At 44.3% G+C, this 72089-nt stretch overlaps 1 protein-coding gene across 2 annotated transcripts; it reads right to left on the bottom strand.

Moving 5' to 3' along the window:
• Positions 1–14123: 14123 nt before the first annotated feature.
• Positions 14124–43821, bottom strand: CDIN1 (CDAN1 interacting nuclease 1). 2 transcript variants are annotated; one of them, XM_061550099.1, is made up of 11 exons: positions 43239–43821; positions 40208–40253; positions 39264–39328; positions 38279–38339; positions 36432–36504; positions 28662–28741; positions 28114–28163; positions 26435–26502; positions 25857–25922; positions 24110–24215; positions 14124–17880 (listed from the first exon to the last, which is right to left on the bottom strand). In XM_061550099.1, the coding sequence occupies exons 1-11, from the start codon at positions 43331–43333 to the stop codon at positions 17739–17741; spliced, it is 852 nt and encodes a 283-aa protein (XP_061406083.1). In that variant the 5' UTR covers positions 43334–43821; the 3' UTR covers positions 14124–17738. The 2 variants fall into 2 exon arrangements, with proteins under 2 accessions (XP_061406083.1, XP_061406084.1); XM_061550100.1 differs by lacking the exon at positions 25857–25922.
• Positions 43822–72089: the final 28268 nt, after the last annotated feature.

Here is a 72089-nt window from a genome sequence, read left to right as displayed (position 1 = left end):
CAGCAGGGTACGATGTGAGCTTTGCTTTGGAGTTCGCCGAACAAGGCGCGCCCCGCGAGCGAGCGAGCGAGCGAGCGAGTTGCGTGGCTGCCAGCCGGTCGAGATGTGTTGGCTCGAAGATAGTTTTATTATAGAAATGTTATTTCGAGGAGGGAGACCTGCGGGCAGCACGCGCATGTTTAAAAAGGCGACACACATCGCCTGAGGCCAAACCGCCGCAAGGCAATGACTGCAATTGGCTTGCCGGCGACAGATGATTGCGTGTGTGGGGAGCGGTGGTGTAGCGGTTAGCGCACTGCGCTACGAACCCCGGAGACTCGAGTTAGATTCCCGCTCGCGGCCAACACCGGTGACGATTTTCTGAACCGGTCCTGGGCCTCCCCTAGGTCGACTCAGCCTCAAATGAGTACCTGGTGCGGGAGACAAAGACGGCCGGGCGTGGTGTTGGTCACCCACCCCCCTCTTGTGCCGTGCCGGCCTTCATAGGTGCTCGCTAAAAGCACTTGCCCCAACAGTCTGTTAAGGCTATACGGGGAATCTTTGTATTTGTCTTTATATGCGTATATACCCTACATACGTATATGGGGACCGGTATTCGTGGTTAGTGCCGTGCGCCGTGAACGCGGCCATCCGAGTGAGATTCTCGGCTACGACTAACATCGGTGACGCATATGAGAACCGATTATGTCCCTCCCCAGCGTTCAACCAACACCGCAAACAATGCGTGAAACGTGAAACGCCAGCGGAGTTGCGCTGCTCAGACGACTCCCTGGGCCCCTGTGAGCGCCGTGTTTTGCTCTTCATAGGCCCTCGCTGACAACACGTGGCGTCCAACTGTCTACGGTAAGGCTCACGCGGGGGATCTTCGCCCTCTGTGATAGAGCGCCCTGGAATTAAACGACGCTTTCGTTGCGTGGAATGAGCCTGCGTGCCTTGTGAAGGCCGACCTATCACTGCCAGATCAGGCCACAACCACCACCGCCCACCCCCTCCCCTTCTGATAACCGACTACGTGAGTAATCGACTACTCTTCCAATTTATTATCAGTTCCATTACTCGACTGATATAAATAACACGAATATAGTTGAAAAGGCAACATTCCACGACTCTGTTCCAACATGTGCCGCTGGACGGGAGGTTGTGGGCGAGGCTCGGCAACGTCATCGGCATCGTCATAAGCCCGTGTCAGGCTGGGCGTGGATTGGAGGGGGGTTGCCCGCCTTCGGCAGGCTGGATGTCGGCGCGGGACCTGAGAAATTGGCCACAAAATAAATAGTGCCAAACGGTGTCGTTGGCTAACCTCTACTCGTTGTGAGCTAATGCGTACATTTACATGCGTTGCTGATTAAGGTTTCATATACAGTACATATAAATAATAATCACAATAATAAAAAAAATCAGCGAGATGAAAGTTTAAAAACGCCATGGAGGTTATGGGAATTGTTTGGCCATACTTCACCACGCTGGTCAGTGTGGGTTGGTGAAGGAGCAGGCTGGTCGGGGGTCGGGGTATCCCAGGACTCGTCACTGACGTTAGCCCTGGCCGGGAATCGAACTCGGATGACGAGTGGTTCGCGCAATGCAACGGCCTATTGTCCCACCGCTCCACCCCCAAATCGTACAATACGCGCGCCTAAACATCGGAAAGAACAGGGTTCTATCGACGGGTACGATAACTGAAATGGATGATTCTGCGTTTTTGCAGCGGTGCACAAACACGCTTAACAGAAGCAGACTCGGAATATTTATCCTGGAGGAATCCGATGAGCTGTGAAGCTCTTATTCAAACATTTCCAGTAGTTTCACAGATTTTCAAAATAACTAAACGCGTTCGGCAATAACAATGTGGCCTTACAAAAAACTAAATATATACACACGAGGCGACGTTTCGAGCAATTGCCCTTCTTCACAGCAAATGCAATTGTTATTGACATGCGCGAAACGTGGCGTAACAAACTATCTATTTTTTTTGTTTTTTGCGGCCGCAGCGTTATCGGTGAATGCGTTGCGTTTTGCTACGGAAAACTTGACCGCGCGTCTATCCGCCTTGCGTCAATGCGCTGTGACACACGATGTCGATTACGCATTAACATACGTGCCGCACGTATGTCCACGCACTGACGTCAGAGCGTGTTTAACGTGTGTGTGTGTATATATTTACGCGTACGTCTCCGCTCATTATATACTGTCGCTACTGCAGGTACATTGCGTAACGCCTGCAAAATGCCGTTGGACAAACGTCCCGATGTACGCCGCCGGACTCTCTCGAGGTCGTGTGCCGACACTTCAGTGAGGCATTCCCCTATAAATAAATGACTTGATGACGACCACGATGATGACGATCATCGGTACGTGCTGTTGTGTGGGTGGTTGTGCATGGTGAGTTCGCGGGGGGTATCGCTGTCACGCGGCTTGCACGTGAACACTGCCAGCAGGCACGCACACCCGCGTATGTGTGCACGTGAATGCGTGTCTGTATGTGTGTCGATAGAGTGGGGAGTGGTAAGCGTAGCCGTTAGCGACGCTGCGCTACGAACCCCGGAGACCCGGGTTCGATTCCCGCTCACGGCCAACACCAGTGACGATTATCTGAACCGGTCCTGGGCATCTTTCTGCATCCACTCAGCCTTAAATGAGTACATACCTAGTGCGTAAGCATCACCACTGGGGAGACAAAGGCAGCCGGGCGTGGTACTGGCATACCCACGGCTGCATGTGTCGTGCCGACTTTAATAGGTGCTCGCTAACAACACTTTTACTTCAAACAGCCTTTCAAAGGATTTATAGTTTTTTTTTGTCTTTTGTGTGTGTCTTTGTGTTACATACATATCGGAGCGGTAGTGTAGCGGTTAGCGCGCTGCGCTACGAACCTCGGAGACCCGAGTTCGATTCCCTTTCACGACCAACACCAGTGACGATTACCTGTACCGGTCCTGGGCCTCCCCTGGGTCGACTCAGCATCAAATGAGTACCCGGTGCGGTGTTTAAACATCGCCACCAGGGAGACAAAGGCGGCCGGGCGTGGTGCTGGCCGCCCTGGTACACTTCGTGTGTCGTGTCGGCCTTCCGAGGTGCTCCCTAACGACACTTGCCCCCAACAGTCTGTTAAGGACTATACCGTGGTCTTTGTCTTTGTCTTTGTATTGTGCGGGGAGCGGTAAGCGTAGTGGTTAGCGCACTGCGCAATGAAGCCCGGCCACCTGAGTTCGATTCTCGTTCACGGCTAACATCAGTGACGGACAATCTGTTACGCGCTATACGGGAGATCTTTGTCTTTGACACACATATGAGTGAATGTGGGGAAGGGGATGGTAGTCGATGGGGACCGTGAGGGGGCGTGGGGGCCTCGGTGGGGGGGGGGGGGTCTGTCCTGTCCCCTAGGCACGCCTCGGGTTTACGAGAAAAAACAAAACCGAAGAAGCGAGCACCACTATTTCCATCCCCATCGTTTATCACTCTCACGAGATAATGATCCGGGGCTGTAGCCCCTTATTGATGTTTATAATTGTATTATCTGAGAGCGGCCGATCGATGCGGCCGGCCCGGGGGCTATAGGAGGAGAGAGGAAGGGTCTACGACACGAGTCTGCTGTAACGCGCCGTGGCCGCTGCTCTGTGCGTGCCCCAGCGCAAATACAAACGAGGGAGAGTGGCCGTTTGTGTTGCCCATAAGTGTGCGTGTGATGGTGTGCACGTCAACATTCATATGCACGTATGTATCCGTGATATAGGGGGGGTGGAGGGGGGTTTGGGGGAGTGTTTAGTTTGAGTAAATATAAATGTGTCGTTAAACCCGCCACCGCCACCCGACGCAGCCGATTGTCACGTAAACAAAACGTGGCAATTCGTTACAAAGTCCAGCACTCACCGGTTGTGTGTTGGAGAGTAAACCCACAGCATTTACAATTCGAGTTAACGACGTTTCGCCGGTAATTACAGCCAGCCTCATCAGGCGACACCCATAATTGTATGTACGTATATGTATGTTGAACTTCTTTCGCACCGTACGTAGCCCACCGTGCTGATCGGAGCATCGTATCATCCCGATTATAGGACGCACTTTTGCAATGTACTTTAAAGCAAATGTTATAATCCGATAGATGTCTGTGTGTGACCAAATGTCTTCACATTTATCGGCACCGACCAAACGCTTAGGGTGCGTCTTATTTTCCGCAGCGTATTTGATCCGAGATGACACGGTGCGTACTGCATATATACACACACACACAATTAATGTTGCATGCGTACACACGCACGCACTTTCTTAGACGAACGTTAACCCGAGCGGTGTCGGGTCAAATATCAGTCGTTTGACCATGCTTCACCACGAGTGTGGGTGCCGTTTGATGAGGTGTGTGAGCGAGTCGCTTCTGTGGGCCTTAAGCCGTGGTCGGGACTCAAACCGAGGTTAGCCCGCTTCGTGGCGCAGTTGCGCTAACCGCGATTGCCACCGTATGCATGCAACATTTATATACACTTGTATTTTTTTAAACGCGCTCCGGTATATCATTTTAAAAGGTGATGCTTCATTGCGTGTACGTTAATGATTATAATGCGTTTACACTGTCATGTTTGGTTGCGCGGAAATCTATAGGTCAAATGTAATGTGCGCGACGTGCGTACTTATGTGATTGTATTGTTTACGTGTGGACTTATTTGTGTATGCCTCTGTATATGTTTAAATGACAATGCACAGTGCTGTATCAATCCACTGCTGAATTAAGTGCTGCCCGTGGCGGTAATTGTTTGACCATACTTCACCACCGTGGTCAGTGCCGATTGGTTGGAAAAAAGGTTGCCTTGACCGGTTTAGATATCTCTTACCCCTGATGCTGGAGCCGCGGCCGGGAATCGAACTCAGATGGCCGAGTTCATTCTTCAATGTGCTAACTAATGCGCCAATGCATCTACGTGTTGTGAATGCCTATGCATCCATTTTATATCACAGCGGGAGCGTAGTGGTTAGCGCACTGCACCGCAAACTGAAGTTCGCTTCCCGCTCAGAGGCGAATATTTGAACCGATCCTGGGTCTACCCTAGGTAGGCTCGGCCTTAAATAAGTCCCTGGTGTGGTGTATACAACATTGGCACTGGGGAGACAAAGGCGGCCGGGCGTGGTGCTGGCCACCCCACCTCCTCGTAAGTCGTCGCCGCCCTGTTGGATAACAGCACTTGCCCCAACAGCTTGCTAGAGGTTATAGAGGGTGGTTGGGGGTGGATATTTTGTCTTTGTTTTTGTCTTTGTCACGGCAAACAATGGGACAAACATTTTGAGAGATGAAACAATGAAATCAGCTGTTGTGCGGTCGCGAGGCGGACAGTTGCGACGGCTTGGAGAGAGAGAGAGGCGTTAAAATGCAGCGGTGGATTGATCGTGCCCCGTGATTTTGGTGTTGATGTGTGAGGAGCGTGATGGGTTATAACACGAGTCTGTTAAACCTCCTACTCCTCCTCCTCCTCACAGTCTTCAAGATATCTCCGCCCGACTTGACTGCCTGCGTTGCCAAAACCATTGCATGGCTGCATTCGCCAATTGAAGAACGACATTTCAAAGATTTCCGTGTCTGCAAGATATAATTTATTAATAAAGTACGCTACGTTTGAGTGCCTTGGTTTTTATTTTTCTTGCAAGAAGGAAATGGTGCGCTCGGTTTTGGACTAAGGCTTCCCCCAAGTCTCCCCCCCATCTCACGGTTCCAGCGATGCAACGATCCACCCAACACGTGCCAAATTCGTCGCTCCATCTCCGCGGTGGCTGTACTCGTTCCTTCTTTGGCTGCCATTCCGTCATTACCCTCGGCCCACCCGCTACCCATTACCTCTATAAGCCATCGCGCGTGCTTTCCCCTGCCCCAAACCCACTGAACTTTTCTTCACAAAAATCACACCGTCTCTCTCCCATCAGCCTGCGTGCGTTATCTAACCCACGTGTTCCTCTCTCTCTTTCTCCGTGGTAGTGGTGCTGTTCATTGCGATTGTCAATTGACTAACGCGCAAGTGTTTACGCTTTGCATTCTATGTAGACCTTGGGACTTTGTAACGATACGTTGTTTCATTATTTCTTTTGTAGGCTGAATGCAATGCTCTACCTGTCTGTGTTGTGATGCATAAATGCCATTGTGCCGTTTCCACAATGAAATAAAACAACTTTATTTTTTAAACAAAAATGCAAATGTGTGGTCGCTGCTCTGTGTTGCATTATATTTAGCCGGCTTTGGTAGCTGCCACGGTGATATTGTACACATGTTGATTGGAGTATGGAAATTGAGATTCTTTTTTTTACTTATGCGAGTTGGTAACATTTGAACAACATTTTTTCGCAAGTAAGTGTTTATTTTTATTGTTATAATGGAAATTGGTGGAATCAAAGTGTTACGAGAACATGAAACCGACTTAGCGATTGGATCGAGTAGCACTCACAGCGCGCTCAGTTGCCCCCCCCCCCCCCCCGCCATAAACACACAAAGATCCCTCGTACAGCCTTAACATATTGTTGGGGCAAGTGCTGTTAGCGAGCACCTATGACGGCCGAAACGATACATGAAGGGGTGGGTGGCCTGCACCACGCCCGGCCGCCTTTTCCTCCCCAGTGCTCATGTATACACACAGCACCAGGTACTAATTTAAGGCTGAGTCGACATAGTAGGGGGGTGGGGGCGAGAACCGGTTTAGATAGTTGTGAGCGGGAATCAAACTCGGGATCGCAGTGCACCAACCACCGCCCACCACTCCACTCCGCACACGGGCACTCACAACAACACCCCCTTACCCCACACACCCACCCATGCCTCACACATACGGTCACACGCACGCAGACCTATTTTCACACAACAACAAAGATCCCCCGTATGGTCTTAAGAGGCTGTTGGAGCTGTTAGCAAGTACCTTTGAAGGCCGGCATGGTACACAAGGGGGGGGGGGGGGGGGTGACCAGCACCACGCTCAACCGCCCTTGTCCCCCACTGGCGATGTTTACACACCGCACCAGGTACTCAACTTAAGGCTGAGTCGACCTCGGGGAGACCAGGTTCGGTTCAGACATCCGTCAACGATGTTGGCCGTGAGTGGGAATCGAACTCGTGCCCGCCGCGTTCGTTCCCTTTACACACAAACCCACCCACAGCAGCAACAACAACCGCCGTTCGCCACTAGTGGCGGTGACGTCACCCACGGAGTTTGTGCCAGGCTAGGTGCACTTTGAGCCCACGTGAAGTGTCCGAAGGCTCTCTGGCAGGAAGAGACCCAGGTGCCACGGGTTGCCTGACTGAGATGACTGGCAGATGCATCAGCTGTGCTCCCCACTGTGCCACCTCGCTGCGTTTTAGCAATCCGGCGCAACCACAACAAACAAACACACTCACAGCACATACTCGCAATACCATTATCACACACACACATATGTACAATCGCTTTTATACACACACTCACACAATGACAAAGATCCCACGTATAGACTGAACAGAATGTTTGGGGCAAGTGCTGTTTAGCGAGCACCTATGAAGGCCGGCACGGCACACGAGGGGAGTGGGTGGCCAACACCACGCCCGGCCACCTTTGTCTCCCCAGTGACGATGTTTACACACCGCACCAGGTACTCGTTTGAGGCTGAGTCGACCCAGGACCGGTTCAGGTAAACGTTACTGGTGTTGGCCATGGGCGGGAATCGAACTCGGGTCGCCGATATATCACACAAAAGACAAAGACCCCCCGTATAGCCTTAACAGACTGTTGGGGCAAGTGCTGCAAGCGAGCACCTATGAAGTTCGCCACGGTACACGAAGGGGTGGGGTGGCCAATAGCATCAAACTCGGGTCGCCGGGTTCGTGGCGCAGCGCCCGAACCACCACGCTGCCGTTCCCCCACACACACATACAACAACCACTCACGCACATGCTCACACATGCACAACCGTGTTTATACACAAAGTCACACACCTACACAACAACCCACTCACGCACACGTTCACAACCTCGTGAGCGCACGCACGCACGCACACAGACTCACAACAAAGTCCTGACGCTGCCACTAGACCACACTCCCCGGGTTTGCCGCGGCCCACTGTGCCGACGAGCCATCATCGGCTTTGAATCACGAGCAGCCGTCGTTCTTGAGGCTCCTAATAACATCACCTGGGTGTTTCGCGACAATTAAAAAGCTGTTAGAGGCAGTTTACCGTTACATATAAAACCTAACGACAATGTCACCTCTGGGCATGTTTTTGTTGTTGTATTCTTTTACATTCACGCGACGCGCTGACTGGCCTACATCGAGAACTGTGAGAGTGCAGTTAAAATGCCCACAACGCATGGATTCATTATATCGGCCGGAGGCTGTCTCCGGCGGGGTGGGGGGGGGGGCTGAGCTCCGGAAAATATATCCCTGCCGGAGGGTGTTGTGTTTGGAAAGGCTGCGCAAAATATTCCGTGCGCAATTAACAAAAATATATAATAATCCCCGACCAAATACCAACGACAAGTAAAAGTTGTACGACCGCATAAATATCAGCGAAAGTCTCCATTGTACAACAAGGCTCTCCCTACCTCTCTCTCTCTTCCCTTATTTCAAAATAAAGTCCCGGCTCACGCTGATGTTAAAAGGGAAGGCAAGCAAAGTCGACGAACGTCAAAACGTCCGCACGGCGGAGAAAGACTGCGTTAATTGTCGGCGAGACGAGTCAGTTCCATTCCATCGCACATTGGCCACGCAGCACGCGTGCCGCGGAGTGCGTGGTCGGGAGATGTTTTAAACCATTATTTTAATTAACCTAATTCGTAGACCGAGGTTAATCGAAGTTGCCCGGTTGTATTGACTGGCGAGGCGGGGGCTGGGTGGATGAGGAAGGGAGGGGGGGTGTTGGAGGTGGTGGGGGGGGAGACAGCAAATGATTCCCCGCAGGAAAAATACGCCAGGATCTGCCTAATTATCCCCAGTGTCGACCTGCCAGCTTCCATTTGTCCAGCCGAGACTCGGACCGGACCGGGCATTGGCAGTCAGCCGCCCCGTCGACGACTCGCAGGGCCGGCAGTCAGTTTGGAGCTGTTGCGATACGGGTGACAACCTTTAACACCTTACATCTCGCGTGTATATATCTACTTTTTTTAATCCAATATCGATTGTAATAATGCAATGAATTTCCATCAACTGCTGGAAGGAGGACTCTTCCACGCGTCACGCTGACTAGCGGGGCGAAGTATGGTCAAATAACTCCCCCGTTGTTGTCGACTAAGGGGCCGTCCATAAATGACGTCACGCAATTTTGGACGATTTTTGACCCCCCCCCCCCCCCCTTCGTCACACGGCGTCACAAAAAGTCAGACCCCCCCTCAAATATGACGTCATAAAGCTCTACCCCCCCCCCCCCCCCAAAAAAGAACAAAAAAACTTGCTTCAAATCGCGTTAAACTATTGTCATTGTAGTGCGCATTTAATGTGGCGCTGCACTCGGATGTTGTAGGAGAAAACATTTATTAAAAGTCTATTTAATTAAGTAGAACGTGTTGTCTATATTTATTTAAAGTTGCGAATTTTGATGTGACGTCACATTTCTCAAACACCCCCCCCCCCTCGTCACACATCGTCACAAATGTCTGACTCCCCCCCCCCGCCCTAGGTGCGTGACGTCATTTATGGACGGCCCCAAAGGGCCTTACACTATTTATATACAAACACATGTAAAATGACAATACGTTCATGCATGAACAATGCAATTGCCAACGAGGTTCAGAGTCGGTACGGCAAAGTGCGTCGTTCTGACGATCTGACGGCAGGAAGTCTTTAACGTCCGTTGTCACAATGGACCGGCGGGCGCTTTGGTAAGTTGCGAGACGGCGACACAGGAATTGAACCGTCGTCACTTAATTCAAGCAAATCGGCTTAGTGACGATGCCCCCCCCCCTACTCTCTTCACCCCCCCCCCCACCAACCACCCAGCCCGCCCGCCCCCCACACACAACACTTCACACTTGTTAACAGTTGGCAAAGTTCAACCATTATAACATGGCCGCAGGCATTTTCCGACGTTGATGAGTGAGGGCCCCAACCGAGTTGTTTCACCACAGCCATACGCGTGCCCGCGTGCGTGCAACGACATGGCCTGTCGCGGTCAACGCTGTACTCGCTTGATTACAAGATGCCCTGAGAATTTCGATTTAAAGCTTTCGTGACTGGAGGGATTCATCTTCTTGGTTCTTTCGGTAAAGTCACGTAGAAGGGAAGTAGACAGACCTGTTCTCCACCTGAAGACGGCTGCTTGCGTTGTGGCCGAAACGTCGTGAGAATTATTTTATTATGTTTTATTTTTATTATTTTATTATTTCCCTTCTACGTGACTTTACCGAAAGAACCAAGAAGATGCCCTGAGAAGTTAAGACGCACCCAGCAAAAGCGTTTGGCCGGCCAATCTCCGCCAATAGTCATTCACATTTGGTCCAACAGACATAAAGATAAAGACCCCCCGTATAGACTAAATATACTGTTGGGGCAAATGCTCTTAGCGAGCACCTCTGAAGGCCGGAACGGCGCACGAGGGGGTGGGTGGCCAGCACCACGCCCGACCGCCTTTGTCTCCCCAGTGGCGATGTTTATACACACCGCACCAGGTAACCATTTGAGGCTGAGTCGACCTAGGGGAGGCCCAGGACCGGTTCAGACAATCGTCATTGGTGTTGGCCGTGAGCGGGAATCAAACTCGGATCGCCGGGTTCGCAGCGCAGCGCGCTAACCGTTACGCCACCGCTCCCCACGCACACGCGCACACACGCACAGACGCCTACCGGATAATAAGAAGCACCTCCAAACGTTTGCTTTGAAGTACAGGGGGTAAAAGTGCGTCTCGTATTCTGGAGAATATGGTGGTAACACACGTACTTGTACTACGTGTTGTCCTTTGCATAGGAAAGCCGCGCACAATCTTACGATACAATGCGGATCTGTGTAGCGCCTAAATGCGACCGCATCTGAAGTCGCCTAAACAACAAGAGCGGGCATGTTCGTGTTTGTCGCGAGAGAGGTGGAGGCAAATGATATGGAGGAAGATCTCAAGCGTGGATTTGAAGAATGGCAGGGAGTCGACAGCACGGCTTGCAGAATGGAGTTCCAGACCACGGGGAAGAAGAGATCTAAGGTTGTTGATTGGTGGCTTAAACACAATGACGTTGGTACTGCAATTGGAACGTTGGTCCAACTCCATTAACGAGTGTGGTAAGAAACCACAGTGCTTGCAGGACAAAAATAACCACACCAGTAGGAGGGGATAACGCTGAAAATTCCCAAATCGCGTGCTGGTTCTGCTCTTGACGCCCCTGTTCTGGCATTAACCATTCGCGTCGGCTTTCATGTGCAGAGCGGAATCTTAAATACACACACACGCGCGTTCATTGTGTGCGTGCACCTTTTGTCCCGGAGAGAAACATAGTTCTGAACACAAAAGATGCAGCGGTACAAAGAGATGTAGTATCATATCGTTCGGTAAGGCAGGGTGAATGCATGCAGTTACCATGGGCGGCGCGCGTGTACTGGCACAAAAAGTGCTGGGGATGCTACCGCTCGTATTTCTGTATAAGTTGGTGATCGATCGATAGCCAGGCTTGCAAGAGTAACTGTGTGGAGTAGCGAGCATCAAAGACATTTCTTATTTCACTTTGTTCTCGTTGTTACTGTTTTGTAATTATAAAAAAAAATTATCGCGCTGTTGCAAATGCTACACAAAGTACTGCGAATTACATCGCTCGCATTTCTCTAGAAGCTACTCACGGGACAGACGAATTTTGTTTGCAGAAGTGACGCACGGTGTTGTGGGGGAGAAGCGTATCGTCAGAGGCATTGGGCTTTGTCAACGTTCCGTTCTCCTTGATCGAGGTTTAAAATGCGAGGTAGAGGAAGGAAGGGAAGGGAGAGAGAGAGAGAGGCACAGATTGCTTTGAGCGCAAACGGCGCTGGATCCGTTTGCGTCACTGAGATTTGTGCGGCGTCTCATAAGGGCGCGATGTTTCGCAATGGGCACGCAGTGCTGTTCGGGGCGACCTTTATTAAAATGACACTCAACACCAACCCCAATCCCCTCCCCCCCACACCACTTTGTCTCGTTGTACTGCGTGTCATGTTGAAACACTCGGTAACAACGGCAAGTTCAGACGCTGAAACTTTACAAAAGTCAGCACGTATATATATTCAAAAAACAATTGATTACTTTCTTATTTGTATTTTCGCGATCTAACCCTATGGAGAAAAACAATCTGCCATGAATAATATTGGTGGCGATAGCCTACGTGTTAATTGAGATTGGTGCGAGCAATCACATATATATGTATATACATATCGCACCGCATGCGTCACGAACACTGCCTTATAACAGAAATAAAGACCAACGTTTCGGGCAACGATTCTGAAGAATGAATACATGCTTTGTTCTCAAGCAGTGACAATGACAAATGTAGTGAGTTTAATATTTTATAATTGATATTAGGGCAGCTGTCATGCGGTAGTTAGTAACCCTGGTGAACTGAGTTCGATTCCCGGCCAGGGCGAACTTCCCACGCATCTCCGATTAGCACGATTGGTTACGTACCGTGCGAAAGAAGTTCAACATACATAGAAAACGAAGTGGGTGACGTTTGAATCGCTCTTTGTGACTACCACGTGTTCCTCCGATCGTTTGAACCTTTCACTGACCAGCGTTGAGCACAGTATAGTCAAACAACACCGATGACCGACGCAGGGCGTGGAAAGGCGTTCATCCAGCAGTGGATTGACACATCATTTACGAGATGCACAGACAAAATGAAGATTACAACACTGGTCTCTGCGCGTAACTGATGGGCAACACGTGACAGACCTACCACCACAAGTTGCGTAACTTACTCCGAAGCGCGCGCGCCTCCCTGTGAAATGGACCCAATTGACACGATAGGCCGCTGACGTTAAGGGAACGGGACATTAACAAAAGGCGTCTCTAACTCGGGGCATCCTTCACAACTCCAAGTTGATGCTCGTACGCAATACACTTATTTTATTCACGGTTTGTTTGAGCACGGGACCGAGGGCCCAAAAACCCCAAACAGCGCTATTAAATCTTGATTTGAAGCTTTCGTGACTGCAGGAATCCATACTCTTTGGTTCTTTCGGTAAAGTCACGTAGGTAGAAAAATAATAGATCACGAAGTTTCGATCGCAACACAAGCAATCGTCATCAGGTGGGACAACTACAGCGCTATTAAACTTGCAACAGGTAAGAGTTTAAACTTTTCTTAAATTTGAGCAAGGTTACAAGAACTAAAGAACAACGGGCGGTTGAGCGAAGTAAGAAACAGAAAATGCACGCGGGATGGTGGATGAACATGGTACGGACAAGACGAAATATTCCGGTAGATCCGCGTCGTCGACATGGGAGGAATCGATGAGCTACCAGCGTGTGACTCGGTAAACATTCGCGAACCTCCATCGATTGACGAGCTAAAAGTTGGTGCCGCGTGTTTTCCAAAAAATCACTACCACGAAGTCGGCAGAAGCGACTGCACCGCCGCATGTGCGCCGCGACCGAAGGCCCTCGCGTTCGGGACCCGCTCTGCCCCCTCCACGTCAATCATCGCACGCCGATGCGCACGGCCCACTTATCAGATTTACAAGCGAGTGAGGAAGATTGGCTGACGTGAAAAAAGCCCGCGGTCCAGGTCGTCTGTCACCGCGGGGGTGGCCGTGCCCCCGACCTTGCTGTCTGCATCTCCGCCGGGCAAGGCCGGGCGAGGGAAGCCAGGGTGACGGGGACTGCTCCCGGGCACGCTCAAGAATTTTTACTTATACTGGAGGAATCCCTCTTCTTGGTTCTTTCGGGTAAAGTCACGTAGAATGGAAAATATAAAACAATAAAAATAAAGCAATAAAATAATTCTCACGTATTTTATTGTTTTATTTTTATTATTTCCATTCTAATTCTCACGACGTTTTTTATTGTTTTATTTTTTATTATTTCCATTCTACGTGACTTTACCGAAAGAACCAAGAAGATGAATCCCTGCAGTCACGAAAGCTTTAAATCGAAACTGGAGGAATCCGTTGAGCTATAAAGCTTTTTCCCCCACAGATGTTCAAGTAGGGGCAGGTCAGAAAGTCACAACAATTTTTCGTAAATGTTTATTTTAAAATGTGTGCACATGCATTGTATTGTATTACTTTTTGGATCATGAGTTGGTGTTTTTGAACAAATTTTAATAAAAGCATGCTAGTAAACCGACGTGATTTAGAAACATGCGTCAAACACTACTGGCCAAAAAAGGCCTCCACATTCCCTGGCAATGTATGTATGACTTTTTTCTACATGAAATTAATTTGATGCAAATAGTATAGTTAAGCATTCCCCATTGACTGATTATTAGATGCATACTTTCATTTAATATACAAAAATGAGAATATGCTTAAGTAACCGAATAAGCGAACAATTATATACCTTACTTTGGTAATTTTGTACGTCTCATTTCACTTAAAATATAAAATGCAATTATGTCAACATTTAATTGAAAATGCATTACTTTGAGAAGAAGTCTTTATTTAAACTTTTCATTTAAACTACGATCTGAGCAGAAATGTTGCGTTTTAGACGTTTTTGTAAGAGTAAACAATAAAAAAGTATGAACTTAGAACATTAAGGGAATATTAAAGTTTCAATCTAAATTAAATGTAATTCTCTCGACAAATGTGTCTATATTTACGATATTGCTTTGTTGTATTAGTTTTCCACAACACAATACCATTTTAGTATATATTTCTCTTTTCGTAAATACTAATAAACACAAATGTAAAAGTGAGACGCTTATTTTTTCGAAATACAAAACATTCACGTTCATTTTAACAATTGCTTGATTCCTTTACTCACTTAAAATTATGATACAAATGTACAACACATGTAATGTATACACGTATGTATAAACACGACGGCTGTGTAATTATACAAACATTGCGCTTTATTTTAACATGTAACTTACCATAACACATCTGCATGTTCAATTTATTAAAGCAACGCGGCTTAGAGAGACACATCCATTACATTTAAACCATTGCCGAAGCAACATTTCCGGAGCAATGTTCACAACAGATCCGAAATCCTTATTTGAACAACTAACTTTACTACGTGGTGGTGCTTCTCAGCACGCGGTATCTAAACTCAACTGCACGTACACACACACACACATGGCCTGAACACTTTCTGGACTGACCAGTTTTAACGTCGACAAACCCTGTCTCCTGCCCAGGAACCAAAAACAGCCTTTTAATGTAGAGATTAAGGAAACAAATCCGATTGGACATGTTCTTCCCGAGGCGCTTAAAGCAAACGCTAATTCGGCAACGGTATGCGCAGAGCAGGGTTATCTAAACACGTGCTGCTGCGGCGGGAGGGGGGGGGGCTATTCCAACATTTATCGAAAGCAAACGTTACCGATATAACCTAAGCCCCTCAAGGCCCCTCGATTTAGTTATTGCCTCTTCTTTTCATCAGCTTTAATTAAGACCCGCAGGTTAGTGACGCTAACTATAAAAGCCCTGCTCATTAATTTAATTCCTTCATGGTAATCTTGGGTGTTAAAGCTCACATTAATATTGCAAGGCAATTCAACAAAGACAATAGCTCGGGGATATGTCAAATAATTTCAAATGAGGCCCCGTACAATATTCCAGCACGGCTCCGGGGATTACAGTGCGCAAACGAACACCTCGTAAATATTAAATTCGACCTTGAAATTGGACCCGGTGCCATCATAAAAGATTGTATTTCGCTGGCGTCGTTTTATTTCCCGTCACTTCGCCCCGTGACGTGAAATTAGCGCACCGTTTCGAGCGAAGGCCGACTCGACAAGACACATACGCCATTTCAGCCCACACGACTCGCAAACACTGGCCTCGCACCAACGGCGTTACATATTTGGTCGGGTACGTCGCAGCGCTCCGCTCTCCGCTCATTGAGTACGCAGCTCAACTTGCGTTTGGAATATACACGTTTGGTTATAAAGTGATCAGCTGAGTTGAGATGAGTGGAGAGACGGAGGCTCAGCGCTACCCTCTGCTGGAAGATATCGGTAACGACTCGTCGGCCGTGTTTTCTCCACACTGGAATTAAATGTTCACATTTTCAAACAAATATATAAAAAAAAATCACAGAATAAATGTTAACCCATGTTTTTTTTTATAAATTAAATCTCGTACATTAACGCTAGAGGAATAAAACGTCAACATTAGCTGTTATTGGTTTGCCAACTTGCAATGCACGGGACGTACTCTCTAGTAAATTGAGCATCACTTATTAACTTTGTTGAACTGTTGTAATTGCACTTTCTAATTTGAAAACAAATCCCCCACACACGAATGATAAACGTCAAAGGGATACATTAACCAGTCGGTAGGCCCTCCTTGTGCCGCACAATGGCCACTGTGTGCACGCACTGAAAGACGTTCTTACTTATCACAATCGTCCACCTGCGCGCGCGGCTTACTGCAAGACCTGAGCTTGGAAGCCAAAGGGAAGCAAAGAAGATTATAATCTTCACCTGAAATTCCTTACGTCCAGGGTATTGTATTTCACCAATGCTCACGGCTCACAGTTACTGTATATGTGCCTTCTGCCTTTGATCTGGCGTCTTTGGCTTGGGCTGGGGCACACAGCGTGCCAAGCCGCCTTCAGCAGCTCCCCTCCTCTCTCGGAGCCTGATTAGCTGAGACAGACGTGTTTTATCCAGCTGTTCAGAAATTAGCCCTGGCCCAAATGACCGATTCTCCCACACATTCTCCATCTCCACTTTTGCCGCCAATTCGCTATCGGCCAAACTGCTCAATGGTTCTCTAAAAAGACATACAGTTGCACATCAGACGGTTATTAAGTTTACAGAATTTTTTTTTTTATTCCATTTACACAATGTCCATAACTGCCTATTGTTATTACGCAGTAAATTTACTTTCCTTTCTTACAGCTTTTGTCCATCTGACGAAACGGGAAAACTCTAAGGAAGCTCCAATTTGCAGCTTTCAATCTAACAAACTCCTTAGAGTGTTTCTGGTGAGCAGGAGCAGGTTTGGAGGCCTCAGCACTGCTGATATTTATTCTCCATTTACATTCTGTCATCACCTACCCCTCTCCCCTCGCCAGTTCCCCACCACCCTGAACACGAGAGTTCTATTTCCTGTACAAATGCAGATGTGTCTTTTCCTCAAAGCACCATCAGCCAAACCCCCGAGCCAAGAGCTACTCCAGTTTGATGATGTTGAGAGTTATTCTTCAACGAATCATTTAAATCCATTTGTATATTTTTTCCTCCAATTTTTTTTACGATATTAAAATGCTTTAGTGACCTAAAATCAGAAATTGGTTGATTTTCTTTTAAAAAAATATGCTATAAAATTTTCTATTTGTTTTGGTTTACAAAAAAACATAAAAGAGAACAATTATTGGAAAGAACAGCTTAAATTATGCATTTTGAAGAATGCATTGCAAGTTTGTTGCACCACAAAATGGAACATGTAAGATTTATTACTGCACTGCCATGTATAAATAATTGCTCAGAAAACAGACTTCCCCAGGACACATTGGCTAATACATTTCACAACCAATGTTATAGTCAGGAGACGGCTAAAGCATAGTTGAGGACAATGATTGGGCAAGCTGGGCATTCATTCATCATTTGAAAGGGAGAAAAAAGGTGGTTGAAGGTGAAGAACGGCAAGAGGTAACTGCCCTGAAGCACAACGGAGGGCAGCGCTCTACTGTGAACTTGATACGGCTGCAGGCTCGAGCGTAACAATGTCATCGGGGAAACGGTCCTTCAGCAAGATGCCTCTGTCACGATGGCAGTCGAGCTCTGCAATGAAGCCGTACCAGTAGATCACGAGCCCCGGGCCAAACCTGGGGGGGAAAGGGGCGCACATACGAACGCGTACGCACATCAACAAAGCAACACGCGTAATTACAGTGAAAGAATGGGGCTCTGGGTCCGCTGATGTAGTTTTTGTTTAGTTTAGCTATTTTGTTCTGGAAGCAGCTACACTGTATCCCATTGTAAATGGAACACAAAGGATGACTGAGTGGGTTTGGATCCTGAAGACAGGTCACAGACACAGAGGAATGTCTGGACCTATGCATTTTTGAAAAACAATAAATTCCAAAACAACCAAACAGTGGTGTAAGGTGAAAGTTCAGGCCTGCAAGTGTCCCTGAGGAGATGGTGAAAAGCCAGTCATGACAAGAGTGTGGGATGCACCTCTTGCTGATGGACAGCAGGTACCTTTAAGCTGCTCACCCACATTGCGTGCTATTGTGTTTTATGTGTGCAGGCTCAATACTACCTACACCACCACTCTCACCACCCTGCTGTGAAATTTCAGAGGTTTTATTAGGCTTTTACAATCTATTCTTTATTTGAAAAAATATTATATAGTATATAACAGGCATACAAGAATGATACCATATAAAAGGATAAAGGATATTTTATGCCCACATTTCTTCAGGACTGACAGGCCAAAGACTTCCAGGGAGCAGTTGTATCTTGGATCAGTCTAAGCGGGGGTATGCTTGGAAAGAACCACTCCTACCCACCGATTGCAATAATTCATCAGAGGACCTATATGAAGTTTACACAGCTGCCTTACCACCAGAAGTTGCAACACTTGATATTTCACATGTGCACCTTACTCGTAAAAGTGGTACAGCACCCAAAGCTTCCGAAGCAGGCAGCAATGATTGCAAGTTTCACCCCCACCCCCCTCAGTGCTCAGGAAGTGGTCCCTCTGGCATGAGGTGGTAGCCAGGAAACGGTTGTCAAGAGGGCTGAGTTCATAAAGAAGTCAAAGCTATGCATCAGGGGGCTCCTGGCAGGGCCTGATTCTCAGGAGGTGACAACACACATGCACAGTCAGGACACACATACTATCCAGCCACATACTGTTATGGCAGTGACCCTGAAGGCAAACATTCCCAACAGTGTGCAGTATATGAATTATTGGTTCATCTTTTAAGCAGTTGGCAGTTTGAAAGACATTACCTGGAGTTTCCAATCCTGCTTTTTCCTCTTTAAAAATACATTTTAAATGTATACTTATGGACCTCCTTAAAATATTGTATATTTATTTCAGTGTTCAAATCCACCTAGCACAGCAGGATAAACTGCGGCACTCAGTATGTCGAGGTATTAGGTAGAGTTTGAAGTGTTTAAACACTGCAAATGACGTGTCAACATCCAGCACCCATTCATTTACAACTTCCACGCCTTCTGCACAAACATGCCTGGAGCATGTTCTTAAAGAGCCGCAAATAAGGATAACACTTGGCACCCATTTGCAAAATCCTAGCACCGTGCCAAATGACAATACCCAATCAAGAGAAGGAGCAAGCTATGGCCCGAGGAGTCAACGGTTGCTATCAAGTGCTCCAACACTTGCATCGTCCCAATACTTTTTAGCGGTGAGCCAAGGAGTGATAAAACGTGGCAGCGCAAACCACCATGTGGCATTTGTGTTGAAGGCTTAGGCCTGGATTAAAGCGGCTTAATGGGAAACCTGAGCCGCCATGGCCAGGGCCTTGTAATGCAGGGCTGCCCCAGTGGATGACCACATGTCGCTGGAGTTAAACGGGGCATAATCGTGATGTGCACACAGGAAACGTGGCTTGGATTAATTCCACTGGGCCCTGACCAGGGGTTGCTGCTCTTTAACCGACAAGCCAAACAGCTGCTCCGTATTACTGAGGATTTGCTGGGAAATGCCAATGATGACCAAAAGTCCCTCTCCACCGGTTTTGAAAGCAAAGTGATAGCCAACTTATCTCCCTTTGATAAAAAAAGCCATTAGCTGCGCAGCTGCATTCAACTGCCAACGCTTTCCTTTTAAGCTAGTACATTCCATTTAACACATGTATGTTTTGTATACATTGAAATCGTTTCTGAGGGTGATAATTGGCTCAATTGTCAATTGAATAGTTATTTCCCACCGCAAATATACCAAGGTGTCCTATTTGAAACTGTTAATTGTATTACATGGTGTATGTATAGAAACTGTTTTATACTAGAATTACCAATACATTATTTCCACGATGTTATTTGCATTAAATTTAAACTAATATTATAACCAGAAGTGCTATACACAGGTCCACACCCAATCTGCACCTTTTGATTAGCATTCCAAATATATGCTGTATATATACCGTGTTTCTAAACCTACCCCTCCACCTACGATCCCTAACATGGTCTACATTTAGTCACCAACATGAACACTGACATCCAAATGATTCTGTGATGGATTGCACTTCCACCGCATTGAAGCACAAAATGGATTGCCATCAGTTGCATACAACGCAATGTGTAAATGGAATAAGAATGTAGTATCAACAATCACTGTTCACAACAGTTGAACGGCCAATGACGTATGTGAAATTTGCAACAAAATATGACTTTCTGCATACGGATTAACACAACACTGCAATTTTAAATGTATACAAAAATATAAAAATGTTTCACACTGAGATGAAGAAAATCAATGTGACAAATAAATATTTGTGAAATATAAAATGAAAAAATAAAATTGCAATGTAACATCGGAGTACAAAAAGGTAAAACTTAGAGCTAAATATAAACATCATGTAGAACGACATTGTCTGGACACAATAAAACATACCCAAAAGCTATTATACTAATTAAAATACCCTTTCTCATATGATGCACCAAATTGCCCTTTTTATAGATTAAATTTCATAATCCTTTTTGAACTTGACTTCGGAATGACCCCATCATTCTTGGCTTGTCATGCAACTACCTGAACTTTTCTACAGGATCTAATTATAAATCAGACGGGGGGGGGAACTTCTTTGCCCTTAATTTCTCAAGTGTGCCCCTGATCCACAGGCTTTGTGCCACTAGCCTGTGCACACTAAGCCATGGCTTTCACATAATGCCACCATCTGTGGTTTCATTAAAGTGACAAATCCCTATCAACACGTGTAAAAGTTATTTTCCGAATTATCTGCAGGTTCAACCTGGGGAATAAGGATACTGTTTCAGCCAAGCTGAACCCATGCTCTTCTATTTAATGCAGATACACGCAATATTGATTTTCCAAAGTATGTGGGTTTTAGAGCACCGACCACAATTTCACTCAAATACATTGGTGGGCCGTGGCTTGTGACATTAATAAGCCTCGCGAAAATGTTTAAGAAATTATATATCAACATTATTTTGCAAAATACCAGGCTGTCCGTTGTTGGTTTAATCGTTGCACATAAATCTAAAGGCGATACACCCCACGCTGTAAAATACACACAACTTTGGAAAAAAATACATTAGTGGATGAAACCAAAACTGCCACTCTCGACAAAGCCTGAGAAGAAGCCCATGTTCATAAAAGGAGTTTATTTTACGGGCATAAATCCGTACACCACATCATAAATCAAGGCAGTGTAATTTACTTTAGAGAAATGTCCCGCCTTGTGACAGGCATTCCATTCAAGGCTAAATGTTTATTAAACAAATTCAGATGTGGCCTTGTGGGTGTTTGAATTCCTGCACGGTCTTACCAGATTACCCGGCCAAGACACTGTCCTTTGGTCTGAGGCACAGCATGATAGATGCTTCCATGGGTTGGAGGTCAAAGTTGAATTGCAGGGCAGGTTAAATGCATGCGAGCGAACTAAGCAACCATGGTGTAGGCGAGCAGCAAGGGATGGCGCCACGGTTGCACGTGCTGCAGTTCAGCTCGCCTTTGCAATTTCTCTAAGTTAATTCAGGTCTTCCGACATATTGTATGGTTGTGACAACCTTAAATGTACATAATCAAAGTAAATTGCTTAATTTACCAATCTGCCAATTACGGAAATGTGATATTTAATAAAGGAAAATGGAATCTGTAAGAATACCTTCCCATTCCTCGTCACAAGTCACACACCCCTTCATTTATCTTGCAAATACCTTTATATTCTTGGACACCTTAAATTTAGAACTGCAGATAACACAACTGTATTCTATGTAATACAGACATCTTACATACACAGCTACTGCAAATGTACTAAAAAATGCAGTTCCATTGGGCAACACAAAAAACTACTTAAAATTCTGATAAAAAATATAAAAAGTGAAGTAATAACACATGGCGCTTCGCATTATTTATATATGTAACAATGATGAGTTTAGCATGGCATGGAATTGGCAACAGAAAATGAAATCCTGCTGCTATGTAATGATATCACTGTATTGAGACAGTGCCCGAGCTCTGGGAATAAGAACAATTCTTTAGAGATGAGATGAAATCAAATGCTGGTAAACTCCATTAAGGCCACGAAGCCACACAGTAAGACAGGGTTCAGGTACAGTGACTTGGTCGTGGCACATGTCCAGCACTTACCAAACACGTTTGAAAGATAAGCCATGCTGGGTGTGGGACAGAATGAACAATAGCTGCTTACGAGATTAAGCACGGACGTAAATTTATTTGGCCACCCTGAAAGGGGCCCTGTTTTGACACGGTGCAAATTCATCAACACATGAAAGAAATGTTTATGCACTACCGTTACTTATATGTGCCCCGACTCAATGGGATGAAAATCTATCATAGGGGGGGTATGCATTAGAAAGTGGAATGAGCTGCACTGGATAGCCTGGCTATGGAAAGTTTACAGTATCCCTGCTGAGAAGAACTAATATTGTGGTTTTTAGGAAGTCATGAAAGGAAGTATTCCCGGGCAATTTCTTTCATGTTTTGGGAGAGTACAGCTTAGCTCACAATCATTATAGTACTGTATTAGACCAATATGATGACCAATGCAAAGTTGGAATTTTTAAAATACAATACAAATATTTTTGCAACGTTAGCAGTCATTGCTGGTTTTCAAATAATAAGTGACTAAACACCAGCATTAAATAAGAGACAATAGCATCTGAAACAATGTGTACACGATAACCTTTTAATATTTTGAATTAAACACTTCCCTATAAAGTATTCAATCCTTATGAGGCTATTACAGAAGCATCAATTGTGTAGAATGCTTTTATAATTGTATTTTTTCAAAGTCCGTTAAGGTTACTTTAGCAGGTGTAACACTAATTATGCATGAAATCTGGCTGTTATTTTTAAACCTTATACACATTGGTGGAAGAGTTATGGTCCATTTTAACTGCAAAAAGAACACTACCTTGGGATGAAAATGTCTTATGAGGCAATTTTATAAACAATATAAGCCAACAAAAAAACAAATCAACCAATTAATCAATTGTAAATGAATAACCAGCCACATAAAAGTAAAAATTTACAATATGCGGGTAATATACATTAAACCGTCCTTAACGTCCAAGGCAAAATGAACGCCACTTTTTTTCTCCATTTTCTTTTGGGAACAGGGATTATTCAGGGTCACAAATCTGTAGCTCAGGACTGACATATGGTATGTCCATTTTTAACTACATGCCACTCAGTAATCCTGCCAGCAACAATTGGAAATGCATTTTATGGGAAAGCAAGCAGACCACAGCTGGAACCAGGACCCCAGTTGTTGGCCTCTGTCCATCCATCCCAAAATGTGATTCTGAAACCTTAAATATGTGAACTTTAGACTTTCTTGCTCTCAAGCCAAACCTTAATGGCAGCTATGCCATGGGCCACTCACAAAAGAACCAACAGGAATAGCCTCATTGGTCAGGAATTTGCTCTACACTGCTCAGCAATTTCCTGCGTTGCCACTGCGATACAGTGCTGCTGAAACACAACACTCACGGTTCTCAAACCTTAATTTATCAGCAGCCACTGTACACTAATAAAGTCAATAGATTTTCGTAAATAATGTGCACCTCTCTGCATGCATGAATACGTTTCAATTCTATTTTTACTCTTACATTTATCTGCAAGGGAGTCAAATAGCAATTGTAATTTCAATTGCACTTGAAGTGTTTTGTGGAAAATTGCATTTGCACAATGAGCGTTTAACTTCCAATTGTATTCCTTACATCTGTAAAGGAGCTACAGACACCTACCTCTGGGAGGAAAATATTTTCCATTCCTGTGCACCTGTATTTGGCCTAAACTGCAGACTTCTCCACAAATGCAAGTGTATCTACGGATTATTAGGATATAAGAACGACCAACGGGCATGGGCTCACCTGTTCCAGTAGCTCCAAAATTGGTCCTGGAGATAGGTCTGGTGGCTCGTCTCATCTCCAAAGGAGGCCTTGCTCTCAATCCAGTGGATCACTTGCCCATCAACAGCTACACGTTTCAACATAAAACATACAACAGGTGCTAGCAATTGCATGTGGACATATCGCATAATACTGGACTGTCTGAACAATGAGACCATGTGCTGAAAATTGAATATGACAAATGCAGGTCATATTTTGAGTAGGGCCACTGTTTTTTTTTCAATTGTGCACACTATTGGGTAATAATGCAACGAAGTGCAATTGAACAAAAACCTAAAGAGCACCACTTAAAATACTAATAATATGATTATAGCTCATTGTGGGTACAGTATTTCAGCCATAAAATTGGCACACAAAGGCACGCAATTAAGAAACGACGTCAACGCTATGTGCCAAACATTATATCGAAAGTCCCAACTGAAGGGTTATATGATTGCCAGATTGCCAGCATGCACGTAGATTTTTGTGGAGGTCCAAAACTGATCTGCACTTGTTTGTCACGTGTGTGTCACGTGTGTCAGCATCAGGAGATGTGTGGTGCCATATCAATTATTGCATGTATGTTTTTTTGTAAATGTAGCCAACTACGAGCAGACATGATATCGAGTGTTCATTATGTTATTGTGCATGTTGCCGAATTTCGTGTGTTAGAATGTATAACACACGTGGCACGCTGGTGCTGTTTTGGTGAGCAAATACTGATAAAGTACACACATGTATTTAAAAGCTGGTGTCTGTATGTATGCAACTGCCAGCTATTGTGTTATTGTAAGAATATATATAACGCTTAGTGAGAGTTACACATTATTCATAGTTTCACTCATATTAAAAAATGAAAGCTTTTTGCGGGTAGTCTAATTTCACCCACAAAATAATACGGAGGTGTTGACTGAACACAATTTAGTGGTAGGCTATGGGAATGGCAGTTACAGTGTTTACACCGACATGTGATGTCTCAACACATTTGCAGCAAGTGGGAGTAATTATATTGTATATATTAAGTACAGAAATTAAGCAATATAATTGCAAGTGATGATTACAAAAGCAAGGTACTCGTTTGCCAACTTACACTATGAAATATAAGCACCTGCTCTTCCTGCTTACAGAGTTTATTGAATGCTTCGTGTTATTTTACAGCAGCAATTTGAAGCAATACTTCAAAATTTATGTAAATATTCAAATTTCAATGAATGTGGTAATGATCGTGAAAAGTCTTAACCACAGAGAGCTGATATTTTCATTTGTCATGCATATTGTTTTCCCTGGCCTTTCCAAACAATCAGTGCACTCGCGTCTGACAATAAAGTTCAGGGGTTATGAGAAGTTAAATGTACACACATGGCAGAGCTGGAAACGATCCAGAATTCAGTGCCTCTCTCCACCTTCGCTTTGGATTGAAGGGCATATAGGAGCAATTTTACATTTTCACATGGATAATCAAACGTGCCCATTCAATTGATGGACAATGCCAGCTAATCTCTAACATATGCTCTGGTTTATGGCCATCCCCAAAAGCACAGAATGGCCATTTCCTCTCATGAATGTGCTTGATACACAACAAAATATTATTTTTTTACTGCTTCCAAATGTGTGCCGACTATAGCTGAAATGACAAAACAATTTGTTGCATTCGATTACTTCATTATTGAAAAATACATTTATGCAAGAAAAAGGCAGAATAATAGAATAACAATGAATTAAAACTCACAGATTGGAACCTCCAAAATGATGTCTGGAGTTTTGTCATAACCTTTGGTACGCAAATCGTCCTCATCTGCGCAACATTAGCAGTGGGGGTAAACAGGAGACCCTGCTTAATGGCAAACCATCTTACCGACGTCAACCACACCTAATAACCCGAGCCCGCAAAGGACCGGCGTAGATTTCTCACCATTAGCCTGCACAACATTGCTGCTAAAGTATCGGCTGTCAGAATATCCAGCCCCTTAAAACCGAAACCACATGGTATGAACACAAGTACACTCAAGCAACGGGAGAAGACTGTTCCACTATGTGTTGAATGTTTGGAAAGTTTTCAAGGCATTTTTAATAGTCTTAATTTTCAGAGGCATGTTACCGCGAGACAAAATTAATGCTGTCAGACCTCAGAGCTCAAAATAGGACTTTTTTGACAAAGTACAATAAGTACAATAAAGTAACTCATAAATAGGATAAAAATACATATAATTTCATATTTAAATCAAAGCTTAAAAATAAAACAAACCAAATAGCCAAATAACCAGCAAAGTGCCATATAATAGTCAGTGTTAAGTGGCTTTTGCTTACCCTGAAATGCAAGTCTGCGCTCCCCGAGTTTTTCTCGGAGCAGGATCTCGTGCTCATAGCCAACCGAGCTGCGTGCATCTCATAAAGGGTTACCACTTCACCTTTGTGGGCATACACGATAGCAAATCAAAGCACCACAGGGTAAAACACCATCATTGAAAAAGCAGTCGATACATGGAACAGAATATTTTAAAATATAACATGCAATTATTGTTACCGTTTAACATTTTGAAGCTAAGAAAGGTTATACCTGAAAAAGACTAACACTTATTTTGTGTTTCATTTTGTTCATTTTGCAATTGTAGCATAACTTCATCGGCAAAATAATTTAATATGACTGTTCTCTTGAGAATATTTGAGTGAATTAAATACAGCACAAGTCTGGGTAGAGATAATTATATAAAAAATGGTATGAATGTATACTTGCTGATAAAGACTATTTGGAATGACTATGAAAAAATCTAAACCATATGTCTCGTATGTTAGCTGCATTTGATTAAGGAAGAAGAAAAAACTAAAGACACATGTACAGTACATGGTCCAGTTTCTGTGGACTTCAGAAAACACTTTCAATTTTTTTCAACGTACACAGGATAATAAAACAAAAAAGGGGTATTTTCTTTGCCGTACAAGTTATTTTAGTTAATGGAATACACGTGAAGAACTTGCTTGATTGCCGGGAGGCATTTTTGAATGTTTGAACTTTTGGCCGTCTCCCTTGAAAGCTGCCCTTTCAATCCCACAGATTACCGTGAAACTGATCTCATAATTAGTGACCTCAGCATGGGCACCGTCATTACCGTGCAACCTGAGCTGCCTCCCGCTCCCAGCATAATTAACTTGCGCCCACCAACGGCTGTAAACATTTCCCCTCCGGGCCCCTAGCGGGCAAACGGGCAGGGCAGGGCGTGACACACGAATGGACATAGCCAAAAGTGTGATGGGGGGTGGTTGGAGGTGGGAGGGGTATGGGGCACAGCTGGCAAAGGCATGAAGGCAACCTAGCACGTAAGTGGCCTTAAAGTGACAGTACACTTAATGACACTATTTTGTCAAGATTTATGGTGTTGACATTTTAACCTCAAAACTAAATGCCAAATTCTGCAGTCAAATTTGTAATTTCACCAGTAATTTTGGTTTTCACATTTTCAACGTTTTTTGGTGTTTGCTGTAAAAGAGGAATAATTATAACGAAGATTACTAAGAGAACAACCAATGGTATTTCCTTCCATTGCATACATCATGTGTATTGGGCCCTAAGAGGGTTAACAAAATATATACAAACTCTAATATTCCCTCCAGCTCACAACAAATTGAAAGCAACTTGTAGAGGAGAATTGTGATGATGACCTACTGAGGTTGAGTTGACGTGCAAGAACATGTATAGAACTGTGGATGAGGGAACACAAAAAAATGTACACGGCAATGGAAAAATGCTAAAAGTCGTCCGAAAAACAGTATTTCCTTTGGTCATATTGAAGAAATAGTTTTGACAAAAAGAGATGGGATAACAGAAAAGATAAAGAGGATCTCATTGCCCTCAAGCAATCCACACAGTGCAATGCCACTACATGAACACAAAGCCTGCAAAAAACAGAGAAAATGCAGAAAAAAATAGAAGTTGAAAATGATAAAAAAACACACGTGATTTGTGGTTAATGTGACAGAAGCGAGGATACTGCTTAATGCTGTCCACCAGTGGTCCATAACAGCAATCATTCAATGTACACTGCAGAAATGAAAACAACAAAAAACATTTATAAGCATCTAAACGTGAATTAGTTTCTTTTTGTATAAAATGTGTTTGTGACCAGCCCTCTATTCTGTTGCTCACTTCCCCTGTTGACGCCATGGGTTAGAAATGCCTTTGTGCAGCAATCAATGCAGTAGCTACTTTGCCCCCTGATAAGAAATGGTCCCGCCATCCATTGATGTGCCACGGCAGATTGCTTGAAGTGTGTAATGAGCCCCCCATGGGAAGGCAGATAGCTTTCAGGTTTACTCTACACCCTGACCCTAGCTCCATGATTACTCGACAAAAAAACATGCAATTCATTAATGTTTAAGGGAAAACCAGAAGCTGCAAACCAAATACCTTAATCCGGTTAATGCCCAACTAATGTAAACATGTAAACAGTCAAACGGTGGGACATTGAATAGAATGCTAATCTGGGATTGACCACTCAAAATGTGAGTAAAAGATGCCTGGGACAGCTGGTGTTCTGACCTGGTACACTTGAGCAGACAACACAGGGTCCGTGATCTGTGATGGATCTTTCAGCATTGCATTCAGGGTTGGCTTGCTGGCTGAAGAAAGGAAACCATTAAAATAATAAATGGTTATTTCTACGATTCTGGACATTTTTGACAATAAAACAGTCTAAACGGTTGATGCATTTGACTTTGACTCCCTCTGATGGCGCAGCTTGCAACTCTGCACCCTCAAAAGCAGTAGCAAAATGTTAAAACCCAAATGGGACAATTCTAACTATATATATGTAAATGCACACATAAATGTTTATATGTATGTAAATGCATTGCAAATATTTGAGCTGTGCCTATTAGTCAATATAATCATATCGCCAAATGCAAAATTGCCATAATGTCATGAGTGGAACATTAAGATTCGTAAAACACAAAACAACGTTATATTTTATACATGCTGCAATTAGTTATTCTGGTCATGCAGATGCATAAATGTCTCTGAAATCTTAGGACATTTTGCACATGAGAATAAACATTTGTGCATAAACTCTGACCTATACAGTATTATTGTTTTTCAATAACCCTGTCCCTAGTCTGTACAGCCAGGATATTCACACGTAAGCATCGCTCAAAACATGTACACTGCCTCATTCAAGCAGTATAAAAAAATACTGTGTTATTGATAAAATGTATATCCAGTGACGTTTTATTGGCAATTTGGGCTATCAATTGCATATTGATCCACATATCTCACTGAAAAAGGATAGCACGCAATGGCTATTGGCATGTTCTATGTGATGTCAAGTAATTTCACTTTTATTTGTCATGTCATCAGCATCCCTGTAAGTTATTTACAGACCTCGATAAGCTTAAACAATGGTAGTGGATTCTGATTATTTTTTTGCAAAATAACAATCTATATTATGCAAAATAGTATTTTATTCACAGAGAGAACGTGGTACCATTTTGACTCGCAAAAATGTGGCCATACAGAGTTTGACTGGAAAAGAAAAAATCTGGCAGGAAACATAAATCACTTGTATCTATGCGATAACCAATGCCTTTTTGGCCAATGACAACTATTCTATATTAAGCCGATGTTTTGATGCAAGTGCTGTAGACATTGTCCACTGTAAGGAAAAAAAGCATGTCAGAACATGTTGTAAAACCTAAAACTTCAACATAAATATCATCATCATCAGGGATGTCCAATTCAAGGCTGGATGAAAAACTCTCAAAGCTCTCACAATATCTCATGGTTTCAGGAAGTAAAACACCATCTAGCGCCAGCACATTAGCTGATTGAATCGCTCCATCTACATAGCATAATTAAACCAAATGTATGAAGAATAAAAACTGCTTCTTTCATGCTCCCATTATTTGCTATGAAGTCCTGAATTTTAGTGTTTAGGTCAATGTCTTTTCTCATTTTAGAAGGCTCTAGCATTAAGTATTTCCACCCACTTCAAGTTAAAGATTATTAAAATGTGCACCAACAAGTCATGGTGTTGATGAAATTAACCAACTACTAAACAATGTTAAAACACAGCAAAATTGAAATGGGTGCCTGATGCAAAAGTATGCAAAATGTGCAAAGGTGAGATGATGATTGTAAGCTTGGCATTGCAGTGAAGAATAAGAGGTGAACATTAGTTTGCAGCCAGTGAATGTTTGAATTTTTTTTTAAGAATCTAGGAAATAATTCAGAGAACATGATTGACTTGCTTCTAACAGACAAATGCCAGATGAAAAAGATATTTCTATCATGAACAAATTCAACACAGGAAGCGATCACGGTCTGGCACAAAAAAAGTTGCACTTCATCGCCAAGGAGGGCAAATCTAATATTAGGCAAAAACAGGATGTAAAATATAAAAATCTAGGTCAAACACTATGCAACAGATTCAAATGTCAAGAGAATAAAAATCATGAAATAGATGTCACCACCATGAATAAAGCAATAACTAGCAGAGTAATTGATTATGTACTGAAAGTAGGGGGACATATTAAAAAGCAAACCGAGAAAAAATTAATCTAAAACCACGAAGGACATTTTGAGGAAGAGGAGATATAAAAAAATATTGAGATGCTAAATAAAAAATACGCAAAATTATGTAAAATAATTAGGAACATAATTGGAAACGGTAATAATTAAAACAAATAAGCCACGTTTTAAGATCCTTTAAAATTATACTAAAACAGGCAATTATAATTTGGACGTGATCATGAAACAAATGTATATTTACACAAAAAATACATGAGTAATGTAGTCCGCATTTACCATGCAAATATTTGATGCTGAAGTTAGTCGACTGAGGTTAATTATGCTGCAGGGATAACAGCAAGCCCATTAATTCACACACCCTGAATTCATAGCACAGCACACCCATGGCACCAACAAAATATAGCTTTATGGCCACTTTATTTATCCAACAATTAAGGTGCAATAAACAATTACACCTCTCTCCCTCTTGACAATCTGCAGACAGATCACATGCTGCCTAATGATGTAAACCCATCAGACTAAAAGCTAGCGTTAACAATGTCGTTGAAGTCTATCCAAAATCAAGTGAGAAGAAAAAAAACATGCTAAAGAAAGAAAAGCATTACACTGCATTATACTGTACAGCTATCGGATGGGATGGGGCTATGATTGTGCCGTTTGGCTTGCAGTTTTCTCCGTAATAACCTCAATGGCATCTGTGGAGCCTCACAATTGTGCAATTCCGCCCAGACGGCCTCACATTAACCCTTTTGCCCAGTCGCCTGCACACAGCAACACCATTTAATCAAGATTTGGGTCAGTCAACTAGCTTTTTAAAAAAGACGCGCCCATAACCTGAAGCTACAAATAAAAAAAATGGTATGCACCTGGGACCCAGGTAGAAATTATCAGTTGAAATTGGGATTTAATTTGTACTCTAAGATTACCTTAAAGGCATTCTTTGTGCAGTCAGGGGTAAAGAATTAAGAAAAACTGCATGACTGAAGGTGTTAAGGCGGTGCTTAGGGCAGCCAGAGCAAGAACAGCGCGTGACAAATGATAATGGGGAATCAATACGCGAGAAGATATCAAGCAGCTGAGCTTATGAAGCTGGGAGACAAATTGCTGGCCTACAACGCTCATTTCCCTTAACAAAGTCAACATTGCACTTTTTTACACCGTGTTGAAGGAAAATCAAAGAGCCTTGCCGGGCTGGTAATATTACCGACTTTTTCACTCTAATGGCGTTTTGATTGATTTCCCCCACCCCACCCCCTCACCCTAATGGTAGTTGTATAGATTTTGGAATGCTTTCGTAAAATAGCTGTGTGGGGTAAACATCCCAGAAGGCAAAAAAGTCAACAATATGAGGCATTTTTGTGAGCAGCTAAAAACTGGAAGCCGGTAACACAGCTGATTCACCATGAAAAAAAATGCAATGCAATGCCAATCCAAAAAAACCCTTTATAGTCATTCTCATGATGGCGAGGATAAGGGCCTAAGGCTTTTTTTTAAGAGAGTAAAAGTCTGACCTTGCAGCTGACATTGCAAGCTTTTGCACTCCTAGTCTAGGCAACAGCTGTACACAACTAATAAATCAAGCACGTTGAAATAGGTAACTTATCATCAGTAGAAAGCTACGCAGTTTGGTGAAAAGAGCTGGCTTGCAATAAAAAGAGCAGAAATCGTTCTGGGTCACTTTGACCAATGAAATGTGCCGTTAAGCCGGCGTGCAGTTTTTAGCTTTAAAAATCTCATTTACGAGGTGAGGCAGAGGATAATGCTTGCTTTGAACGGTATGATTGTCTGGCCCGCGCGCGCGGTCTCATAAACTCTCAGCTAATCTGACGTCCCAGCTTCCAAGCGGTGAGGGGCTGTCGCCCACTCATTTGTCTTCCTTTTCTTTTTCGCCGCCGCCACCTTTTATCGGCACAGTGCAGCCCTGTTCATTTTTTACTAGACAATTTATCATGTTTTGTTTGAGGGGAAAATGCTTTCTTTTAAATATTTTGCACTTTTTTTTGCAGGTTAAGCCGAACATATGGAAGGAAGGAGTTCAAGCAAAATTGCATAGTGCAGGCCAACATAAATAATAAAAATGGAATTTCAGTATCTAACAAAGCATCACAATTGATGCGATGGATAATAAAAATGCTGAAAGTCATTTTACAAGCAAAGAGCACGCATTTATGACCGCAGACTCAAAGGTGGCCCACAGTGGGGACTAACAGCATCCACAAAGCACAACCACTGCTCCTGTTATCTATTCAGAAATATTTATTTTTCTGTTATATATATAATTTCTTGCAATGAAAAGGCTCAAATCTGTATTGTTGGCTACCACGACCAGTATTTTCAGTCCGAGGCCAAATTTGAAATGCAGGTACCATTGCATTTTTAATTTCTTCAACTACAAGGTTACAATACTTAATCTTCTTTAAAAAAAAATGGCCACAATCTAGAATTCCATAATGCCAGAATAATAAATTACTGTAGTTATTACTTTTTTATGCATGCATATTCTACGATATGTGCTGGATGGTTTTTTACATTTTTTTGCAAGAGTTCTTGTAGGTAATTTAGGAAGCAGTAACAAATGAGAACCTCCATTACCGGTGACGCCGATGAAATTTTTCAACTTGTTTATTAATTAAAGGATACGCATGGTCCTTTCTCACACGGGCGCTGAACCACAAAACTGCTCATCCATCACACCTTTCAGACATAATGGTGTGTGTTGATTGGGAGCCTTTATGATGAATCTCAGGGCATGCAGGTTAGAGAATATTAGGGGACATTTACATAAAGTGGATGGGTCTAGTATTGATGGAACCCTACGTGATAAATGGGATGTTCAAATATCAGCAGACAGTCTCGCTATCTGTCTACCTGCAGCAGCCCTCATTAGATTCCCAAATCGACTCTGGTTTAATTTGTCCTTCAGCAGCCAACGCGGCTGCCGACTCAAATCTCGATTATTTATAAAGAAACATTTAGCAACTGCCACCTCAATCTCCTTCCCATCTGCTATTTCTGACAGCCGCTGGGTTCTTTGGCAATACCACAAGATCAAATGTGTTAGAATTATTCCATCATTTTCAACCAACCACGTTTTACTCACTTACGAAAGGATTTACTTCATAATCTATCACGTTTATTGATATTGTATAGTAATTTGCTCAGTCAGTGTTTGTAATACCAATAGTCAAGGTTGTAAAGGTTGTATACCATTAAAAAGCTTCACGCAATGCAAACCAGTATATTTTAGGGTTGTCAAATTTGCGAGCTGCAATTTACAATGTTCACAATTACACACAAAAAGCAGCTATCCACACCTTCTGGGAAAGTGGATGTTAAATAAATGGTGCAGTAAATATTACTATGGTACAGAGAAACCAATGTTTACCTAAAGGTTACTGTTTAGGATTTTTTTGGTATATTCTCGGTGGACATGAATGAACAGAAATTGCTTCAACAAACCACAAACCAAGTATTGAGTTTTCTAATGAGTAAAACAAAGCAAAGCAAACGCAAAGTCACAATGCAATCAGCTTCTCTTGCAATGTTTGCGTGTCAGCATTTTATAGCAAGCAACACATCAGCAGGTTGTCAGTGGGCACAATCCCAAAGCAACAGCTATAGCTCCAAGTCCCCATCCCAACATTAATGAAAATTAAAATGACCGGCACGGTGCACACATCCTGGATTATTAAACCAGGCGATAATTTCCCTTCCGGGCGAGACAGTATCGATCTATTTAGGCTAGCGAGGATGAAATAATTGTAACTAGGGAGAGAGGTGATGGATGCTTCTGCCAATAATGCTGAGCGGCTCTCTTTTGCTAATTGCCATGGAATACAATTATCTCATCTTTGTTTCATAATGGAAACACATTACACAACTCCAATATCCAGAGGAAAATTTCATGATTTCACAACAGAGCTGTGTGGATTGAATTTTATTTTCAATCGGTGGATGCATTTGTTACCTATTCACTATAGAAGCAGAAACAAAATAATAATTGCATGTTAAAAAACGAAAACAGCACAGTATAGTTTCATCACAAGGCGATTAATGTATTATTAAATCACAACTCCATGAGTAATTTTACATATAAAGTGTAAAATACATGCAAATATCGTGTGCACATAAATACAGGGTGCTATTGATATTATTTGCTATTGCTAATATGAATACTCGTAACAAATATAACATCACTTATTCATTAAAAATATATGGAATTACGTATTTATTTGTATATATATGATTCTCAAACTAGACCATCTTTCTCTCTACAGGATATTGCACATAAACGTTATTTTGACACATGTACGCACACCTTCTCTATGATATAATTTGAAGGTTGACTATGACAAATGACACTATAAGCCAGGAAACTGAGCACAACAGACAACTATTTTAATCTTCTTCATGATTAAATTGAAGTAGCAACATGCTGATCTCATGTAATTTCCTCATAAAGTGTCAAAGCCGATTAGTCGCAAGACAATTTGTGTGCACCGCAGGTAAACTAAATAAAATATAAGTTGATCAAGCACATTTTATGTAAACGAACTAAAACATAATAGAAATGGAAAATGAGATTTAGAAACCGGGCTTGGTTGTGAAAAAGCACTTTACTCATCATTACCAAAAACCTTCAAATGTATTAAAAAAAATAAGGCAACACTTCAACTTTTTGCTTTTGACTAAAATTACATGGCTCAGGATCTAACAGAAAAGCTGGTCATACTACATTAAAAATATTTATTCTTATCATCTGTAGAATCAAGAAAAAACCTTCAACATTTCTGTCTCATTTTAGGTCACTATTAATTATGCTCACAACTATTAAAGGTGTGAACAATCAAGGTTGTATTATCAACGATACACAAATAAGACCCAGAGCGGATTGGTCAGCAATGAAATGACATTCATTTTTGTTACTTATATTCTAGAATGTGGCTCATAAAAAAGAAAAAGGCTTATACAATATGCTTTTCAGTAGGTGGTTTAACCTAGTCCTTAAGGAAAATAAAGAAAAAAACGGTCAGCATTGTGAACTTTGGTCATCAACGTGCAAAAGTACAAGATAAATAGGGTATTTCCAAAGATGTTTTTCATCTGAAAAACAAATACATATCATTAGATTTTTTCTTGACCTACTGTTTATGGAACAAAATAAAATCAGATAACGGTTGTCTTTTTTTTCCTGGTGAATGTGGAAATGTGGAATCGTGTTTGCTTGTATTGTGTCTACCTCTTATGACCTTTCATGTGAAATAGCAATTTGTATTCAAAATTCGAGAAATACTTAACATGAAAGTGATGTATGGCTTTTTCATGACATCAAGAATATAACATTAGTTGCAGCATTTTCTTTTTTGATAAATGTATTATACATATAAAAGATACCAAAAACCAAGCGAGAAAGGCAGTCCATTAAGGGAGCCCCAATTTTGTTGGGAAATTCAAATGTGTCAAAAATGTGTGCAAGGAAAAACATAAATGCACTTACAGACACACATGTTGTGTGCATACTTACACCCACACTTGTGTTCTATTCATACAAATATAAATGATAGCACAATTTCTTGTTGAAGTATTTGCTGCAAAATATTGGTACTGCTAAGCTATGTGTTAAGTTTATCATTCATCAGTATAGGGGTCCATAATGTTCTTGACAACATGGGAAGTGTCCAGATGGACATTTTTTCCGTAAATAAAAATAATTTGCAGCTCTATTAAAGATAAAATAGACAAGTTAAGTTGTACTCCATACCCCAGATCACACATTCATGCACTCACCTGCTTCTCCTTTGGTGGAGATAATAAACACTTCCAAAATAATCCGGGCCATCAAGGCTGGGGAGAAATCAACCTGAAAAAGAAAAGTATATTTGAGGCCCCAATGTTGTCATCTGTAGTCTTTCCAAACATATGTGAATACTTACATTTGTAAAATTACTCACCTCACTCATGTATGCAGATATCGGAATAATCTTATGAAATATATAATGGGCTTCATTATGAAAAAAGTATAGGCAGTGGAATAAGAGTTTTTAAAATTGTCGTTTTTTAGTAGCTTATTTAAGTACTGCTAACCTGTTTATTTTTTTAATGGAAAAAAAACTTTTAATAATTGTTCAAATGCACAGGTGCTTTGCAAAACAGTGATACATCTTTGATAAACCTGTAGTGAAACCTATATTCCACCTAGCTAAATGATAAGTCATTACATGCATACATATAAGTGAATTACTTTCCAATGCAGAGTGAGCATTTTGTTTGTGCATTAAAAAACAATTGTCTTCAAAACAAGTGATCTAATGCAAAGAAAACTGCACTACCACAGCATCAACTGTGTATTCTTTGTTCAAACACAGGAGGGAAACTAAAGCCTGCTTCCTTTTGCCATTCTCTCGAGCCAGGCAATAGGCAAGCCCTTGCATGTTTCAAAATATCGCTGAGTTTACCTCCCTGTTTTCATCCTGTCTCATTAATTTTTCATGAGGCCCTGCGAGTTAATGTCCCTGTCTCGCCTGGGCGTACGCAGCTAGAGACCCCGCTGACACTGCCGTGCTTCCTGGATTTTTACTTACAGCGCTCTCTGCACTTAGGGCAAGGCTTATGGAAAACGATCATGTGCATGATATGCCCAGGGAATTTTAATTTCCACCATGTACTCTGTTTTCTGATTCTTGTGTCAAGATACTTGTGCTTGCTCGTATGTTCTATTTTTGACAAACTGCTCGCTGAAATAATACATATAAACTATCAACACAGTATTCGATTTTAATATGACTGTTAAACATTTTTAATTATGAAATGTTATGATACTGAGCTCATGAGGTACGTAATATTACAGCGTAAATCAATTTAAATAGCCTCCTATATCAATTTCAAAAACTTTACAGGTGACAAAGTAATTTCACAGGGTTATATTTGAATGCATTATAGATATGCATATATATTCAGCGATTTCAACACAACGATAAAACCCATCAGAACTGACACACTGTAAAACACGAGATGTCATCTGTTATTAAACAATGAGAGATTTAATATTTATTTTGTGTCTCTTGGGCTAAGTCAAGGGTTGCATTATTACCAAGAGATAGTATTAAGAAGCATTTTACAAGCAGAAAATTGATATTTTGAAGCATGAGTAAAGTAACGTGGATATATCACACGTTAACCGTTAATACTAGTTCGAGCATCTTTCAATGTAACGTTTCTAATGACATGATGCTTATGTCAGCATGCCCCCAAAAAAACTGGTCTGTGCCTGGTGCTGTGAACATGAAAAATATAAAGTAAATGCAATTACTGCATTTTGTTTAAATGCATGTTTTCCAGTCAGAAAATGTTTGATTCATGTTAACCATATGGTATTTTGCAGTGTTTGGCACAATGTTTACAGGGTTGTTGACAACGTTAAATCCAAGTGCATTTTTAATACCAATGATCATGACCAATAACAATTACAAGGGTTAGATTATTGTACCAAATTGTTAATCATCTGCTTAAAAACAAATCGTGCAATTGTAATAAAATAATGAAAATATTGCATGGACATCAGATTCTCAGTTAATGCTCTAACACTTCTCGTGTAGGCTTTAAATCAAACTGCTATTGTAGTAAAATTATTTTACCTCATTTGCCAGATCCACAATTACAGCAGCCAATGGCTGCTTTTCGACTCCACTCTTATACCTGTATACAATTAGAAAACAGAAGCATGTTTCAAACCGATACATTTGTATTTCGTGGAGATGTGCTTTTTCTAACATGTATTTTTTACCTATTCAAATATACATTTTAACAAGGCAAAATATGGACTTGAAAACTTTAGTTGAAGGTTAGCAGCGGGGCGATGTGAGTATCCGCACTACTGATCACACTGTACATCCGGTGCGTCGCACAAGCCCTGAAGGTCAGACTGCAGGATAGCAGCAGCAGGGTTTCCATCAGGATGAAATCATCGGCTCTCACTGTTTTCCCTGGCGGGTCACTGTAACATGACTTGCCTTCCCTGGCTCCTGAGGTGGCACCACAATTTATCAGATCCCAGCCTTTATCTCAGCCCTGGGTGCTATTACATTTCAGTGCGTTCCACTGAATATAAATCCCATGCGCTTGTTATGGGCACATTGATAGGGAAGAACCCCACTCCTGAGTATCCACGAAAGTGACTTTATGTGACAGCTTCAGAGCCTCCTGAGTCTTTGAAATTTTGAACAGAAAAGAATCAATCACTTCAGGTAAAAAAGAAGAAGAAAAAATCCTTGATTTATTCGGTGCTAAAAGGTCAAGAGAAAAAAGAACGCATTAGTAGGAAAAGGGTTAATCGATATGATCAAGAACAGCAGAAATGAATGAAAACGAGCAGAACAACATCCAAACCACATAACTTATAAGAAGCAGTTATTTGATAGAAAATTCGACCTATTTAACAGCTGGATCAATACCGAAGCTTTTATGGGAAGAAATAAAATATGATCGGCGTAGGTTATATTGCAGCAGCAAACCCATTATAAGGGAAAGCCCCAGCTGTGATCATACCGAGGGTTATTTCAGGCAGGGTCTGGGAGGGCCAATAGCACTCCGGTACCCTCTAGTGAGTCTGCAAGGTCATACCTTTGATAGTAATACTCCATGACCTCCGGCATATGGTGTCGTGCATAGGATTTCTTCATACGCTTCTGTATTGATTTTGATATAAAAAATAGATGGTTAACAGACTTAACAGTAGCATCATTGAAGTCTATTTTCTAAGGCATTATATCCTTGGGCCAAAATGAAATCTGTACAGTGAGAACATTTCTTGTACAATGTCATAATGTGAGGCATTATGAAATTCATGAGTTCCATATAATTTTATTTTTGAAATATCTCTAGCGTACCACAGTACATTTTTGTATGAAAGTGACGAGGACAATTGGGACCATAAACCATGGCAAATGCATCAGCACAGTTAACGATTTTTATAACTGCGGCTCTTTCCCTGTGTAACGTTCCGTAATCTTTAATTTAGCTTCTTCATTGACATTCTCCCAAGGAGCACGCCTAGAGATACCTTTAAAACCGCAATCTAAATCGAATTTTCCTTCCGGGCCCGGCCTCCTGACTGATACCTGTCACCGGATGATAAATGACTCAATTTGCTTTGTAATACCGCCTTCTGTCACTGTGGCCCTGGCCATTCATCATCATCCCTGTCAGTGGCACAAAGTCGCCCTGACAGGGGAAGTTGGCAGCCAGTTACTGCACAACACTAGGCCGACACGGGGAAATCGCAGGATGTTAGCATAATAATGGGGGCCGCGAGTGATGCATTATCTGTCGCTGCCAATAAGCCGAGGCCTCATCTGCAGCCGGGCAGATGGGCACACCAAAACGGGCAGGCTAGCGGAAGGGGCGCCTTGGCCAGGGTTTCTGCTGCCCGTGAGGAGGCTGGACGCACATGCCGCCAGCATGGAACCGATCGAACGGAGCCGGTGGTTCAATTACACCCCGACGCAGGGACATTCATCATTCAATTAGACAACTGTCAGGATTGACAAAAGGAGAAAACTTCCAACCTGATACTCCAGGGAGAAGATGCTCAATAGCGTGGCCTGGGCATGGCTGCAAGAAAACACAAAGGGCAGATTCAGCAATAATGGTTTTGCTGGAAATACCTTATTACAACATGTTCTGCATTTAAAATATGGTATTCTCATATATTGTGCCAGTTTTCTTGATTTTTAAGTATTTAAAGGTTTACTAATTTTACCCAAATCGTCCATCCAATCTAATGCCATTATGCAGTAAATACTTGCTTCCTTTTCTGAACATTGCCATCAAGTTTAATTAGAAATATGCAATACGGCAAATAAGCAATGTTAATATTTTTTTGTTATATTGACTCAAGTCTAGATTCAAGATAGATTGGAACGTATTGTTAAAAATAATGAAATTACTGCACATTAATTTCATTAAATTAAATATGATTACGTTTTGACTACAGTCATTTCACATCAATTTTTTAATATATACGCTTGAAAACAACATATATAATGTTTCCTGCCACCACTCAACGTCCACGATGCTCATTAGATTGTATGTCCTTTCCAGGATTCTCTAGATGCCGTAACGGCTGTTCTCCCACGACAGAAAAAGCCATGTCCTATTGTTGTTGGCAGTATTCATTGGGGGCGGTATTCGCTCACGGCACACAATCCCCACAGAGAGCTTGCACCTCTCGTTTTCTCCAGAATAATTGGCGCCGAGTACAGCTGGCGATGAGACCTCAAGAGAGAATGAGTGGTGGTGAGCAAGCAAGCAAAAGGTTTCTGCGTGTAGCCAAGGGAGGCGCCGTGTAGGCATATCAAGTGCATGGCAGAGCAACAGACCCAGCTCTAACAGCCTAGGCTGTGTTCATCCTGGCCACTGCTCTTCCCAAGAGACACATTACAGTCACTTGAATATAAAAAAACCCAACATGCTCCCCAACACATTTATGTCAGCTTGCAAATATTCTGTTGTTGCTTGGCCTATTTCAAAATACTATGCAAATGTTTTATTTATATATATCGCATGCAAGTTGGGTGTAGGACCGCTCTGTGTTTTGATCAGGGGTAAATAAATGTCACTTGAAAACATCCCTTTAATAAGACAGGTTGACTCAGGGCAGATGGCTGGGGCCCTGCACCCCTTTCCACAAGAGTTCAGGCCCCAGCACAGACTGCAGGTAATTTACGGTGACCTTGGTGGCCTCAGGGTCCTCCTTCACTGCCAGCCTGATCCCAGTATTCCAAGGGCGTTGTCCCTCCGACCACAATACCAAAGCAACTATGGCCCTTTTACACCAGTAAAAAAAAAACATATACCGTTAATATGCAAATGTTTAAGATATAATTTAGCTCATATTGGTTATTCAACATGCTTGAACGGTTTATCTCGCGTTAAGCAAAATTGTATGGCTCTAACCTTTGGAACTCTCTACTGTATGTAAATATGGAACTATAAAAATATTGTTTTCAAATTATATTATAAACGTAATTCTAATATTTCATTTTCTAATTAAACAAAAAAAGCCTATGGAATTCCTCTTATTCATACACCTATTATCCGATACTCCATTTATCCATGTCCCTGAATATATCCGCTAAAATCATCCTATTATATAAGCGTGCCCAGCTGAAAGTGCCCCAGAAGACTCAGCTAGCCCATCCTATTATCGGAGTCTTTGCGCGGATAAATCACCCAGGGGTCTGCCAGAAGCACTAACCTCATATTACCCCAGCCTTCACACGGATAAGTGACCCGGAAGTGGTGGCAAATTAATCCAATTGTGCGTGTTTATTCCACAATCGCGTGGATAGCATAATGGTAATATTTTTGTTGCAGATAAACAGGGATAACGGGATCGATCCCCCCATATCAAATCCACCAAGAGGCGTTTCAGTGTAACTCTTATCTTGTAGTTGAGTACTTAACAGTGCGACTCCTCGGGCTGTGAATTTCATATTTAATGTACTTGTGAATGAATCATTTTAAGTCGTGGTTAACCCCGCAGTCATAACTAGAGAAGTGCTTCTATAGACATTGAAATGTAAGTGCTGTTAATGGTGTCACTTGAGTACTATATAACTTGTTTGACCAGAACTTTAAAGTATTTTTCCCCTCTCAAGCACGTTTCAGCCAGGGACCACACCACCAAGTATCTATATTTTTGCTGTGGATTTCACACCTGGTGACGATTGCTTGTGTTGCAGTCGAAATGTCGTGAGAATTGTATTAATATTTTTATTATTTCCCTTCTACGTGACTTTACCGAAAGAACCAAGCATATGAATCCCTGCAGTCACGAAGACTTTAAATCAAAATTAGTTTTCCACTATTTAAACATGTTGTATGTACTGTAGAGGTTGTGAACTGCTGTGATGAAGAGTGTTTCAAAAGGTCAACAGTGTTGTGACTTTACAAAATTACCAAGTTTGTTTACTGACGCTGCTATCTGCATATAATAAAAAAGAAAAGTCACTTATAAACACCAAGCGTTTCCGCGCTTGCACGTGTAATGCCTTGTTTTTGGCAGTCCCCTGTTGGGTGAGGGGTTTCATCCACGAACGTGCGGGTGGTGTTGGTTATTTGACCATTTGACCAAAAGGTGTCAGTTTTGTTGCCAGATAAAAGGGTAAAAAAACAATAATCATATTTTGCTACTGGCAAAGGAGGTTCCAATGGTGTATTTGACCATACTTCACCACGCTTGTCACTGTCGTTTGGTGAAGGCAGAGGGCACATAGCAGCCCAGCACAACAAATGACTGCTGCACTGCCCCCTGCCGTTCACCACGTTGCTTACTTAGATTACTTTAAAGTGGAATAGGAGAAAAACAATGATCCAGGTAATCGCTAGAAACTTCATTTCCATCCCTGCTCAAGCCACTGCTGGATGAATGCAAACGCAATACAACATTTGTGTTGATACTGCCTCTAAATCCAACATCATACTCCGCAACATTGAATATTGCATTGTGCTGCGTAACTGCAGTTGTACACCAACGAAATAGTTTCAATATCAACATAAAAGTGATAAATTATCATTTGTTTTGTGCCATCTTACCTTGGGAATTTCTCTATTAACGCTTGGATACATCGCCGTACCGGTCGCAGTGGCTCAACGAACGCAACTATCTCTTTGTATTCCGCAAGTTTCATTTCTTTGGCAACGTTTTAACACGTATTAACAACTATCATTAACTCGTTTATTTAATGTATCACATTGTTTAAGTTTTACAGGGAAAGCAGAACCCCTCGCCGCATGCAAACACGAGTCGGCCCAGCGTCACGCATTACGGACAGAACGCGTGCAGGATCGTAGGAAGTATTTATCAACAATACACAATGAAAATTACATAGGCGCAGTAGTTATAATGTGCGGACAGTGGTGCTTTACGCAAAAGATTTATACTTTTACGAGGTAAATATCTGCGGGGCCTCGCCTCACGACGACGGTGAAGATCTCTCACTCTCTCTACCCGCCCGTCTCCTCAGCCGCACTCGACTCTCTCTCTCTATCTACCCGCCTCCCACGAGGTGACAGCGAGGGGAAAGGACGAGAAAGAAAGAAGGAGAGACGAAGAAAGAGCGGCACCGCCACCGAGGTTCAGGCCTCGTCGTCAGCTCTGCGGCAACTGGGGATGGAGAGGCGGGGGCGGGGGGGGTGTAAACAAACGCGCGCGCTCGCAAAAAAGCGCGGGAGCAGCAACGCCTTCTCCCATTGGCCACTCGGGTGGAGACCCACAGTGTGTGCGAAGAGCGGAAGCCAATCAGCGCGCGTTTGGCTGCAGTGCCCCGCAGGTGGGGGAGGGGGGTATGTGGTTTCGCCCCGACGCCCCGCCCCCTACTGACACACGTGTTCGCAATGTCGCTGTGCTTAGTGTTAGAAGCGGATGTGATACATCCACTTGGATGAATAAAAACTTTTATTGTGAATCTTCGGATTTTCACTTCCCCGAGTGCATTTGTTCTCATCATCGGCCATGGTCTATCCACTGCTGGGTTAAGGCATCCGTGCACTCCCGCCAGCCTTCAGGGTGATGCAATGCCACAGTCCCGTTTTGGACCTGCTAATGAACTATTATAATGTAATCTCGTCGCTCCATCTCTGCAGTAGTTGTCCTTTTGGTCGTTCTCTCCTTTAGTCGCCATTCCATTAGCAGTCTCGGCCATTGGCAGTCGTCCCTTTCACATACCGTGTCAACCCGTACAGCTTTACCCCGTATTCTTGTACAGGGAAATTTAGTTTCCAGGTCCATCCGGCAGACAACGACATTTTTTCGTATATTTGTGTTTCTCCATTGTGATGGGACTTTTGTAGGATGAACGTTGAGATTTATAAGGGCACGGGGTGACCAATGAGGTCTGAATTGGTCTTTAATAAGGTAGGGGCACTGATAATGGGTTGATATGTATGCTTTCAAACCATGACGTGTTCTGCGAAAGGCCACGTAACAGTCAATACGATGACTAATTTTTACGTATTCATTGATGGTTGCGATTCCAAGCATTACAAAAAAGAGATGTAGCGAGGATATAGTACATTGTTTACTCTGTGTCTGCTTAAGATGTATGCTTGAAACTCACATTTGCCCTTAACTATGGCTTTTCCTGCACAAGGACAGTTGCTTGAAACGTCAAAACGTGCACCACTCTTACATAAAAAAACCTTTCATTTTAATCTACTTAACTACGCATAGAACCATAACATAATCAGAGCAAACATGCATGTATTACTGAATTTTGTACATATTGTTATACCTAATAATGTGCAGAATCCTATATGTTTTGTAGAAAATATGAGAATGTTTTTTTAATGCAGTGTAACTGAGTCAGAAAATACAACCATCACATTCAAACTATTATCCCACGGCAGTATACCATGTACAGTCGTGTGAAGAAACAAGTTGGAAAACCAGTCGATTAAGGGGTTCTAAATTTACTTTAATGGAATTTGACTACAAAGGCACGTGCACATGGAAACATAATGGACATATAATCCGATGCACATGTTACTTTGTTGTACACTAAGTGCATTGCTCTTGCAGCATAACGTTACACTTTTCATGTAAGAATGCTTTCTCTAAATCATTTGTTGACAAAAATTTGTTTAAACGTCAGTTCTGGGAATTGTATTTAGTGGGCTGATTGGTCAGTATTGGAGCAAATGATATAGGGATTTTTGTAGTCCATTTGAACATTTGAAGTGTCCTCGGATGGATGGACAGACGATAAATGTACTGTTTACTCGTTCAAGCAATACGTAGGCTTTTGGTCACCTCAAAATTCAAGTGACTCCTGCTATCTGTTAATATTACAAAGGACCATGATTTCATGACAAAATCATCGATTGCATCTGCAATTTTAATTGGCTACACTCCAAAGTTAAATATGTATTGTATATATAAAGTTCTTGATTGAAGAAAACCTCAGTGAGTCTCAATGATTGCACTGGGATGCTTGGCCGATTTTTGTTGTGCGGAATTGTGAGAGAAAACTGCGATGGAATATCTGGAAAATACCCAAATGATGAGACATAACACCCAAAGATCCACGCTAATAGATTCGAGAATCCATTGCTGCATTGCCACCTTCTCGCCATCTCGCAGCCAAACCACAACTAATGCACAGCATGTACAGTATGGACATTACCACGGCTGAGCATGGCACTGTTGTAAGGTAAAGGTGCAGCCCTGCAATTGCCTAATCATGTCACTGCTGGCAGAGTATGATCTGTGTTTTGATTTAGTGTGCTGATCTTAAAGGTGCATTGAAAAATGTTGACACTCCGACTGATGCTCCTGCTGTTGTGGAGTGACTCATGCAGCCAGCTATGGCTGCAGAGTTTGTTAATACATGTTGTTTACATCGTTCATTGCTTTTATGGCTTTATTTTGGTGATTTTCGAAAAGTTTTTCGGTTTGCCCATGTTTGTTTGTTGTAGTACAGAGTTAGACTGATGGCCTTAATCTAAGTTGTCTTGTGGTTGTTGTTGTTTGACTTGCATCCCACTGGGATTTGTGCACACAATGTTGGTGTACGGTGCTTTTTCTGCAATATTTTTCTGTCTTTTCTTGGATTTTCTGTTTGCACATAGTCACTTTAAGATGTTTTCTTGCTCATGTTTTTGTTTTTTGTTTGTTGCGGTTGCACCCGATTCAAGAGCCGAATGGCTCACAGGGCTATACCTAATAAATGAACTTGAACCTGAAGAAGTGCCTACGATTGAAGAAGCACCGGGAGCTTCCTCGAGAGTGGGCACCACGGTGGAGATGTTACTTACCTCGCCTGGTATGCAGGAGGTCGTGGGTTCGATCCCGACCACGACGCCGGTATATTTGGAGTTTGCATGTTTTCCCCTTGGTTGTGTGCATTTTTATCCGGGTCCTCCGGTATTCCCTCCACATTTAGAATCAACATGCGTTCAGAGTATTTGACTGCTATACATGTCCACGTGATAAGGCACGTTGTTGAGTTATTTAGCTCATTGAGCATTACCTGGTAAAAATAAAAAAGTAGATAGTTTAGAGCAGTGGTTCTTAACCTTTACCGTAGCATGCACCCCTTAGTTTCTCAATTGTAAAAAAATGTTAATGTTAATACATACATAGGTTTGATGAAACAACGACGTTGTACTTACGTGCCCGTGCTTAATTTTTGTTTTCGATGATTTACCTTAAAAAAAAATCTGGCATGTCTCGCATCCCAGAAAGGGCATCTGGCACCCCCAGGGTGTGCGTGCACCCCAGGTTAAGGACCACTGGGTTTCGAATATTTGGCCTACTCTTCTTCGCTGGCCAGACGTCTTTACTCCACTGCACGCGACCTGCCGGTCGACGAGCTGCACTGCTGTAAATACACCGTACAGTAATTTTAGGGGTACATAGGAGCCAAGTACAGGCAGGTGGCTGCTGTCACTTTTGATAAACGGGCAGCGATGTCATCCCTACGCGTAAACAAACGAGTCCTTGGCAAACGGCGCAGCACTGGGGCCAGATTTTCCTGCGTGCATGCAAAGCAGCACGGCTCAGGTAATGAAATGCAAAAAAATTCGGGAAAATGTGACATGTCAGCAGGCATGTAGACATTATTGCCATTAAAATATTAAAGCTGCAAATGTAAAGCTGATTAAAAAAGGGTAAAATATTCATACGAGTATATTAAAGCAGTTAATTTATTGCAGCGAGGAAAATTAGTAACTATTTATACAAATACCCAAACATATTAATCTGATACTAATATATTTTAAAAGGCATTAAACTTTTTTAATAATGTATGCGGTGATAAATATATCGCAAAGAACATTTTCTTTGTTAGGAACTTTTTTGTGTATTCGAAGCAGACGAGGACAATCACGATCGATGCCTTCGAACAGGTGGTTCCATTTGGCTTGCGCTATCTTTTGTCGTTAAATATGACGTCGGAAACACGAACTAACTTGATTATTATTTCTTTACAAAAAGGGGAAACATTGAGAACGTAATACGTACGGGTAATGAAATTAAGTGGCCTTGGGCAGCACAACGTTGCTGAGAAGGGATGATGGTAGCTCATTGAGACTGACGTCACGAGTGGCAGCCAAAGTCGTGGACACATCTCAGAGGATGACTGCTCGCGAGGTGGGAGCGATGAAATGAATTCGTGTGAGATGGATTGTGGCATCCCGAGTCCGCGGCTGATGAGTGGCGGCTTGCGGAGGCCTTCATTCAGCGGGTGGATATAGAATATGGCCCGATAATGACGATGAATGCATTTAAGATGATTGTGACGGAACAAATGACCGATGTCAATTCGAAGAAGTTACCGCCCATGGAGTGTGATGTTAAAGCGATCGAGATAGGAAGTGGTTGAAGCCCCTATATGGTTACTATTAATGATTTTTTGGAGAATACATAACATTTCACTACACAAATAAACAGAGCCAACACATGCCTGCCTAGGCACCAATTGGCTATGACCGAAAATCCGGAAAATGCCCTATCTAATCATATCTCTGAAACTAAGCAGGACTGAACCTGGATAGTGCTTGGATGGGCGATTGCCATGCACAACATATGTTATAGGCTGTGGAACTACGTGATGGGCAAAAGTGGGCAGTGCAGACAACTAATTATACCATTTCGATTTAAAGCTTTCGTGACTGCAGGGATTTATCTTCTTGATTCTTTCGGTAAAGTCACGTGACTTTACCGAAAGAACCAAGAAGATAATTTTATCATAGTTCCCATTGTACTATACTACCACGTCTACGCCCTCCGCCCCCACCTTCCTTCAGCAACCCTCACCGACGAGCGTGGTGAAGTATGCCCAAATAACCCGCAGGACCTGCACGGCATGGGGGAGGGCTTTCATCCAACAATGGATTGAGAAAGGGCTTTATACATGTACACATTTGCAAGGGAAAGCAATTGCATATAACAAACAAAAAAGTACTCGGAGAATGGAGCCAAGCTTCTGCTAGAAGCCTATGAAAATGCATTGTTAAGATAGAGAGAGAGAGGCTTCAGATGTCTGTGTTGCACCACAGCCTGGGGACCGTGTCTGGCACGGCTCTGGATCTGGACGAGGCCCTCGGTACGATGGATCCATTCAACGCTCGATCGTCCATCACGGATAGGAATGGCGCCCCGTGTAAACAAATCAGTACAGGGATTTAATGACGCGGCCATAAATACATCCTTGCGAATATAATCGTAGGTGTGGAATTCGTACACTGTGGGCGCAGGAATAATATTGCCGAACATCAACAACTCTCGTTTAAATTACCGTCTGATCCAAATAGTGTAAACATTATGTATCCTCTTAACGACAAACCCGCGACCGAATGACACAGTGCGACGAATCAAATGCAACGCAGATGTTCGAAATTTGCGACGTTTATGCATTCCCCGTGCAAAATATGTTTCAAGAGCGAAAATTAAGAAGCATTACTGAGAGTACGATTGTGCGAGATGGGGTGGGCTGTCAATGGCAATCCAAGTTTAGCATTTCAAACGACAGCTGCCAGTGGACTACAGGGCAGAGCCATTAATCCGACTTTTTAAAAATGCAAAACCGATCCATGTTCGGGCAAAAGCAGTAGCTGCTAAGAAGGGGTGGCATCATGACGGTTGTCCTGGGGCTCATCTCTTTCATGAGCTCAGCAAGATTTGGACAGAGGGGGGCCCCCGAGTTTACACAAGGACGCACGGGAGGGTGGGGGGTAGGACCTAGGGGCCCTGGGGTTCATTCACCTCAACATTCACACCCAGGCGTGTGTATGTATATACGTGTTTTTTTATGTGCGTGCCGTGCTCTCTGTAGATTGAGTGGGGAGCAGTGGCGCAGTGGTTAGCACACTGCGCTACGAACTCGGCGACCCGAATTCGGTTCCCGCTCGCGGCCAACATCAGTGACGAATATCTGAACCAGTTGTGGGGCACCCCGAGGTCGACTCAGCTTCAACATTAGTACCTGGTGTAAACATTAGCACTCGAGAGACAAAGACCGCCGGGCGGTGTGCTGACCACCCACTCCCTCGTGTGCCGTGTTGCCCTTCATAGATGCTCGCTAACAGCACTTTCCCCATGAGTCTGTTCAGGCTTAAAGGGGTGGAGGGGGGGGTCTTTGTCTGAGCAATGGACCAAGGGGCTATCAGCATTTCCATCGGTACAAAGCACGCCCACGCTGAGTACAAATGAACGGCGCAAGCCATTGGCAAGCAGATGCACGTTTAGCCCAGATGAAGAGAAATGGGAGGACCTGCCAAGGAGGACAATGGGCTCCCAAAAAAGGGCTCTGTCTAATCAGCGTGCTGCAGGCCTTGTGCCTACAGATGCGTTTAAAGCACTCCCCCCCCCCTCTCCCCAGCATGTCCACGAGGCATCACACTGATCCACCAACCGTCATCAAAGGTGAATCCCTCGTAGAGCGAGTTGTAATTAAGAGTTTAAGAGGGGAAATGTTTGAAGTGTTTTGCTCATTTTCAAAGGAGCACTTTTCTCGAAGTATTTATACGGAACAAACGTATGCTGCACATATATATATAAATACTATACATATTCATAGTATATCTACTATATAAACCAAGCAGTGATTCTGCACGAACAAATAGAAGAAGGTGCGTGGAAATTTGTACTAAATGTTAAATATTTTGTCATATTCCTTATCATTTGTTTCACGTGAAGGACTCGCCGATGGTGAAGTTTAGCAATTAGATAATAATTGCAATTTACCTTTAATAAAAATATAAAAAGTATCCTGACGACATTGTACAGATAAATTTACCCGAATTGCTTTAATAGAAACACTATATTTACGTCGGTTTACTATAACATTACGTCTGTATTAAGTGCCCATTAATGCAACAAAAACCAGCACATATAACTACGAGTCGTAATCTCCAACCGTATGATTTAAAGCGCAGTTATTTAAGAACCATACGTTACGACATTGATTCCATTGAACGAGACTTAAACTCCCGCTTGTCTAGCCCTGAGGGCCCAGAGTTGCTCTGGAAATATAGATTCTGTGAGTAGATGCCTGTGGAGTTCAATGAACGTGATTATTTTGTAATTTGACAAAGCACGCACGTTACTATAATAACACCTACATTACATTATCCGTACTTCCTCTTAAGGAATGCTTTCAGAGGATCGTGAATAGTCGCGTGGGTTTTGCTAAATAGTACATCCAGTGGCAATTGTCCGTGATTTTCTCTCTGAGTAAAACGCCCATGAGAGACCTGGAGAGCAATATCTATTCTGCTGCCTGTCCAACTCGCATGATCCTGACGGCATGGGGAGGCCATCATCCAGCAGTGGATTTGCAAAGGGCCGTACATGTACATTTCTTACATAAATAAATGTAAAAGCTATACAGCCCTAGGCATTGCTATAATCAGGTTGTACATGTCTGAGAAAATATAGAATTTCAACAGCTTAAAAAAAATGTTGTACGTTTCACCCAATAGGCAGCTCACAGCCTATGTAGTTTTTTCCCCCCAAACTTTTGCAGCATTGTGTATGCAATTATTGTAATATCTTTACCGGTGTAACTCCCCCCCTGCCTCCCTCCAAAAAAACCCTCAAGTTATATTTAGTACAAGGTATGCTTTTCTTTTCAGCGGGATTATAAAGGTCACCGTGATGTGCTATTATTCAGTGTAATTTTACCCAAATAACTGATTAAATTAGAGCCGATAACAATTGCAAATATTATCCTGAGAAAAGAAAACAGGGACGGAGAGCCGGTGTTTGCTTTGTAACGGTGGACGGGGAAAGCGAGGAGGCGGGCAAGGAAGCCTTGTCGTAACATCCACGGCAGCAAGCCGCTTTCTCAAACCGAGAGCAGCAGCGGTAGGCACGCGAGTGACTCTTACACCCCCCCCTCTCCCGCTCCCACAACAAAAAAAAACAGACACACGATCCGTCCTCCTGCCTGACCCAACACTGCTGAGAATTCCCTCTTTCCCCCCCCCTGCCTGCCTGCCTGCCTGCTCCAGCCCCCCTCTCCTGACCGCGGTCACGAACCACGGCATCAGAAACAACATCGGCGGCGACAGCGATGAGAAAAGGAGACTGCACAGAATCCCGGACGCGGGCGGACGCGCTGCGAGACCGTTGATGATGACACCTGTTTCTGGCACAGTCGGCGAGTCTCATTTGCGAGCAGATCGGCCCCGGTGGCACACACGCAGAGTGCTCGCCCCGGGGGGGGCGGGGGGGGGTTGGGGAGGGTTGAATCGTTGGAGACGTGCGGCCGTGATCGATTGAGTCCTGGGGGTGTGCCGTGTGTGCTGTGTGCTGAGGGCGAGACTGGGTTGACAGCGTGCGTGGAGGTGATCACTCAGCCATGATGGGCTTTGCACATGCTCAGCTGGCCCAGGATGCTGGAGTCCTTGGTGGGAGCTGCCCTCTGCACAGGTGCAGCTGATTACAAATGAACACTTTTTCATTCGTCACCATCATCCTCGTCGGCCAATGATCAATCCACTGTTGGATGAAGTCCTCCCCCCCTTCCTCGAAACCGTGGCTGTCACTCACGGTCACTGCGATACAATAATTCATCCAGCTCCTGCACACAAGCTGATTTCATAATTCCATCTCCGCAGTGGATAAAGTCTTGGGCATGTTCCCTCCTTGCACTGCAACTCGGGTGGCATTATTGCCCCCACCAACCCACGATCGTCCCCTCCAGTGACGTGCCCTGTGCACTTACAAAATTAATTATACACGTATGTATGTTGATCTTCTTTCGTACCGTACGAAGTCAACCGCACCTCCTATTAGCACAGTTGGCTCCGTACGGTGCTAAAGAAGTTCAACATACAACCGTGCTAATAGTGAGGTGCGGGGGAAGGACAACAAACTATACATACAGTTCTAAATAAATAGTTTTCAACTTAGATTAAAAAACAAGTGTTTAACCTGTGTATGTTCAACAAAGTAATACCAAGCATTATTAAATAAATTCCTAATTTACAGCCTTTTGTCATCCATTGCTGGGTGAGGCCCCCCCCCCTCCCCACGCCTTGTCGGTTATGTCAATTGTCTGACCATACTTCACCACACTGGTCATTGCAGGTTGGAGAGAACCAGAAGCAGTTCAGATGTCACGATAGACCGGGAATGGGGGAGTCGAACTGAGACTGCCGGGTTCATAACGCAATGGCTCTACGCCATCCGTTAGGCTACTGCTCCAACCCGCCCCCCTCCCCCCTTTATGACAATATTCGTCCTGTATATATATTTTTTAAGTTCCCCTTTTTGTCAGCTGAAAGAGTCCCACTGTGGTTTTCTTTCTCCCCCCCCCCCGCAATCCAGCCCTGCATGAACTCTTGTTAGTAGAGGCAGCAGTGGAAGGAAGAGGGTGATAAAGGGCATGTTGGCATTAGGCCTCACGCCCGCAGTGTTGGCCTTCAATTTGTTTTGGCTTTAGGCTTATTTTGGCGTTGGATTTATGTTAGCTATGGAGTAAAACTGAACGCATTGCTCTGTATAGCTCAGTGCCGAGTCTATAACGTCTCGAAAACTTTTTTTTGCTAGTTATAGGCCTCATTAAGGTTGTGGGTGGTCCAAAAAAAGCTACATCTGAAATGGCCATTATGTTGAAATATTTGTAAAACTTTCAAGCATTATTCCATTTGCCAAAACTACATATTTACACGTGCAGCCATTTTTTGACAATCCACTGCTGGATGAGGGTTTTCCCCACGCTGCATGGGACGGGCCGTGGGTTGTTGTGGGTTGTTGTGGGTGGTTGTGGGTTGTTGTGGGTGGTTGTGGGGCCATACTTCACCATCCTCGTTAGTGCAAATCGGTGAAGGCTGGCAGTGTGAAAGTATAGTACAACAATGGATTTTTTTTTGGCATTGCCCTCTGCTGCCCAACATGTGACTCTACAGCTTAAAACAACGTTGCTGAATCGTGGTCACCCATCCAAGCACTATGCAGGCTCCGTGACCAATTCACAGAGAAAGTGCTCCATCTCACCAGATCTAGAAACACCACACATATACAGTATAATATATGTATCAGTTCCTTTGTCCTTACACTACTCGATAAAGGTCTCGCCGTGCCGTGTCTAAGCCATGGGAGTTGTTTGACCACACTTCACCGTGCTGTGCACGTTGGTGAAAGGGTGTGACCCAGGGCTGCTTCAGATAATGACACACTACCGAAGTTAGCCATGGTCGTTGGGTAATTGACATCGGGTCGCCGGTTTCATAGCATAGCGTGCTCAACTTTGCGCCACCGCTACACCACTGCGAATATACCTCAGTGAGGCCTGCTGGCTGACTTGTAATTTATTTTTTATTCTTGGCAAGAGAAAAACCCTCCAGTTTTTTCTTTTCTTTTACTTAATAAAATATTGATCGTTATATAGCGTATATTGCATTTTTAGATGTTTGTACTGATACCTCATTTGTTTGCTGTAGCCTTTTTATGACTGGTAAAATAGACGTTAATGTATGCTTTCATACTAAATACCCCACGCTATTGCATAACAAAGTAATAATGATAATCATTCTCAGCCAAGGTCTCCCCGCTGCTGGATAAAATATTTCTCACACCATTACAATCCCTTAAGAGTCCTGGAAGTGCTGCAATCCCTTTCACTCCTGTGCATACAATTATCAGATTAATACTGCAGATGTCAACTAAATAATTTTTTTTGGGGTATGTTACCAGGTAAGGCCCACTGAGCTATGTCGTTCTTTTTCAGATGCGACCTCGCTACAAATCATAGCTCAACGAAGTTGTTCATCATGTGGAAATGTATAGCAGCCAAATACTCTAGATACATTTTTCTAAATGTGGAGGGAAAAACCGGAGGACCCGGAGAAAAATCCATACGACCACAGAGAGAACATGCAAACTCCAAATATACAGGTGTCAGTAGTCGAGATTGAACCCACGACCTCCTGTATACCAGGCGAGGTAGTTAACATATCCTAGCCACCGTGGTGCCCGTGTCTTGACCATAAACATACGGTGGACGTAAAAAACTAAGTGACATCGTTCTCAAGAGTAGGCCATCATGTGCCGGCGTCATGATCCAAACTTGAAAAATGACTTAAAAATCATCACCCCACCGCCAATCCCCCTGCTACTGCGAAAACTCGGCAGGACCTTCCTGGCAAAGAGTCATGAGACTTGTTGAAGGTTCCCTGTGTACAGAAACGCAATAATAATAATGATAAAAATAAAATGTCTCAGCTCTCATCACCGCAGTGGTTCTCTTGTGTGTGTTGCCTCCTTTGGATGGCGTCCCATCAGCCATGATCCTTCCATGTAATTGGTCCTCTGCCCGTGCCCACTTAGCTTCATCAACGCTCAATATGATGACTCCAGTTTCCCGTTGTTCCTCATGTATGTATGTTGAACCTCTTTCACACCGTACATAGCCACCCATGCGCACCGGAGTGTTTCACTTGCTGTCTCTCAGTTTAATTCCCAGCATGCACATCTCCACGTTGATTTGCAAACTTTGTATCCCTTAATGCAATTCGTCAAAAGAACAAAACATTGTATATAGTAGACAGTAAACATTGTTGAAGGTATGAGATCTATTAATTCTGCACGAGATTGGTTTGTGTAATTAAAACACTGAGTCGCTGCGCAGACAATAGTGACATTGTTTGTTATATAATTAATATGTTTTAAACTACAGAACCAAATTTACCAACCTGCATTCTGCACGGCCCTGCTAAACTGCTTAACTATGGACTGACTCGGATAGTTTTTTTGTTTTGCGTATTTCTAAAGTTGGCTTTAACACCAGTCGCAGGTAACTATTCAAATAATCGTTCTATAATTTCTTCCTTCTAAATACCGGGTCTCGTCGCACTTTCTGCTTGGCCATCACACACGCTCATCCTGGCGGGGGGCGGGGGGCGGTGAGGGTGGCGACACGTGCCGTGACTTTGCGTGCTTATCCTCCGCAAATTTGAGCTGCTGTTCTATTCAAGGAGATGATGCGTCCCAACCCGAGCGGATGTGAAGTAGCTGAGAGAGAAAAAAAACGGACATCAGATTGTTATTGCCAGTGACAAGGCCCAGAGGTAGGCGCGCGTTCGCCGCTTGCTGCGGAGGTTCACGGTTCAAACTCAGCGGCCAACCTGGTTAATGACTGCAAAATATACACGCCATCCGCTTCGCTCACAGTGGACCTTAAAGATCCCCCGTGGTGGCATTTGCAAGAGTAGGCCACTGTGTGCTAGCATCAGGGTACAAATGAGCCAAATTCGAAAATTGCACTGCAAATTACTCAATTGGGACTATGCATGGCAATCATTGCCTCCTACTGACAGACTAATGCCCCAGGTCACTCTTGCAATTGAGACTTAATCCTGGTCTCCTTGAGTTCCCACCAGGTTAAACAAAATAAAGGTCGTTCCGGTATCTCATCTGCTAGCAGCAGTGCAAGCGAGCAATTGGAGGCCTGCACCGTTACAGGTTCCGGCTCGGTTGTGATGCCAATATATTATTACCATAACACACGCGTACCGAGAAGGTTAATCTGTATTTTCTTAGGGATCTTTGTAAAACAAATTTTTTGCATTATTGAGTGCTGCCAGGGCAGGGAAGGTGAGTGTAGTTCATTATTCAAACTCATTAATAGCGACTGAAATATATCACGGCTAACTTTATGCACTTAGTTTCAATTGCATCCTTAGTTCACCGAGGTTAATGTAATGATTAAATCAAAAATGGTGCGGTAAGCTAAACATGTGAATGCGCAATCTTGTCTAGAGTGTTCTTTGCCGCTGTTTGTGAACTTTTTTTTACGGCTCGTAAGCAATCATCTCATCAGCAGATTTTTTGTAATTTCATTTTTAATGTAAGTTGACGTTCTACCACTTTCGGGGGGGACCTCACTTTGGAGAGAGGTTGTGTAGAGGGGGCTTCATGTTTTCCATGGAAATTGTCCTAAATTTATCTGTCCCGTGAGACAGTGCGCAACATGTAATGTGTTCCTGGAACGTAAAAAAAAACATAATTTCTAGTTTGTACGATAAAAACTGTTTATAGTAAATAAAAAATCCGAGCCAGCTGAGGTGACCGATCCATAAACAGGGCACTCAAGACTCTACTTTATTGCTCTCCGATGCGTTTTATGGTCGTGCTGCGTGCTTCTCTGCACATGCCCGGGTGCTTCTTCGGTTCCTCAAGAATCTCCCAAGCATTTGGAGAGAAACGCCAGACATTGCACCGAACCCCACATGGTGGGCAAAGAAGCCGAAAACACGCCGGAGAGCCGTGCAGCGCAACCCGCGGAATTCTTAAGCAGGTTATACCATACGCTAAACCCTGCCAAGCCGTGAAGATGATCATTCAGCCAACCACGTGACCAAGGCACTTTTTCACCTCGTTCAGGGCCAGAACAAGAGTTGTGATTGTCCCAATCATTCTGTAACAGGTGGTGGGAAACAACAATTGGAGCCCACTTCACCTGAAAATCCCCAGACACGACTCTGATCACACCAATCACGCGCGGGCGATAGCAATACACACCCGAGGTCACACTCCAATAGCCTTCGCAGAAACCGGCCTCGCTGATTTTGGTAATTGTCTAGACGAGGGCGATAGCCGTCGGGTTGTCATAACGGTGCAGAGCAAATGGCAAACCGTGGGTACAGATTCTGCGCGGCGATAACGGTGTCAAGAAGTGTGCGTTTGGTAACGTTGTTTTCATTACATTTACGCTGGCGTTTTCAGAATTTTATTTCTCCATAATTCTGCAAATTACGCACTTGTGTCTTTTTGACGGATTTGGCCGACGGGATAAAATATTCTAACTATGTTACTTAAATATGCTAATTCCACCGGTGTCTTCCCCCCCCCCACCACCACCTCGATGTTGGCCCCCCTCATGTACATGATACTACGATACTTTAAAAAAAATGCATTTACAAAAACACTCTCTGGTACGTGGAAACAATTTGTGCAACTAATTTGGGCAGGCGATTATTTGGTCTTCCAGACCACGATCAGTGAGTGCATGGGGCCCAAAAAAAGAAAAAAAACGGGTTCCCATAATTATCCCTTCCGTCTGGAATGCTGGAACCAGCTGGGTTTCCTTTCCAGGGAAGAGATCGCAGCCCTCCCCACACACGTGTTAGCAGTTTCTCCCAAGCATTCACAGGGCTCTGCTAAAATATCCCTTACATTAATGTAATTGAGGCAAGCCAATGACTTTTTTTTTACAGACAAGCCACAATTTTTGCTTGATGATTCCTTAAAAAAACCCTCACGCCAAATTTAAGTTTCTTCAATTACAGCCCATCATCCCCTCCGGGGTGGGATTTGGTGGCTAAAATTGGTACCACTTTGTGGGGAAGTCATCAGTGGTTGTCCAATGGAGAAACTTGCCACCCACTGGCTCAAGACTGTGAAGAGAAGATGGGTGCTGTGGCAATACTTGTTTTTACAAAGCACTCTGACAATTACATTTTACACGTATATAGTGTATTTTAATAATGTCCAGCCCTTTGCCAACGAAGGCCTGTCCACGCCGTGTCGATCACGTTCGGCCATACTTCATCACGCCGGTCAGTGCGGGTTGCTGAAGGGGTCAGCAGATGTTGGCCAGGACCGGTTATCATATTTCCCACCGATGTTTGACGTGAGTGGCCGGGAATTGAACTCAGGTTGGCTGGGTTAATAGCAGAGTAGCACGCTCACCGCTGCACCACCGCTTCCCCCATAGAGTGTCTCGCACTTTATACAAATTATTCCGTCTATATTATATTCAATTCAAAATACTCACTTGGTGTACTTTACGTTAAGAAAAACAATTCACATCTGCCCCAGACTTTGGAAAATGCACGCACTTCACATTAGTGTTATCTGCACCACCGATAGCGTTCACGACGCATTGTCTTGAGCAATGGCACAAACAGAAACTCGGTAATGGTTCGGCCTTGGGATACATTTTTTGTTGTTGTTGCGTGAAGCCGGCTTTAGATTTTCTTCGTCTTCGTCGCAACTTCAAGGAGTTTGGTAACGATATTTTCGTTGGCAATTCACTCGGTGCTGGCGAGGGGGGGGGGGGCAGATGTGGATTTGGAGAGCGCGCATTAACGTACAGCGGCAGAGATCTAAACAAAACAACTACAAACTAAACTCACCTTTTTATTTTGCCAGGTAGGGACCGACTGAGTTTTGTAGTTCTTTTTCAGACGCGACCTGGCCAACGCAAATGATAGCCATACGAAACGACTTATCATCACGTGGAAATAGATAGTGGCCAAATACTCTAAAATACACGTGGATTCTTAAAGTTTGGGTGGGGGGGGGGGGGGAAACTGAAGGACCCAGAGAAAAATCCGCGCGACCACGGGCAGAGAGGGAGAGAGCGCAAACTTCCAATATACACACAGGCGTCAGTGGTTGGGATCGGACCCACGTACCTCCTGTATACCAGTCGAGGGAGTTAACATCTCCCAGCCACGACGAGGGCCTGGCGGCCGGCATCCACCTCCACGCGGCGGGACGTTCCATTACGTTCCGTACCATTCCGCGCAGCACAATGAAATAAAGAGCGGTTGTGTTTGATTAGGGCATTAAAAAACAAATCCCGGCCGTGTTTTTTTTTTCTTCCAAACCACGCGGCACAAAAAAAAAAACTAGTTGGCCAAACTTAGACGTAAATTCCTAAAGTCTGTGATATGGAGCCAACTGCAATAATTACCTGTCGTCGAGCGGGGGTCCTCTGGAAGCTGTCAAATTATGCATGACCTTCTGCATTGCTCTGGGCAAGCATAACCCAGCCATGTTATTAATACACGGTTCAGCAAAAAAACTTTACGGCTGCTGTTTTGCTGTTACAAGTGGTCTCGACCCTCTAAACGCTTCATTAACTGCTTGCTCTCAATTATACCCTGATTAGTTTAACTGCTATAATAAAGGTACCGTGCATTTAACCGAGAATAATTTTATACTACTTTTTCGGGGGGTGGGGTGCGTGGGCGGGGGGGTTAGGGTTGGGGGGAGTTCGGGGAGCAAGGAGGGAGCAATGCCATCGTGAGTTACTTTCACGTGGAAATGTCGCCGTTTCGTCTAAGCCCTCTTGCTACCTCCCCCCTCTCACCTCGTCCCGTATAGAAAAAAAACTATCACGGCCGTTGTCCTAAAATAAACGAATCTAAACTTCTTGCTGGAGGTACGCACATTGTGTAGTGTGCGAGCCTGTCCTGGGGACCTGTTGGAAGCACGCACACCACCACACACACACGGCTGTGTGATTTTTGGATGTTGTGCTCTAAAAGTAGCTTAGCCGGGGCAGTTTGTTTTGGCAATGCGAATATAAAGCCAATGGAAAGTATCACAAGAGTGAATGGGAAATGCTGCGGCTCTGTAACAGTGACGTGGTGCAAGGAATGTTCAAAGGCAACAAGTTGTGTGCATTTTTTAGGCTCAAAAGCGCCATTATCAGTGGAATTATCAGTGGCGTTGGCAACTGCTGGAGTGTGCAGGTGGTGCAACTGCACCGGGGCCTTGCGTGGCTCAGTGGGTCGTTGCATTGCGAGACCGTGAGGGCGTGGCGATGGCTCGGGGAGAAGCCTTCACCCAGCAGCGGATAGATTCTAACAGATGGTGATGGCGATGTCGATGAACCGTAGTACGATTGTTTTGTGATATATGTGGACTTTGCCCGTGTGAATTATCACTGAAGCTGGAGAAGATTTGACGACGATGTTTACTTGTGTTGTCAGTGTATATAACTCAAGCATCAATGCCATTATCCCATTTACCACCAATTAAGGGAATAATTGCTGTTAATTAAGTGTCTTGCAAGCCACAGATGCTGACCCAAACATTAATCAAGCAATGATTGTGGGTAATGCTTTAAATTCCGATATTAGCAGGTAGCAAGCATTTATTTATTTACAAATAATGTGTGGTGAATTGGATTTAAATGTGTATTCAATGGCATTGATTATGCATAAAATCCATATGGTATTGCCGTATTTGGGGGGGTGGAGTGATGTCGCAGTGGTTAGCACCGCGGCAATATTGACCCAGAAACCAATTTAGATCACGGTGAGCCGGTGATTAAGGCGCTTGGCTATGAACCAAACGTCCTGAGTTCAATTCCTGGCCATGGCAAAGGTGAGCGGCGATATCTGAACCAGTCCGAGGCCCTCCTTCCCCCACCACCTCGGCTTCACCAACTCGCGCAATCCAGCGTGGCGAAGTATGGTCAACCAACAACCCATGGCCGTCGCATCTTGTGAATGCCTTCATCCCGCAGTGGACTTGACAAAGCCTGCACGGTGTTGTTTACAACCCTTAAAGCGAACATTTAACGAATCGTGATTATGAATGTCAGAAAGCAGCCTTGCTCAAATTGTAACTGTTGATGGTTTACTCTACAAAACACGCGCCGATGTGTGCTGATGTAGGGACTAAATCTGCACGCTTTGTTTACGTGGCGTGCCTTAACAATTGGCTGTGTCGAGTGGTGACGGGTTAACGACACTTTTATATTAATGCGATCTAACCCAAAATAAACGTTATTGTGGCTCTTGATTATGTATTTAATCCGTATGGTATAAACTAGGAAACTAATATCTAATATCATGTTTTTCGTGCAGAAGTCCCACACTGGTCACACATTTTGGCCGAATTAATACTCGCTGACAACATGATCCTGCTGCTGTTAATTATTTACACCACTCTACCTGTTAACAAACATGTTTTACGGACACCTAAAATAGGGGCTCGCCACAAGGGAATGTCTGCGCCTGTTTACGAGCCCGACTGACTTTGGGGGGGGGGGGGTGGAGAAAAGCCTCGGGAGAGGCTTTTCGGAAGATCTCACGGGATTCATTTGATATATTCATTTGGCTCAGCGGGCGCAGACGGGAGGCGGGCATTATCCTAAAACGTGTCAGGGTTGAGGGTTGTTTGGCTGGGACTCGGGCTGGAAGCCAGAATTCCGCTCGTGATCCAGCAGGGTTAGCTCCTGGATTTGATATCAGATAAACATGTCCTCAAGACGAGCGGTGTCGACTGGAGAGACGCACGTTGGGAATTCAGAAATTCTCCCGAGTTAACAGCGGGGGGGAAGGAATGCGGAGGCCGTGCGAACGCCATGCCTGGTACAATATCTCCCTCTTTTGGTCCTTATCAGTCAATGCAAACGTACGCGTTGAAAAGGGATGTGAAATCGACTTGATCTCGCCTGCCCGCCACACTCACGCGGGCAACATTGATTAAAGGAATAACAATGAAAACGAATCAATTAAGAGGCCTTCGTTAATCCACCGCTGGATGAAGACCTCCCGAAGCTGCTGTGTCCGTTCTTGGGGCTTCCTGACATTCATGGGCCAGCACTTCACCGTGTGTGGGTTAAATAAACAATAAAAATTCAAATATCTTCTTGGTTCTTTCGGTAAAGTCACGTAGAAGGGAAATAATACAATACTAAAAATAAAACAATAAAATAATTCTCACGACGTTTCGGCCACAACGCAAGCAGCCGTCCTCAGGTGAAGAACAGGTCTGTCGGAAAGACAATGTCTGAAGTTCATTCAGACACTGTCTTTCCGACAGACCTGTGGCCGAAACGTCGTGAGAATTATTTTATTATGTTTTATTTTTATTATTTTATTATTTTTTTACCGAAAGAACCAAGAAGACGTGTGCGGGTTGTTGACGGGGTTGTGGAGGGGCGGAGGGGAAGGGCAGTGACCGGATCAGTTATTGCTTATTTGGAAATAAGTGAGAGAAAAAAAAAAGAGCCGGGAAACTTTATCCCAAAATCTAGTGCGTGTTTGTTTTGTTTGTTATGTCAGCCTGCTTATGTAAGAGCGGAGCTGAAAAACGGAAAAAAACGTGTTTGGAAACGGTTTAACAGTTTAAGTAAGCGTGTAATAGCTGTCAACTGCGAAGGTATTTTGCGTTCCAGCTATTTGTTTGTCATGGAAGTGGGAATTAAAAAATAATACCCTTCATTACCGCAGATGAGCCAACAGGAAAAAGCCGGCCGTACGCTGAATAATTAATGTAGTAATTAAGCATAAATTGCCCGTCAAGGACTTTATGCCAGCCCAAAAACAAAACCGTAATTAAAGCCTCAATTTTCGTACCAACTCAGCCAAAACGTTCGAGACGCTAAAAAAGCTAAATCATCGCAAACAGAGACGGAGCTCAGCTGATTGCTCGATTCCGGAGCGGAATTCCGCTGAGCGCTGGAGATTTCCACACCGCACTCCCATGATCTATCCGCGGCTGGATCAGCCCCGTAGTGACGGAGGGGCTGGAGACGGCGGTGCTCCCTCTGCTGTAGGATCATCCCCTCTTCTGAACCCGTGTCATCATCATCATCCATGCTCATTCCGATGCTGGATTAAGTCCTCCCCGCGTAGCACTTGAACACGAGAACGGATTTCATCGCTCCGTTTCTACTTCGGTGACCAACTCCCAGACGTGTTCCATTCCTTGGCCGCCGCCGCTGCCACTCCCGTCGCTATTCTTGACCAGTCGGATAAATTCTTAGGGTCAAGTCACGAATGTTGAAGACTCAGTTGAGGACACCCTGACAGCGACAGAGGCCAAGGGTAGGGAAACGCGCACCCGGGACGACGATTTAACCATCTCACATGCGCGGACGTCGTCGGCGTTGCATGGTGTAGGGGGCTGCGCTCACAGCTGTTCCCCCCCCGTCCCCCTCGCCGACCACCTTTGTCTTCCCAGGGCGCCGGCGTGGCTCGGAGATGTTCACTACCTCGCCTGGAATACAGGAGGTCGTGGGTTCGATCCCGACGCGGACGCCTGCTGTGTATTTGGAGTTTGCTGTGTTTCTCTTCCCGTGGATTTTTCTCGGGGTTCCTCCGGGTTTTCCCCTCCACATTTGCAATCAGCATCACGCGTTTAGAGCGTTTGGCTGCTATAATTTTCCACGTGATGATAAGCCACTTCGCTGAGCTATCATTTGAGATAGCCAGGTCGCTTCTGAAAAAGTAGTACATAGCTCAGTGGGCCTTACCTGGTAAAATGTAAATGGTTTAGTTCTATAGTTTAATTACTTTTCAGCCCGCCCGGTTTTTTGTCGCGACCACCCCCTCCCCCAGCTACGACCAGGCCTATCCCAACCCCTCCTTATCAATTCCCCTTGTTTTGCTGTCATCAAAACTACACCACCACTTACAGTAACACAATTCTTCAATTCAAATACTTATCCATAATATACGTTTTTTGGGTTCGATCGCGTAAATATAAATGTGCCGCTAAACTTGCCACCACCCGACACAGCCAATTAGTAAGGCTCGTCCCTTAAACAGAACAATGCCAATTCGATACGTGTACAGCACACTGATGTGTTGGAGAGAAAATCCACAACATTTACCATCAAATCATTATCCTACGTACAATTTTGTAATTGCCCCAAAGCGCCTTGACAAAAGGCGCCGTGTCCATCGTGATGAGATGAGATAAGTTTGGAGGGACCTTCATTCAGCAGTGGATTGATCATGGCTGATGTCGATGACCCATCATCATCATTAACGATGCGACTCCATCAGTGACCGCGAACGGCTCGGGTAAATTTGGTGTCTGCGTCCGTCTCTGCTCGCGCTCGCTCTGGGCTCTGTGTGGTTTCACTTTTGTGGGAATGCTTTAACCGCACATTTCTTCACTTTGATACGATGACAGCCTCATAAAAAACTCTTGGCTGGGTGTGTGTGTGTGTACGCGTTCGCGTCAACACGTTTGTTGCGCAATCCATCTTGCTAAAATGTGTCTCTTTGCTCTTAATAACATCACGGTTATTTCTATCTATTTGTCAGATGCCTCTTTTGATCTGAATCCTGTTAACTTCTTCCGTTGCGGTATTTCAGTGAGGTGAACCGTAATTCATCATCATCATCATCATCACCGGAAAGAACACCTCAAGCAACGCAGAATGTTGACTGTTTCTTCCGTTTGTGATTATGCACAAACATCGTGAAGCAGTCTGAATCATCATCATCATCCTCATCAGCAATTATTTATCCATTGTTGGAGAAGGCCTTCCAGACCCATTATCATCCTTCGTAGCCTTGCGATGCAACAATCTATCGAGCTCCTGCGCACGAGCTGATGCCCTCGCTCCATGTCCTCAGTGGTTATCCTCTTCGGCACATTCCCTCCTTTGGCTGCCACTTCATTGTTATCATTGTTAAGTCTCGGACCAACCGGCCCCCATCCCTTCTCGTGACCCATCCTGCCCAGGCCCACTTAATTTCTTTAACAGCCAATCTGATGTCTCTAACTTGCGTTTCGCTCTTCTGATCCAAGCATGTATCTCTCTCTCTCATCTCTGCCTCTTGGTGGAATTCCAAAGAGCTCGTCTCTCCGCGCCTGTTTACTCCGAAGGCAACGCAAGTCCGAATCTTTGCGGCTCGTCGCTGGCGCGCGGCGTGAGCTTCTCCTCCGCGCGATTAAAAACGTGCCGCGAATTCTTGCGCTCGGTGGCACGCTGCACACGCACGCGCGCACACACGCACGCACGCGCGCGCACACACACGCGTGTGCGCATGCACGCACGCGCACGCACATACGTACGCGCCTCTCGGTAGCGTGTAATATCCCCTTGCTTAAAAATTCAGCCAGATAATGCCTTCTCCATGTGGGGTGGCCTCGGAGGGTTTGACAGCCATATCAATATCGGCTACAAACAATGAAAGTGACGCTCCTGGCCACGCGTCTAATCGCGGCCGACGAGAAATGATATCATCACTCTGAGCTGTCGGCCTCCCTCCGCTGGGGGTGTGCAATGTGGCCCGGGGAAGGTCTGACAGTATTGATATTGTGTCGGAGACGAGACGGATTTTATTAGATTCCAGCTGGGGCTCCCCCACATAGTTGCCCCCCCCCCCCACCACTCCTCAGCTTCCACCTGTAACGCGAGGCTGCCCGAGGGACGGGGCATTTGATGCAGCGGGTTTTACAAGCCACGGATTAATTGTCGTGAGATGTAGCGAAAATGGCTTTATGCACAGAGAGAGAGAGAGAAGAGAGAGATAGAGATAAATAATACTCCGACCGACCCTTTCATTATTGGGTATTTCATCTCGGTCGCAAGGTCACCGTTGTAACTACTGTGACGAGCTCAGCTGAAACATTGACTAGCTCTGACTTTGTGCCTAAAATACGCGCGGTAGTTGAGAAGACGGGGCCGTTTGCAAAAAAAAAATCCATACGCTTCCTTATAAATCACAGGAGTGGCTGCAAACTAATTAAAGTGGTCCTGTCGGAATGGGTGTTTGTGAAGCAATCAAGCCGCAACACGCTACTCTCACTGCAATAACCATCAACTTTATCAATAATTAAGCCGCATGTGGCACTGCTCATTCCTAATGGTTCCAAACTGTTTCCACGTGGCAAAATAGCAAAGCTGACATGCTTCGAGTGAATTTCATAATGAATTTACAAGACAGTGCATTTTTCATCTTACATCTGGATATATATGTCTCTGTAAATGGGAGAAGCGGTGGAGTGTTGGTTAGCGAACTGAACTCTGGTGACGTGAGTTTGATTCCCAGCCATGAACTGACATCATATCTGAACCGATTCTGCCCCGTTACCTCTATTCACCAATCCACGTTGACCAGCGTGGTGAAGTATGGTCAAACAATCCCCATGGCCGACACGGTGCACTGGTGTAGAGGGGCCTCCATCCGGCAATGAATTCATTCGGCGCTGTCAAATACATATATATACAAAATATTGTTGTATCATTCTATCTGTGATATTGTTATTCTCAGCATATTAAGAACGTACAAAACAAAATGTAATAATGAGCAACAGGAGGCACGCTCATCTGGCATTTGTTATGCATCCAAAGTGTGGACCGGTTTCGACCTTGTGGCTCTCATCAGCGGAGTCAGTCTTGTTAAACAAATGCTGCTGGGTTGCCAGATGTAAATGGCCAATGCACTCCTTCTAACCCCATCCAGAGTTTGCACACTGGAACAAATGCCGCTTAATAATATTGGTCTGGAAAGCCAATTATTTGGTGATGCTTCTTTGGCGATGTGTTGGCCAGTGGTACGCAAGCACACACAACAATAACATACAACACATTTGTCAATAGCACCGTGACTTTAAAAGTAAATTCATAACAAGTGATATTTCAGGCCACGGACCTTCTTCATAGCACAGGAGTAGAGAGCTAAAGTGACTCTAGAATAAAGACAATTTTGACCAAAACATTGTTCCCTTTTAAGGCCATGGTGTTATGAACGAATGTGTTGAGTTTTTTTTCTCAATCAGCCAATATGATGGGCCAAAAAAGAGTTTATTCACTTCGACCCACAATGCTCCACAGCAACTCACGATGAGTATTCGCTTTGGCCAGTGGAGATGACCAAACGCGTTCTCGCGGCAGGACAGCTACATTTCTGATCTCCTCCAGGAGCATAAACCATCATGCAAGCTCCGGTCATCCTCGCAGCAGCTTTTGGCCAACCATTGAACAAAGACCGTCACCGCATCGCGCGCTTTCAGATGTGCTTCTGCGGACGTCTGGAATGTTCTTCCTTTCAATATTAGGAAGTCACTGGAGGTATGCGCTTTTAAATCTAACTTAAAAACTAATTTCTTTAGAACTGATTTTTGTATTCAGTTTGTTGTCCTTCTCCCAGGCGCACCTTCGATTAGCAAGGGTTGGCTACGTATGGTGTGAAAGAAGTTCAAAATACATACGTACAGGGGCAGGGGACGCAATTCTACAAAGTCCATTATTGTCCCTGATGGATGTGGCTACTCGTCGTAATGAAAATCGTTCGACCAAGATTTCGGCGGGAAAAAAAAAAACGTTGCAGCCCGCCTTCGAGATCCCCAGTCGCGTCGCTGTCTCAACATTAATTCTGATTGGATGTGTCACTCCAATTTAATTTCAACACTAAAGGCAGTTAGCGTCAATTCCTATTATGGCGCGCCCCGGCGCTGGGCTCTTTCTTGCGGTGAAAAAAAAAAAACACATGTCGCTTAATGCGCGGTATTTCATTGCATTCTTAATATTCGCGCGAAGAAATCACCTTGAATGAAATGTTTCAGAGGGGAGGAGGGGCGGAGACTGGAGTCGACGAGGTTAGGCGCCGTCACGAAATGTCCTTAGAGATGTTGTTGAAAAATATAATTTTAACTCACCAATAAAACAGTTTTTGCAACAAGAAAAAAACAAATGAAAGCGTTTCCGTGCCGTTCTTACTACGTTCTACAAGAGCAGTCGAGGCGGGCGATGGCGAGAGGAAGAAGCGGTTAAGTAAAAATAAACTTAGAAACAAATGTAAGAATGAACGTGATACCTCATCAACGAAGTGACATTCATAAAAAAAATCCGTCAAAATTGTTTCTGATGAGCACAAACAAGCTACGGCTCATCATCTGTCGCTTAAGTTATCGCCTACAGATAAAATAAAACATTTTTGACACATTCTGTAACCGATCGGCAACTCGTCGGACAGAACAAAAAAAAGTGCGTGTGCGGGCTGGCAACAAGCGAGGCGTTTGGGGGAGGCCTTCACGAGGTAAGTCGACGGTGGAAGTTGCGATTATTTTTTACATTTATTGCTAAGTAGGCACACTTACGAATGTCACACGCGCGTGACTACGACAGTACAACCAAATCACGGTCGCTGTGCGTGTTTGCGTACATTACACGTCCGGCGCTTTCGAATGGTGATCACTCGTTTGCGTACCATTTGCGAGACTCGAAATGTGGATTGTTGTTGTCATCGCAAGTAGCGGAATAAGAAAGTGCCTTTTTTGCCAGAGGAGGATGAACTCGTGCGGCGGAAAGCAGCGGGCCGTCTCTTTGAGCAACGTTTGCAAACAAGCGGGGTTTTGCCGACTGGTACTTTGCACGTGGTTGTACGTTAGTGCATTGACGTTTTACGAAAGGGAAGTTTGATCCCTTTGAAGCAAAAACCGCGCCTTGCGAGGGCAAACGCAATGTTTGTGTGTTTTCTTTTTTAAAGCGTGCGTACCGTTACGCGGTTTTAAATGTTTGCTTCTTGGCAAATATGATCGGCTTTCCTTTGAACGGCTCGCTCTCTCTTCTCAGCAGCGGCGAATGTGTTGCCTCCACTCCGCTGCCAATGGAAATCCACATTGCCAGCTACCTTTAAAAAGAGGAGAAGCACGCCGTAACAATCCCTTATGAAATAATTAAACATTTATATACATTAAAAAAAATCTGCTTTTAATTTCCCGTATGGCCCCGTATTTCACCGTGTAATCCCATATTGTTCCATGGCTAAGAAAAAAAAGTTTTTCCCCCCCTTTAGTTGAAAAGGTAATAGCTATTACATTAAGCTGGCCTCGCAATATCCGATGAGAGCAGCAGCAAAAAAAAAAACCGCACGTCCTGTTTTGCGCCGGTGTAACATGGTTCCTTTTATTCTCGTGGCCACAAAAAAATATTGTTTTGTAAGCTGGTTAGCCTCAGAGTTACGAGGAATGACAAGGTCATTATTCCAAATTAGTGTTGCACGCCATCCCTGAAGGTCACATCAGCGCTGCGCCATATGCCCGCGACAACAAAATAACGAGGTGACCCGCTAATTAAGACCGCCCCATCGTATCGCCCCCCCCCCCCGCCCGCCGCCGCCGCCCAACCCCAACCTGACCGCTCTCGTCCAGGTACAGGCCCCCCCTCCACTCCCCCCCCCAGCCCCCCCCCCCCGCCTCGCCGCGTCTTCAGGGATCGCAGAAGGTCCCCATGCAAGCCCGGGCACGCCGCGCGCACGCACGCGAGAGAGACGGAGGCGACACCTTGCACCAAAAAAAAAACGGCCTGCTGACAGCAGCCCCGGTGGCACCGTGTTAATGTTAACGGCGCCTAATGAGCGCGCAACCTTTTTCGGAGTCGGCCGCAGGAAGAGTGGGGGGGGGGGGAGTGGGGGGGGGGGGGTTTCGGTGGCCATCGTGGCTGCTTGCTACGGTCATCTCCCGTTTAGGAACAAAAAAGAAGCCCAAAACGGCCGTTACCCAGGGCGACGAGATGCGCGCCTCGCTCCGATTGCGACGGCTCCTCCGCTCCGCTTTCCGACACTGTTCTTAATTGCCGGAATTAATTATTTGTTTTGAGGAGGGCAGGGGAGGGGTGGGGGGGGGTGTTGAACTTCTTTCACACCGTACGTAGCCAACCGTGCTCATCGCAAGGCGGAATAATTGGAAAGGAATGAGCACTTCCCTTCGTTGTTAGGGCAATCAAGAGGAGGAGAGAGGACGGGGGGTGGTGGTTAGTATCGCTGTGACCTTTTCGCTGTCCGTTCTTTTAAATATATAAATATATTTTAAATCGGCACGTGCAATTCCCATTCCGTGAAACAAAAACTGAAACCTTGTGGGGGACTGAGAGGTGGGGGGGTTGTAGTGGTGGACGTGGCTGCCCCAGCGAAGGCCGCGTGACCTCTGGAAAAATAACAACGCTCAAGCAAATTAGTGCGGTATATGCAACGTCTGAAGACACAACAAGGTGGTTATAGCCCTTGAGTAAAGAACATTTTTTTTTGTACTTGGAAAGGTCATTTATTTCTCCTACCCCCATCGCCCGCCATGTCCATCTTACTCCCCCCCCCCCCACCTCTGTTACTCCACCGCCCCCATATTTCAAAAAACTTTCGCCAGAACCTCTGAGCGATTCGCTGGAAAGTAAGTAACCCCGTAACTCGGGAAGTGGGTGGAGGACCTTGCCTGCCTCATATGTTAAAAGAGTTACCGTGTGGCACGGGACAGAGAGGCTCAGAAGCCACATGCGAGACGCATGCCCATCCGTCTCCTTCACAGATCAGAAGGCACAGGGGGGTGCGGTGCGTTGGCGGGGAGATGTGCGGGGGCTGTTGTGGGGGGTGGGGTGGTGGAGGCGGGGGGGGGGGTGCTGTGTGGGTTGATGAGGAGAGAGAGAGAGGGGAGGGTGAGACAGACAGCTGCGTGCATTCTCCGCTTTCAGCTCCTGATCACGGCTCGGAGGAGGCGAGTCCGGCTTTCTTCGCGGTGCGAGCGCTCACCGCCTCCTGCTGCGACGATTCCTCGGGCCCCCCCCCCTCCACCTCCCGTGGGTTCGACACCCGAACGTTGAGAGGGGACGTAAAATGCCACTGAATTTATTGCAGCTATTGTGCCCCCCCCCCCCCGCTCGCCCCCTCCCTGTACGAACGAGACCACGGCACTTTCACTTGGACCACCGCGCCCTCACCATCAATTGTTTCGGGACTTTGTGTCTTGTTGTTGTTGTTTGCGCTCGTAAGTCCGACTTACGTACAAGTTCGTGCGCGCCAACCTGCTCCCCAACGTAAGCGGCCTACCTCCACCTTTGTGCCGCGTCACAAGTTTGCAAATGCGACAACAACAACAATCGTGCGCCTATTGGCGTCATCTGGTCCAACACCATGTGAGACTAGGCTCTAAGGAAAGCTGTCTCGAGTGTGGACCAATCAACTTCAAGGACAGTGCATACATTATCAGAGTTATGTTTTTTTGTTTGCATTATGACTGCAGGTATTGTGGTCTATGCAAACATGACTCCTTGTAAGATTATACTGTGGTTTTATTTTAACATCAGCGTGCGTCAAGGTGTATAAGGAACACATTGATAGCTTACCGCTTAAATGGCAACAATGCGAATTTGATATTTTTATGCAACAACAACAACCGCCATTCGCCACGAAGTGGCGGTAATGTCACCGCGGCGCCTGTGCCAGGCTAGGTGCACGTTCAGGCCACGTGAAGTGTCGAGCGCCCGCTGGCAGGTCAGGGGACAGATCCAGCGGGTGCCAAGGGTTGACTGACTGAGATGACTGGCAGATGCACCGCCTGCGCCCCCTACTGCGCCAACTAACTGTGCTTTATCCACCCGGCGCTCCGCTCGTTTTTGTGAGCGTCGCTCCTCTGCCCTCCGTTGATGCTGGAGGGCGACTGCCTCCAACTGCTAACACAAACGCAGCGACGCAAGCTATTCAAAAGCCTGTAATATTCTTGGAATTGTGAAAAAGAATTAGACTTTTTTTACGAAGCCTCTAAAAAAAACTAATCATTATTATTCTCACGCGCCAATTTGCATGACGGTGGCCCGGCAACCAAAGCACTTGACTATGAACTAAAACTGCCTGAGTTCGATTCCTGGCCACGGCTAACATCAGTGGCGAGTGATATCTAAACCGATCCTGGACACCTCCTGATGACCAGCGCGATGACGCACGCTCAGCCAATCTCCACGACCAACACAGCGTGGGTAGGCCGTCATCCAGCACTGGCTTGAAACTGGACTGTAAATATAACCAATTTAGATTATATTTAAATTTTCCATTGCAAATGCTGGCTCGTGTGTGTTCCCCTGTGTGTATAGTTTTATCGCCAGCGCAGCGATCTGCCATGATTACTTCTGGCAAGCGATGGCTGCTTGCATTGACTGCCCTCCCCTCCCCTGCCCTTCCCCA

Source organism: Lethenteron reissneri, chromosome 11, assembly GCF_015708825.2.
Source record: "Lethenteron reissneri isolate LAM-NWPU_2019-01 chromosome 11, ASM1570882v1, whole genome shotgun sequence".
Lineage (NCBI taxonomy): Eukaryota > Metazoa > Chordata > Hyperoartia > Petromyzontiformes > Petromyzontidae > Lethenteron > Lethenteron reissneri.
Note: the sequence above shows the minus strand (reverse complement) of the source record. Positions and strands in the feature narration are given on the sequence as shown.

What these genes read in the sequence shown, in the direction of transcription:
- CDIN1 (XM_061550099.1), bottom strand. Translation starts at nt 43,333, where the DNA reads ATGAAACTTGCGGAATACAAAGAGATAGTTGCGTTCGTTGAGCCACTG. An exon ending in TCTTCTCCCTGGAGTATCAG is followed by an intron (nt 39,329 to 40,207) that starts GTTGGAAGTTTT and finishes AAATCAATACAG; the next exon opens with AAGCGTATGAAGAAATCCTA. An exon ending in CTCCACCAAAGGAGAAGCAG is followed by an intron (nt 28,742 to 36,431) that starts GTGAGTGCATGA and finishes TCCTTTCTTCAG; the next exon opens with CCAGCAAGCCAACCCTGAAT.